Source organism: Nycticebus coucang, chromosome 17, assembly GCF_027406575.1.
Source record: "Nycticebus coucang isolate mNycCou1 chromosome 17, mNycCou1.pri, whole genome shotgun sequence".
Taxonomy (NCBI): domain Eukaryota; kingdom Metazoa; phylum Chordata; class Mammalia; order Primates; family Lorisidae; genus Nycticebus; species Nycticebus coucang.
This window is the reverse complement of record NC_069796.1, coordinates 67,830,976-67,903,064: the sequence shown is the minus strand read 5'-3', so window position 1 is coordinate 67,903,064 and position 72,089 is coordinate 67,830,976. Positions and strand designations below refer to the sequence as shown.

The 72,089-nt window shown below is 36.5% G+C and overlaps 1 long non-coding RNA gene and 1 pseudogene across 2 annotated transcripts; one reads left to right on the top strand and one right to left on the bottom strand.

Moving 5' to 3' along the window:
• Positions 1 to 24,649: 24,649 nt before the first annotated feature.
• LOC128569239 (uncharacterized) lies at positions 24,650 to 33,662 on the top strand. Its single transcript, XR_008375287.1, has 3 exons — positions 24,650 to 24,697; positions 26,390 to 26,444; positions 33,206 to 33,662. It is a non-coding gene; the product is annotated as an uncharacterized LOC128569239 (long non-coding RNA).
• Positions 33,663 to 52,191: 18,529 nt separating this feature from the next.
• LOC128569238 (hydroxysteroid dehydrogenase-like protein 2) lies at positions 52,192 to 54,264 on the bottom strand (annotated as a pseudogene). Its single transcript, XR_008375286.1, has one exon. The product of XR_008375286.1 is annotated as a hydroxysteroid dehydrogenase-like protein 2 (transcript).
• Between the last annotated feature and the right edge of the window lie 17,825 nt (positions 54,265 to 72,089).

Below are 72,089 nucleotides of genomic sequence, written 5' to 3'. Positions count from 1 at the left end.
CAATGAATGGTGCAAAGTAGCAAATGACAAGCACATGTAAACACTGCTTTAAAGGCATTATTAACAGTCCATTGAAAAGTAAATCATTTCTTTATTAAAGTTTTTAGATTTCTTTAATTATGGGGGTAATATGAAAAACATAAGCGTGTAACTTTTCCAGATGTTCTTTTTTTTTTTTTTTATTTTTTTATTTTTTTTTTTTTGTAGAGACAGAGTTTCACTTTATTGCCCTCGGTAGAGTGCCGTGGCATCACACGGCTCACAGCAACCTCCAACTCCTGGGCTTAGGCGATTCTCTTGCCTCAGCCTCCCGAGCAGCTGGGACTACAGGCGCCCGCCACAACGCCCGGCTATTTTTTTGTTGCAGTTTGGCCAGGGCTGGGTTTGAACCCGCCACCCTCGGCATATGGGGCCGGTGCCCTACTCACTGAGCCACAGGCGCCGCCCTCCAGATGTTCTTTTAAAGATCATGAGATTAGAGTAAAAATCTAAATTCTTAATTACAAAGAGGAAATAAGACATGACTTTTAATGAAGATCAAATCAATGATGGATACACAGCTATAGAATTACCTTGAAGAACAGCCATTGTAAACAAGCCCAGGTCTCATTCCACAGGAGTTTAGAAAGATCCCTATGTGATATACCGCCCTGTCTGTTTTACAGACGAGATTCAGATAGGAAACGGCTTATGTTGCATTTGCTCCCAGTGAAATTTGAATCCCAAAAATCCACACGTGTTCCATTTCATCTCTGTGTATTGATTGCTCGTGTGTATCCTTCTAAGAAAGTGAAGAAACATGGCTGTTACAAATCCTCTTATTTCACACTAATACTCTAGTTTAAAAAGTGGAGTGGTAAAACATAATTAAAATGACTGTTAACAATCATGCTGAATTTTAATTCCCATAACCAGGAAGGTAAACTTAAGGTATCCAAGCAAGAAAGGATTATTTTTCCGTCTGCCTTCTCTGGTCCTTTCCTACCAGGCTCTCTCTAAAACACACACAATCACTTGAATAGTGAATGGCAAAGGTCCAAGTGGAGGAAAAATATGTTTAGGACTTAACGTGAGAGTAAAGTACCTGGAAACGGGGATCTACTTATCTTCAGAAATGGAAAGCCACTGTTTACCAAGATTCTTAGACATTTCTATTTCCTTCCATTTCTTTTTCTTATCTCATTAGTTGAGCCTTTTCTCCCAAGGCAATGGTGTTTTATGCACTGACTCAGCAGGCTCTATTCCAGCAGTTCTCAACCTGTGAGTCACGACCCACAGGAACTGCATTAAAAGGCCGCGGCATTAGGAAGGTTGAGAACCACTGCATTCTCTTTACCCTTTTGGAGTGCCTTCTTGCACTGCTGAAACTGAAGGACTAAAACTACCTCTTCCAGATGTCCTTTGGTTAAAATTCTAAGCGAGTTTTGGATTCTGCCAATGAGGTGCCCTTGTATGAGACGTGACTTAATAAATTAATTACTGGGGAAAGAGCCAGTCATCTTCCTAGTAGAGCTTGGGGCAGAGGTAGAAGGTTTAGCAATTAACAACCATCACGGCAACTTCCAGTTTTGTTGTCATGTCCCAAGGTGGAGGCAGCAGTTCTCTCAGCGCTGTTCTACAAGAGCCTTTGGAAATTGTTCCTGGAAATTCAGCCTAGTTTCTATTTTTTCAGCCTTCCCAATAATTCATAATTTATTATAAATTCAATAAATGTAATGAATATCTTTCTGTTGAAATTAAACAGAGTAGATATTCATCAACGTTATCCTCTGAACAAGGCCGGTCTGTAACGAGAGAGAAGCTTTCCGAAGGATACCAGTGGTATCTGGTGTCCTCTCCCAGTGCACTTGGCACAACGCCACACACTGTCATTTTCTCTTGGGTTGGTTGGTCGACTGTTTCCTGGACTGTACCAGCCAATAAATTCCATTTGCTAGTTTTAAATGAGGTTGAATTAGGTTCCCATCATTTTCCCCATAATAATCGCACTGATACAATGTTTTGCCAAGCCCATCTAACTTTCCCGCCGAAAAGGATATATGCACATGTGTGCACCCTAATGTCTATTTTGCATATTGAGCATATTTCATGACTAAAGGGTACTAACTGAAGAGTTTATATCTTTGATGCCTCTATAAATACCTAAACTAAAATATTTTATAAATACCTGAACTAAAATATTTTATTGGAGGTTCTTTTCTCAGGTGTGTGTGTGCATATATATTGCTAATTGTATATATATGTATACACACACATTCACGTATACATGCACATATATGTGTATATACACATATAGATTCATATATATGCTAAGGTTTAGTATTCCTCAATGAACTGAGATGGGTCACAATGAGGATTGTAAATGACAGGTACTTTCAAATGTTTTAAATTTCTAAAGAAATTCTCAATCATTATGAATGTTGATTCCATTTAGCCATACCCAGGAATAGTCCTAGTAATTACATTAATTATTCCATCAGCAGAAATGTCAACAATGAAAGATTTAGCTTATTTTACCTAGGCCAGCGAAAATTCTATTTCTTTCATGAAGAAAATTAGCCACCAAAAACTGATAACAGATCCACACAGAACTTTAATACCTTAGAGGCCTAATAAATATTTGAAGATAATTTAACTACTGATTCACCCACTAGCCTTTTAACAAACCCCTCTTCCCATTCCCTTGGGAAAGGTGCAAAAATTTCTCCAAGGGTGAGAATCTGCAGGAAAGAAGGCAGCTGAAGGAGGGAGATTGTATAACACAGACAGAAACCAGCTAACACGTTTGCCTCATTTAAATGAGCTTGGACTTGGCATAAGGTGGCAAACAGTTGGATCAAAATATAAATAAATAAATAAATGATGTACTGATAATCAAATGTCTTGACTCATAACCAAGCAATGAATCACTTCCATTGGAATGATAAAGAGGAGGTTTAGCAGCACCACTTCAAGCTAATTCCAATTTTTTTTTTACTATTTTTTACTTTGGTCACAGGATTTAACCTTTGAATGCACATAAAGGAATACATTTTTCAAGTTTAAATTTAGACATGGGAAATCAAAGTGGATAAAAGATTGTTTATTTTATCCAGCATGTGATGGTAGCATTTATAATTTCATATAACAATAGGAATCTCTTAGTTGGTAAATCTCTGCCTGGAATAAATCAAATTTGTCATGTCCATTTTGCATTTTGTTTGTCCCATGCTGTTACAAATGTGCCACGTTTAAAATCTCAGTGACCCTGCCTTGGAGCCATGAATTTCTGAGAAAGACAGAGTTATTATTTATCTCTTCACATTCTGTTTCCTCCCCTTATTTTCTTTTTCTTTCTTTTTTTTTTTTTCCTCTACACAGACATCATAATATGAATGATACCATCAGAAAGGTTTAGTGCTTTGAATAACAGAGGAGAAGTTGTTGATCTGGGTTAACTTGAAAAATGCTATAAAAGATTTTCTCCTTTCATAATATATCTCTCAACCAGGCCTCATAAATTCTTACCAATCATGATTTAATCTATGGTATTGTCTTCAAGTCTCCAGAAGCCCTCTTTCCAAAACAAATACTCCCAAGAGACAATTTTTTTTTTTAAGATGAGAAAACAAAATCCTAAGCCATGAACACATTTATGTGAACTAATTAATTACAGGTGCTATCACATATGTTTTCTTGCAAGGTTCTTAGAGAAGGAAACAGGGTTTAACAGGAAAAAAAGTATGTTTAAAGTTGGAGCTGGAGGCTGCCTACCTAAGGTCAGGTTTAGCATGGGGCCCCTGGTAGTTAGCAAGAAGAAAGATTAATGGAAAAACAGAAAATAAATGAAAGAAAGAGAGAAAGAGACATGCCCCATCCAAACATTCTTCTGTCAGTCTTTATTCTACTTAAGTGCCTGTGGAAAATTATTAGTACTCATAATAATTAGTATTAATTTATTGACACCTAATCTAATCACCTTTGAAGCTACTTTCATTAATAGGGGTGCAAGTGGACAAACTTGTCACTTCTTTAGGTTTAATGCATGCAATTATAAAATTATTGATACAAATGAGATGAAAATTATTTACATATAGATTGATCTCTTCTCTGAAATGCTTGGGACCAAAAGTTTCAGACTGCAGATTTTCAGATTTTGGAATTTTTGTGTATAATTTATGTATGTATCATGTAATATCTTGAGGATATCACCCAAGTATAAATAAGAAATCCATTTTAATGGATTCTTAATACACACAGCCTGAAGGTAATCCTACATTATGTTTTAATATTTTTGTACATGAAACTTCTGTACATGTTGATTGCATTTGTACTGTGATTGGTGTATTTGCCCATTTTTTATTGCTATAAAGAAACACCTGAGGCTAGATAACTTATAGAGAAAAGAAGTTTATTTGGCTCATGGTTCTGCAGACTGTGAGAGGAACACATTGCCAACGTCTTCATCTGGTGAGGACCCCCGACTTTTTGCACTCCTGGTGAAAGATGAATGGAAACTGTGCAAAGATAACATTGTAAGAGAGGAAACGAGAGAGAAAAAGGAGGCGGTCCTAGGCTCCTTTTAATAACTAGTTCTTCTGGGAAGTACTAAGGGAGAACTCACTCATCCCCAAGGGAAGATATTAATTTATTCATAGGGATCTACCTGATGACCCAAACACCTTCCTTCAGGCCCCACTTCCAGCACTGGAGATGAAATTGCAACATGAAGTTTGGAGGGAACAAATATCCAAACCATAGCAACCCATCGCGTGAGGCAAGGTATGGAATTTTTCACTTGTGACCTCATGTTGGTGCTCAAGAAGTTTTAGATTTCATAGCATCTCAGATTTCAGATTTTCAGATTAGGGAGGCTCAATAAAACAGCTATTTGAAGTAAAAGCTGTTAGGATTATTCCATTATCCTGATCCAAATATTGTATACAAACCTTCGGCACTGTAGAGTAAAAATGAGCCATTGCACTCTTATTTGAAGACAAACAAAAGAAGAAAGCATCACAGATTTTAAAAATTACAAAACTTAACAAGTTTTTCATTTAATAATATAAAAAAATTAAAATTTATTTTTACAAGGCTGGAAGCGAATATACCTAAAAATATCAAATAGATAGCTATCACATCCCTTTATAATGACTTTAAAATGAGTATTTATATGTGTTGTCAATTATTATTTTAAATCTATATGGATTTAATGAAAAACCACAAAATAATTCTTGAATTGTGTAATTCCAAGGAAGTATTAGTTAAAGCTTATTTACTGAAACATACAGGTAGTCCCAGAACCAGACATAGGTTCTACAGGTTTGCTCTAAAGTTGAATTTGTATGTAGGTTGGAACAAGTACATTCACCTATTGCTTGTAATATTTTGTGTTTATAAGTACAAGTTGTACATAAGTTGGGTATTTGTAACTTGGTCACTACCTGTAATATAAACAAATTGTCTCCTTTTCATGGGTATCGGAACTAGACCTTATTTAAAAACCACAGGAAACAATACTACATAGTTAATTGGACTTTGGCAGAAGAGTTGATGTCATTCTCTCCATTCCTACAGATGATCTGTCTAACTCTTATCTCTGGGGATGTGAAACCCACAAGGAGACCAGTGTATCAGAGGCAGAACAGCAAGTTTCTCAGCTTAAGGAACATGGCTGTTCCGTAGCCCAGCTCCTCCCTCCTTCCTGCACTCAGGAGATGGCTTTCTCACACTGACAGCTAAACTGGACTGGCTATACTAATGCACCCCCAGCTTAGCCTTCAGCTCTGTGACTTCCTGACAAGGAAAAGGAACAAGTGTCCAGCAGCAGCATTGTGAGAAGTAGTAATATCACATATCTCCCACTTCACTTAATTAACAATTTTCTGGTTATACAGAACTATAGTTTAAAATAATAATGACAAAAAAAGTATAATAAAATTGTCACATTGTTATATATTTCATACCATTTTTACCAGTTTACTAAGAGTTGTTATGTGTTCCCTCTTTTGAGTCCTAAACTTCCCTGCACCATATGCTATGAGTTAAGAAGCTTTAGTTTGTAAGTATATTCAACTCAAACTAGTGTAAGATAAAAGTTTATCTAACTGAAGAACCCAAATTCTTTCAAATGTGACAGAATCTACGGATTCAGATAATGTTCAACACTCACTGTTGTCTTCCACTAGCTTCAATTTCAGACTCATCCTCCATCCTCTCCAATACAAGTTCTTTTTTTTGGTTTTTTGGTTTTTTTGTTGGGTAGAGACAAGGTTGCACTGTGTTGCCCTGGCTGGTCTTAAACTCTCTGCCTCCAGGGATTCTCCTGCCTCAGCTTTCCAAAGTTCTGGGATTATAGGAGTGAGCCACCATGCCTGGCCCCCAAATTTATTTATTTTTTCTTTTTTTGAGACAGAGTCTCAAGCTGTCGCCCTGGATAGAGTGCTGTAGTATCACAGCTCGCAGCAACCTCCAACTCCTGGGCTCAAGCGATTCTCCTGCCTCTGCCTCCCAAGTAGCTGGAACTACAGGCGCCCACCACAATGGCCAGCTATCTTTTGGTCGCAGCCATCATTGTTGTTTGGTGGGCCCAGGCTGGATTCGAACCCGCCAGCTCAGGTGTATGTGGCTGGCTCCTTAGCCACTTGAGCCAAAGGCACCGCCCCCCCCAAATTCAATTTAATTGTGCCATTTTCTCACCTTATTATTATAGTCTGGTGACTTAGTCCTGCATTTATTCACTGTAACCAAGGGCATTTTTGTATATTGGTTGACTCGTATTTGATAGAATATGAACTAACATACTCTACCCTAAAGGGGTGTGCATTAAAGACTGTTCCATGTCTTATTATGGATTTATCAAGAAATCATGGCTCATTTATTATTATTATTCATTATTCATTTATTTACTTCATTTGACAACTACCAATTCATATGTTTATCACATACCACATAATGTCTTAAAACATGTATACATTGTAGAATGGCTAAATTGAGCTAATTAACATATACATTACCTCATGTAATTATTCTTTGTGGTGAAGACACTTACAAATATACTCTTTTAATAATTTTCAAGAATACAGTACATTGTTATTAATTATAGTTACACTGGTGTACAATATATCTTATCTCTCCTGTCTAACTGAAGTTTTGCATCCTTTGACATATAACTCCCAAACAGCCCTGCTGCCTCTCCCCCATCCCCTAGTAACTACCATTCTATTTTCTATTTCTATGAATTTAACTTTTCAAGATTTCACATATAACTGAGGCATTCCTGTGACTATGACTGAATAGTGTTTTATTGTGTAGATATACCACTGTTTATCTATTTGGCTGTTGAAAAGACTTTTGATTGCTCCCAATTGAGGGCAATTATTAATAAAGATGTTATATGCATTTATTTGTATACAACTTTCACTTCATCTCTGTAAATACCTAGGACTATGATTGTTTTATTAGATGGAAGGCCATAGTTAGCTTTGTAAGAAACTGCAAAACTTCCTTCCAAAGTGGCTATATCATTTTTCATTCCCACTAGCAATGAATGAGAGCTCCTGTTGCTCCACATGCTTGTCAGCATTTGGCATTGTCAGTCTTTTGGATTTTAGCCATTCTAATAGGTGTGTGGTGGTCTTTCATTGTTGTCTCAATTTGCAATTCCCTAATGACATATAATGTCATATGGTATATCTATAACTTCTTTGGTGAGACCTCTTTTGAGATCTTTTAATCATGTTTTATTTGCATTTTTCCTTATTATTGAGTTTTAAGAATTCTTTGTATATTATGAATACAAGTTCTTTACTACATGTATGTTTTACAAATATTTTCTTCCAGTCTGTTGCTTGCTTTTTCATATTCTTAATAGTGTTTTTCACAGAAGTTTGAAATTTTAACGAAGTCTAACTCACCAATCTTTTCCTTTATTGCTTGTAAAGGAACCAATATTGGTACATTTAAAAATTTATTACCAATCTAAGATCACCTAGATTTTCTCCTCAATTATTCTCTAAAAGTTTTAAACTTTTGTAATTTCCATTAAGGTTTATGATGCTTTTTGAGTTGTTTTTTATACAATAAGTACAGTCATTGTCTAAATTATTTTTTCAATGAATGAATGTCCAGTTATTCTAGCATAATTTTGTAAAAAAAAACTATCCTTCCTCCATAGAGTTGTCTTGTTTCTTTGTCAAAGATAGGTTGACTAGACATGATTGCTTTTTTGACAAGGTATAGGACAGGTTTTTTTCTGTCATGCCAGTGTGTTAATAATTATCTGTCTGAATGTACTGTGTACTGTGATACTATAACTGAGAACACTTACCTGAAGTTAATGCAACTATCTGAAATCATTTAAATTTTAAAATGAGCTGGGCAGCACCTGTGGCTCAATGGAATAGGGCGCTGGCCCCATATGCCAAAGGTGGCAGGTTCAAACCCAGCCCCAGCCAAAAACTGCAAAAAAAAAAAAAAAGGAGCTATATTGAACAATAATTCTGACATAACCATACCAGTCAATTCTTATTAAATTGCACATTATCTATTCTTTTTCATATAAGAATAACATGCCCTATCTGCTTGCTTTTTCTTCACTGTTCCTCATTTGTGTATGAGACACAAAGTAATGAATATATCTTGACTATGGATATTACATAGTACTAATTCTGACTGTCTGCAATCACTAATAAACAATTGAAAGCCTGGTTGATAACATCAAAATTACTGCCTTAGAGAATCATGGTGTCACATGGCTGATTAGATAGAACATGATGGAAGACTGCTATAGCAAGCAATCAATACAGCTGACTATGACTTCATAGTGTTTCTTTTCTTTCTCCTCTTCCCTTCCCGAGTTATTGGATTTCATTTGCATAACTAGCTCATGATGAAATAAACCTGAATCTTCAAGACAATAGAATTACAGTATTGATCAAGCTGTGTAAATCAAAATCCAGGAATTAAAATGCATATAGGTAGATGGAAGCAGATGTTATAAATTGCAGTAGATGTTATAAATTTCAAAAACTCAATCATATTTTGGAACTAATGGGTTAGCACTTGGGAGGACAGGTGACAGATGACTGTGAAGAGCTGAGTTGCACCAGGCGCTGGGGGAGGAGGCCGTTCCAACTCTTGCTTCTCTATGAACTGTTAGTTCTAATAAAACCAAACCCACAATTACTTAATAACCCTTGGCTTATGTCGTTTTCTTAACTTTCTTATAATGCTCCTTCCCATAATGATCCTTTGCACAGCCATCAGAGTTCAAGTTTGACCAAATAATTTGCAGAGTCCAGTACAAAATAAAAATGCAAGTCCCCTTGTTTAAGTATTGTTAAGAATTTCAAGATGGAAATAACAGAGTATTAAACCAAGCATGGGGCCCGACTAAGTGGTGGGCCCTATGCAACTTCATGGCCACTCTCTGTCCTAAATAAAGCCTAGATCATATCATTCTTATTCTTTCTCACCCCAGTCGACATTAATAACACCTTTCTCTGAAGTCTTACAGTATCTTATTATAGTATATTTACTGCTTTCATAAATTCCTGAATCCTTGTCTCTCTCTACACTCTTACTACTTCACCAAAGACCAAAAGAACTTTGTGATTTTTAAGTTAAAAATTGATTTTCTGTAACCCCTTAAGTGGTCAGATTTACCAACTGGGTGATCATTGTACCATTATTACTCTATTTACAAAAAAGGGCAACTCTTTAGTCAAGCAACAGGTCTGATTTTAAAGTCCACAAGTTTGACCTTTCATTAATAGTCATCTTTGGAATGTGGACTATTTTAATTTTTTTACCCAGAGAGACTTATGGGGATATTTCTCAAAAGATGTTTTCTTATACTCACAATAAACTGTGCACAGACTTACTGTCATTTCCTGACACCCTTTTCATTCATTAAATCGTCATTTACTTCTGTATTATTTAGCTACCAATATCTCCTATTGACAATTCACCCAAAAAAGGCATGATATTGCTATCATTAATGTAATCTGGCTTAGGTCTTGAAAATACGAAATGAATAAATAGAAGAACGGCCACAATTCCTTACATGTGTGTGGATGGTCTACAAAGGGACACATGAGTATAATTGCATATAAAATGCCAATGTTTATTCTTTCATGTATTCAACAAGTACTTGTTGAGCACTTTCTAGTTACAAAGGCACCTTGGAATCCAGCCACAAAGAAGATAAGCATGGCCCCTTCCCTCAGTGAGCTTACATTCCAGTCCAAGAAAAAGACACAGTGATCTCTAAGAGGAAATAGTAAACTCCGTAAGGGAGACGTCTTGGGACAAAGAGCAAATGGAAAGGGTACATGCTTGTATGAGAGTCTAAATAAAGTTCTGCTGTACAAATAAATGTTGAAGATGGCAAAGAGCCAACTAGGAAAAAATGGAGTGGAGGAAGCTGGATCTGAATTTCAGCTGTCGAATGAATTCTAGAAGTACACAAGTTTCAACTTGTCATCAACGATCATATTTCTTTTTTTTTTTTATTAAATCATAGCTGTGTACATCAATATGATCATGGGGCACCATACACTTGTTTCATAGAATATTTGACACATTTTCATCTCATTAGTTGACATAGCCCTCGTGGCATTTTCCTAGTAACTTTGCCAAGACATTTACATTCCACATTTGCCAAGGCTCACATGTACCCTTGTAAGGTGCACCACAGGTGTGATCCTTTCAATCTCCCTCCCTCTACCCACCTCCCCCCTCCCTCCCCACGCTTTCCCCCTTCCCCCTGTTCTTAGGTTGTAACTTGGTTATAGCTTTCATGTGAAGGTCCTACCAACGATCATATTTCTTATCAGCATCACATGCTTGGTACAGTGTAGACACTCAGTCAAGTGTTAGCTGACCAGGATGAAAAGAAACAGCACTACCTATGATTTATTTACAAATACTTTGCAATCCTACAATCACACGTTCTAAGATGTTCCAAAATGAGCATCTTCATAGTGACCCCTAAGAGCAAATCATTTATAGCATCACATGCATTTGTTTATCTGCTAATTTCCAATGAGTCTCCAGATTTTGAAAGCCTGTCCTCTCCTTACAAAAGCAGAAAAATAATCCAGTCTAAAGTGATCACTTTCCCTTAATTCCCTCACAGAAATTACAATAATTATCTATACAATTAGGTTGCTAGTTAATCATGTACTACTTTGTAAACTTTTCCTGCTGAAGTCTTTAGGAATAATTTACAGACATTGTTCTTTAAAATTTCACTTTTTAATATATTTAATTATGTAAGATTTAATTCTCTTGAGAGAGAATTATTTGGTATTTATGTTTGTAGCTTTCTAAAATGTATTTGTATGGTGAATATTAGAATTTAACTGAAGGACAAAGAAAAATAAATATTATTTTTAATATATTAAATTTTTCCACAAAGTATTTTACATACATTCAAGGGATTTATTACTGATATAAAATGAGAATAGCTTTCTGTTGCATTCTTCTTGTGGCTAACAGTTCTAAATTCAAGGAGTATCTTATTTGCTTTTGAGTTTTAGAAGAAAAAATTGAATTGGATCAGATTATTCTTCCTCTGTTCTATCAAAACTATACTTTCCAAGGTCATTAAAAACCACCACATTTAAAAAAAATGCTACATTATTGTCCTAATCTTCCTTCACTTATTTCTTTCTGTTACAGGTCCTTCACTTGCCTTGAGGATATTAGTCTCACCTGCTTTCCCTTTACCTCATGGTACTTTGCTGGAGTTTCCTCTTCTCTCTGACTCTTAATGTCAAAGGACTCAGGGCTTAACCCGTGTTTTTCTTTTTTTCTTTACCCTCTCTCGTTTTATGAGTACATCAGACTCATGTCTCACCCTCACTGATTGCACAGCCTATGAGTCCAGATAAAGGAAAGTTTCTCTGTTTCTGTTTCTCCATTTTATTGTCTAATACACAGGACTAATTCAACAATGTACAAACGTGAAATTGGACAAGATTTCTTGACCTGATAACCTGAATGCTGTCCTAACCACACCTTTCCCCTTCCACTTAAAGGAAGCTTCCTCTTCCCACTTGCGGAATATGAAGTCTGTGACTATACTTATGAATCTATTTTCTCACACATCACATCCAATCTGAGAGGATGCCCAGTTGGATCTAAGTTGAAAATCCATCCTGAAACCCATTAAAAAGGGGAGCAAAAAGAACAGACAGCTCATTAGAAGCCAAACAACTAACAACCCTTAAATGTATGGAAAGATGTTCAATTTCATTCATAATAAGATAAACAAAAATTAAAACTACACTGAGATACTATTTATCATATATTATACTGGCAAAAGTTTAAAATCTTGACAGCAAAGTCTGTTGGCAAGGCTGTGGAGCATGCTCAGTTATTTGACATTGGGAGTACAAAATGATACAGCCTATGTTGAGGGGAGTTTTGCAATAGGGAACAGAATTACTGATTTCCTTTTTGGTACAACAATTTCACTTCTAGGAATCTACACTGACTATATATATATACACATATACATATATATACACATACATACACACATATATACACACACACATATATTTCTTGTATGTGTAATATTTCAAGAATAAAATGTCATTCACTTGATATTTGTAACAAGAAAAGATTAAAAAGAAACCAAATGACCTGAAAGAAAGAAATTGGTTGGATAAATTGTGGTATATCTGCCCAGCGAAGTACTATTATATAGTTATAAAAATAACTAGGAAGATATGCATGGATATTATCTTTGTGTGTGTGTTTGTGATTTAAATAAAATTAACAAAGTGAAAAAGAGTATCTATACTATGCTCTTTTTGCTAATTAAAGAAAAATAAGATACCAAAAGAAACACAGAAAGGATAAGGCAGAATTTAACATGAAAAAATTATCTACAAAGCCTTCAGAACAATATGACCCATAAGGCAAGTACAATTAACTGCACCATTTTTTGCCTCCTATAGAGTTTTATTAGAACATAGCCACATCCATTTACTTGTATATTGTCTGAAGATGCTTTCGCTACAACAGCATAATTATGTACTTGCCATAGTGACCGTATGACCTACAAATCCTAAGATATTTATTCACTTGCACTTTACAAATTTTTTCACTCCCTCATCTATAGAGGTGAAAGAGTAGAGGGTAAAACACACTGAGATGAGAACAAGACTTCTCTATGCTTAATTATCAGTAATGTTTTGACTTTGAACCATGACAGTATTTTATTCATTGAAGAAAAAACACAAACTATATTACTGAAAAGAAATGGAACCAAAATAACCTGCCTGTATATTAAATGGTTAACATAAGAACATAGAATAAAAGAATGTTTCAAGTGGCCTCTGACGATATATCATTCTAGCATCTCTGTGGTTGGATAACACAGCATTATGTGCCTTCTGAGATGTTTCAATGTCAAGTTTATAGTTGCATCAATGAAGTCTCCAACGTAAACAATATTTACGTTGCCTTCTGCAAACCAGTGGACCTAACTCCCAATTTATAGTAACAACTGAAAAAGTTAAATAATATTACAATATCACAATTAACTAACGCAGGTAGGGCGGATCCTGTGGCTCAGTGGGTAAGGCGCCAGCCCCATATACCAAGGTTCAAACCCAGCCCCGGCCAAATTGCAACAAAAAAATAGCCGGGTGTTGTGGCGGGCGCCTGTAGTCTCAGCTACTCAGGAGGCTGAAGCAAGAGAATCACCTAAGCCCAGGGTTGGAGGTTGCTATGGGCTGTGACGTCACTGTGCTCTACTGAGGGTTAATAAGTGAGACTCTGTCTCAAAAAAAAAAAGAGAGAGAGAGATATGATACTGCACCTTTTTTTAATTTTAATTTTTTAAAATATTAAAAATTACTTCAGTAGATTTAAGCAATGCAAAAGATGTTTGTTACAAGGATATATTCTATAGTGGTGATATATACAACTTTCAAATACTTTGCAAAGATCAATATTTTGGGTAGATCTAGAGATCTAGGTTCTGGGAAATGAATGTTTACTGTTTATCCTAACTTTTCTTTGCACTTAAATTTTTTTATAGTAAAAAACATGATAAAAGAAAAGTTTGCTACATAACTTGTGTGTGTGTGTGTGTGTGTGTGTGTCCAGAAGAATCACTTCCATTCCCTTCACTTCCTGTGTGTCAGCATCTGGCCGTGGTTTCCATCTCACCACCAGGACTGCTACAGTCATTTCCTCTCATTTCCCTACTGCTCTCCTTGTTGACTAAAGACTACTTTTCCCCACAGACAAAACAATAAAATGGAAGGTTGTGTCACCACTTTGTTCTGCAAAAGCACTCCCAGTTTACTCTGGTTCAAAATCCAAATCCTTGCAATGACCTTCAAGGCCTGACGTGATTTCCTAACCCCCAGCTCACCACCCCTGTCCAGGGCTTGTTTCCTTGTAGCCACAGTGGCCTCCTTACTCTTTTTCAAACATTTGAGGTCTTCCCACCGTTGGTCTTTGCACAGGCTATCCCCTTTGCCTGGAACTCTCTTCCACAGATATCCATACAGCTATCTTCCGCACTTCCTTTAAGTGTTTACTCAATATTGTGGCTGACCCTAAATACCCTAGTTAAATTTTCCAACTGCCATACTCCTCATACAGTCAGCCCCACTTACTATCCTGTTGTTTTGTTTTTTTTTAATTAATATTTATACATGCTCTATTTTAAAAATATTTTTCTATAGCCTGTATTAACTGATGCACTGCCTATATCATGTCTATTTTTTTATTGTCTGTCTCCCACCGTCAAAAGCCAAGCTCTATGAAGGGAGACAATTTTGTTTCTTTTGTTCATTGATGTGTCACAGTCACCAATCACTTATAACTTTTATAACTGGTACCTAAAAGACTTTCCTCAAAAACTATTATTTTCTTGAACGAATGAAAGAGAATAAAGTAAGTGAGTGAGTGCTAGCCCATGCCCCATGTGTTTTGTTCCAGCTTTTTTTTTTTTTTTTTTTTGTAGCATATGTGAGATTTGGGCTTTTCTAGAATGACTAGTAGCCCCAGGTCAGTGCTAGTTAAAATTATTTTCCTTCAGAAAGTAGAAGGATAAATCACTATGAAATTCTATTTAAATCTACCATTCTTCCAATTATGATAATAACACTAAAAAAGTCTCTCTGTCATTAAGAAGACAACTATTTTAAAATAAATTGATTTTCTCATTTTTTAATGACTAAGAACAACTTCAACATTGATATAAATTTTACATTATAAATTTCTTAAGAGATTGGTGGATTTTTTTTATATTCTCTAAACAACAGTCAAAATATTGCAAATATAAAATTGATCAATACAATGCAAAATAATGACAAAATGACATTATCAAATGCAATTCAGAAGACTATAGGTAGGTGAAAAGTATGCCATTTTTAAGAGATGAAAAAGTACAAAACATAAAAAGTCATGTCTAATGAAAGAATGTTCAAATTTTTAAAAATAGCCATATTCGTCTAGAAAAATCAATACCCAAATTGTGTTTCCAGAATCCAGAAGGATGCATCTGAGCAGATATTTGGTATCCTTTAAACAACCTAGAATGTGGATTTCACAATGAAAAGTCCCAGTAGACAAGAATTTCATGACTTGTAAAAGATAAAATCAGAGTACCTTGCTGCCTGCTCTCTAAACAATGCTGGGCAAGAGGGTTATGGACATTTAAGCTAAGTTGTAAAAGTTATAGAAAGACAGAAGTGATAGGTAATATGAGCTGACTAAGGAACCAAAAATAAAAAGGGAAAATGTGCTACCTGGCTGGAAACTCTTAAAAACACAAAGACTAGCTGTGAACCTCAGGGAAGGCAGATAACTGAAGTCTGAATTTTTTAGGTAAAAAAGAGTAAAACCAGTTAAATTAGCATAAAATATAAATAACTTCAACAAACTTAGTATCTACAGTAAATGAACTGAAGAAAGTGAAAAATTCTACTTTTGAGCGAATGGTTATAAAAAGAGCTACCTGAATTGATTAAGAAGGAAGAAAAAGACACCACAAAAATGTAAAGAATACTAAACACATTATGTCTCATAAATATAATTTATAGACAGAATCTTTTTTGGGTGCTTATTTCAGCACTATGGGCTCACTAGATTTGGATTTTATAATATTCTATTTCTAAGATTGTAAAGGATAAGTTTAACTCATAGCATATCTAAATCTGTGTGCAAAGGAATTGTTTTAATTGATTTCTAAAAAAAACTAAATATGTTATATTTAATTTCATGCAGTAAAGCATAGAAACTAAGAGTTTCTTGGAAGTATAATTATGTATTACCAAATCTTAGCTTATAATCCATCATCTTGGGTAACATTGAATTTCTCTATGCCTAAATTAGTTCCCACATAAAATGAGGATAAGGGTTGTATTAACTTGATCATTCACCATACATGTGATGGGCGTACTGCTAAGGAATATTGCAAAAGATGTGTGAAGAAATGTACTTTTTTGCACATTCTGTTTTTTATCAATATTATATCTAAGTATTTAGTTCTTTTATTTCATAATTAAGATGTGGTACAGAAAGATAATTATCATTTTTTTTAACAGTGGTGAATCTATTTCTTTTGCTCTTAACCCAGGGCTCTGCTTCCACATAAAAATAACTGAATTTTTTTTTGTTATTAATAAAATTAAAATTTCACATCTACATGTGTATAATACTTCCCAATTCCATTACTTTATTGCATTTCATTCATTCCTATTATGGTAGACATGAGAAGGTAATTATTTAAATTATATAGTTTAAATTAATTTAAAAATAAGTATTTTAAAATTGAAAATAGAGATAAGCACTTTTTAATTGACTGAATTAAATTAATTGTTTTAAATTATTACTTAAATGTAAAGTAATGTGAGAATAATTGTGCCTAGAAAATTCAGATTAATATAATATTTAGAACAGGCTTATGAGAACATACTTCTTCTAGGTCTTTGTATTAGTTTGTTAGAGCTGCCATTAAAAAACAAAGGACACGCAAAATAACCAGAGTTTGTGGGCAAACATCAGCAATTAATTTTAATTTCCTCACAGTTCTGAAGGTGAGAAGTCTAAGATCCAGGTTGGTCTCTGAGGCCTCCCTCCTCAGCTTGCGGACAGCTGCCCTCTTGGTGCCTGTTCACATGGTCATCTTTCTGTGTGTCAAAATTTCTTCTTGTTAGAACACCAGTCAATTGGAGAAGGGCGTACTCTAATAGCCTCATTTTAATTTAATTACCTCTTTACAGGCCCTATTTCCAAAGACAGTCACATTACGAGGTTCAGGGGGTGAGGGTTTCAACATACGAATTTTAGAGGGACACAATTCAGCCCATAACAGTCTTCTTTAAAATTATTTTAAGTCATAACATGTCACCTGTCTTAATAATTTAGTGTAATGTAAAACTGGCAATTTGCTCTCTGTACCCCTTTACTGTTCTTGCCCTTCAAGAAATATGACTTTGCTTCGAAAAAAATGAACTGGTAAAATCTATTCCATCTGAATACTTTAAATAACTCAGGGAGAGTCTAGGAACAAGCTCATGAATCATGTTCTCAACTTTACTTATGTCAAAATTCATTTTTTGCCCCCTTTCTTCCTGAAAATGGTTAATGATCCATGTACTATCTGACAATTCAAAATTTCTTCAAATTCTAGGCCACATTTGTGGCTGCATTTCAGGGGTACAACATTTTAATACTACTATGGAAACTGGATAAATTGTCATACTATTAAAAAGTAAGGGCAGGAAAGATGTCAAAACCATAGCAAGACTGCATGTAATTTAGTCCGAGTTTCAGCTTTACTAGTTTTAATGATCTTACCTCTTCTACTTTTCAAACATATCTCTTTCTCAAACGTATCTTTTCTCACACAATGTTTTTTTCATTATCTCTCCATTTTATTTCCAGAATGGTTGCGAATACAGTGAGTGGAAATAGTTCGGGGGAAGGCATTTAGCTGCAAAGCATCTTTTTCTATCTGCTAGTATTTTCCTTCATTTTCTGTCTTTATTTGTGAAATTAACTTCTATTTTTAAAACATGATGTTTTCCTGAGAAATACCCTGTCTGTAAGAGATGAAAAAAGCCCATTACACATTTTTTTTAAAAAAGCTAGAACTCTGTTGAGAAGTTAATTATATTTGATTCTATGTAAGTGCAGCAGGAGCTCAGAGAAGCAAGAAATTAAAAAGCAAATCACCGAAGATTCCCTGATGGGGGTGGGAGTTGAGAAAGTCTTTTAAGGACAGGTGTGATTTGTAGAGGTATAAGATTGATGAATGCCCTCTCCAAGGACTTTTTCACAACCTAAGCAGAGGCTTTGGGCTAAAGACACCTAGGATATATTGAATATTGTTTGAACGAACTATGCCTGTTGATGGCTTTTTTTGTACTTCATGGGACAATTGGCATGTTCATATGATACTGACAATTTTTTTTTTTTTTTTTAAGAGGGAGAATCTCACTTTTGTCGCCCTCGGTAGAGTGCCGCAGCGTCACAGCTCACATCAACCTCCAGCTCTTGGGCTTAGGCGATTATCTTCCTTCAGCCTCCCAAGTAGCTGGGACTACAGGCGCCCGTCACAATGCCCGGCCATTTTTTGTTGCAGTTTGGACGGAGGCAGGTTCAAACCCACCATCCTCAGTATATGGGGCCGGCACCCTACTCACAATTTTAAAATATAGATGTCCACCATCTTTTCTTTTATTAGGCTTGTGCAATTGGTCTGATGAGCAGAGCAGCAGAACAGAACGACAGAGCACAATTGAAACACTAGCTGTGGGATCTTAGCTACTCCTGGGCAAGTCATGTAACTACTCCGGGCTCCAGCATCCTCCTCGCCCACAACATGGAGATGCTGATAGCATGGACCTTAATGCTAGTGTTTACCACCATCGTTACCTTTCCAGTCTTAGCACCAGTTTCAGAAAGCACAGTACATTGGGAATTGGGGAGTAAGAGGTGCTAGAACCCTTGTAAGCACTGTGGCTGTAAACAGGGAGGAGGGCACACATTTCCTCAATGTGTGATCATTGGCCAGAACCCCAACTCGAATATCAACACAACCAAAGACTGCATTTGCAATAAACATGGAATAAAATAATGCAAAATGTTAGAGGTAAAGAGGTCCTGTAAGATCGTTTATTGCAATACTCCCTCTGAGACCATTTATACTTTTGTATTATCGGTGAGAAATCGTCATGTAAGCTTGTCTTGAACCTTCCCAATTTCCGTACCCTCCTCTTTCACGGACGGATTGCTGCCTTAGCAAGTTAAGGTATGAACAAAGGATGGTCTGCATGTAAGCGTTCTGTTAGATGCCTGGCAGAACGTCAACTCTTGATATGCAGTTTCTGTTGTTTCCATTCTGTTTAGTAAACAAGAAGTATTTATTTTATTTTTTTCCTTCTGAAAAGATAACATGTTTCTTTGAGGAATAAAATGTTTTACATTAATTTTTCTTAGTAAGATTCTTATTTTTTGAGAAGAAAATATAAATTGGTTCCAAGGCATGAAGCTAGCTTCTTTGAGCACTATGCTAATTAGGCTTCACACGGGTACACCACTGAAAGTACAAACATATGCCAGGATGTGGATGATGCCCCCTTTGCAATCTTAAATGATCATTCTCTAGTCAAGCCCCTTGCTCTAGGCTTGGGTTGTGTAAGTGACTGGCAGGAAACATGTGTGTAACTTCCCTATGGAATTCCCATTAGGTGTCAGCTCCTTGTCCAGTGGCTCTGAAATGTAGTAAATACATGTGGAGGTTGCAAGAGCTTTTTATATCATTACTACAAGCAATTTTCTTTATATATAGCCTCATGTCTCACCCAGCTTATGCACCATAATTCAGTATTTGCACATATAATAAATCAAGAAATATTCAAGAATATTTAATACCCTTGAGTGGTGTTTCTCAACCTTTTCATCATCAGTGCCCCCACAAAGGGGCTTTTTTAGACATTTTCCTAGTTACTACCTTTCCCCATGAAATATAGTTTTAACCTCACAGATACACTCTTTATATGTATAAATATATCTATTTATGTGCACTGTGAAGTACACTCATGCTTTGTGCTTAAAAAGACAAAGAAAGAATAAGACTTCTCACCATCACCACTATCAAGAATGAAATTTTGACCCTTGGGGGAGATATTGCCCATGTTGAGAATGCATTTCTAAAGGTTTCCTAAAATAATGTTGTTGCTTATCTTTAAAAAAAGAAAAAAATGATTAATTATTTTCATGATATCTACTTCAGCTAGATTTCCACTTAGGTAGCAAATTTATAAGAATAAACTTAAAGAAAATTCTGCACTAAGTTATTTTAAAAATCAGACTATAAACAGGCAAAAAATCTTTTTCATAGTTTAGGCTGAGCAGCAAGGTAGCAAAAATAATGACTATTTAAAACTGATTACTTTTTTTTTTCATCAATTAATCATCTGTATAGGATATCCTATTTATTTATTTATTTATTTTTTTTTTTTTTTTTTTTTTCTGAGATAGAGTCACAAGCTGTTGCCCTGGGTAGAGTGCCGTGTAGCTCATAGCAACCTCCAACTCAGGCCAAGCGATCCTCTTGCCTCAGTTTTTCTATTTTGCTTTCATTGATTTTATTTTTTTAGTAGAGCTGGGGTCTCACTTCTTGCTCAGGCTGGTCTTGAACTTGTGAGCCCAAGCAATCCACCTGCCTCAGCCTCCCAGAGTGCTAGGATTATAGGCACGAGCCACTGCACCCGGCCTAGGATATCTTATTTTGAAACTAATGTTAAATATTCATGTAATATTTTTTAGAAGAACATGATAAGGTAAAAATCTCCTTTGACTAATACTATCTACTTTGATTCCCTTAAACCCTTCAATAAAAATATTATTATTTGTATCTCTATATCTTTTTATTTTAACATTCTATATAAATAAACATGCGTATTTATGTCTAGAGCTCACACATGTAGAGCTCGTTTATTCTTTTTAACTACTGATTTTTAACCTATGGTCCGAACTACCAAAATTTAATTTAGTACTTTTTTCCTATTCACAGTCATTCAGATTAAGATCTTCAGGTTCACCCGAGAATCCAGAAGAATCTCCATGCCTAATCTGTTTATTCACTGACACGTATATCAGAATAATTTTAGAATTTCCATGAAGGGGTGATATCATACAAGCCATCTCTGTAATATAACTGTGTGGTTTTGATAAGTAGTCTTCATTCCAGTTTTAAAAACCTTATTTATCTGTGTTAGAGTTCATTTAACAAACAGTTATATGGTACTTACTATGTGCCGTGCACAATTTTAGGTGTTTTATAATAGCCATCTTAAGTTTCATCTGTATTTTTAAAATGAAGTAAGCGAGACATTACCACATTACATAACTTCCCAGGAGGATAGAATTAACTGGGGCAGAGACAGGATTCAAGCTCAGGCTGATGGCCCCACAGTCTGTATTCCAAGCCGTGTGCCATGCTGCTTCTTGCTTTCCTACTGTACCAGTAAGTAATATATATCTATTTATGTTTATCTTTGTCATGAAATAAATGAGAATTAAGCACAACTATCCAAGAAACTGACCATCGAATTAAATAAACATACAGCCTAATTTGTGTTTCATCATTTTTTGATTGTGATTTCTTAGATGCTGTTAAATTCTCTCAGATGACATATGTCAGAGACATTTTACATCTTTCACATCTTAGTCACATTTTATATTTCACTGTGGTAAAGATGTGTAGCTTTTCTAATCAGATCCAGGGAGTTACATCTTAAGCAAATATTATGAATGTTGGTTCAACACATATCAAGTAGGGTTACAGTCTGAAGTTTATAGTAATTGATTTATCAATTTATAAAGTTCAGATAAGTCATGGTAAGGAAAGCTGAAAGTAAATCTAAACAAAGGTAGTAGCTAGCCTAATTGGTATTTCTAAATACAAAAATAATCAGCAGTAAGATCTTTCTGAGAGAAAATGAAAACAGAACATTAACTGGAGTAGCCAATTTGAAGGGAGAAGAGAAAAGGGGGAATTTATTTACTAACCTAAATGTATGACATAATTAAACTTTTGTGTCAAAGATAGCCATATAAACACACATAACTTGTTTCTGCCAAAGATATGTTTGTATTTCCTTGAGCTGAGATTTATTTTCTCACTGTACTAACTGCAAACATTTTATCAGAAAAGGGGAAAAACTTTCACATAGGATTTGGAATAGTTTAACTCTGTAGTAGAATGTAATGAATGTTTCACATTACCTTTAATTGAAACATATATGCTAGTACTAAAATTCATAAATCACAAATACAGAAAAGAAGTACATGGAGTCATAAGTTTGACACATTTTTGCATTAAAATAGATACATCAACTATTAAAATAAATGTATCCCTTACTGAGAAAATATATCAAAATCAAATCTAATAGTTCACTTACCAAATCAGACATCCACTATTGAATCATTACTTATTGAATACTGAAGAAGATACATCATCTATCAAATCAAATATCTTCTCTAGTAAATCAAGCCCACCATCTGATTTAAAACTGTCTTCTACTAAATCAGAAAACCACCCAATAAATCAAAGAAATATTGCATCAAAGAATTTCATTTAAAGTAAATATAGTGTATCACCAGACGGCATATATCATAGTGCAGGTATCATTTATTAAGAGAAAGATATGCCTTTTGCCCCCTAACTCTTTCAAATATGTTCCTTTTGATACAGTAGAAATGTATTTATTTAGACTTCTTTTTTTTTTTTTTTTTTTTTGTAGAGACAGAGTCTCACTGTACCGCCCTCAGGTAGAGTGCCGTGGCGTCACACGGCTCACAGCAACCTCTAACTCTTGGGCTTACGCGATTCTCTTGCCTCAGCCTCCCGAGCAGCTGGGACTACAGGCGCCCGCCACAACGCCCGGCTATTTTTTGGTTGCAGTTTGGCCGGGGCTGGGTTTGAACCCGCCACCCTCGGCATATGGGGCCGGCGCCCTACTCACTGAGCCACAGGTGCCGCCCCTATTTAGACTTCTTTTACTATCTCTTTAAAATGGTTTTCTTTTTTTGGTCAGTTTTTACTATTATTTTTAAAAACACATTTTCTAAGCAAATAGTACCCAAACAGGAAAGGTTTGAAAATGCTAAATAAAGATTGTATTCTTACATAGCTCCAAGTGTAGTTCACTTGTATTTTTATCTAGTCTGTTAAAAGTGATATTTTTTATGTTGTTTTGTCTTATTTTTGTTTGTTTAATGAGTTGGCGGGAAATCATTGCCCCATCTTTCTCACATTATATTTTCCCCATTTCTACAAATACATACCAAGTGTTTTGAGGTTTCTTTTCATTCTATATCTTTCCCTTCACCCACCTATAGTGGGGACAGAGGAGACAAAGTCGGGACTTAGAAAATTGAGGAATATACCAAGAACATCTTTTATAAAGACAAAGTTTACTGAAGAGTTCAGTGGAAAGTATTTTCTCTAAATTTACATGACAAGTATTTATTTTTTGTTTAGTTCCATATTTTGGCTTCAAAAACAATATAACTATATACATGTATGTTAATTCAGAATAGGATATTTCTCAGTGAGAGTCCATAACAAAAAATTCTCATCAAAATCATCATTTTTAAGGTGGCACCTGTGGCTCAGTGGGTGGGGCACCGGCACCATACATATACCAAGGGTGGTGGGTTCAAGCCCGGCCCCGGCCAAAGTACAACAAAAAGTAGTCGGATGTTGTGGCGGGCACCCGTAGTCCCAGCTACTCAGGAGGCTGAGGCAAGAGAATCACCTAAGCCCAGAAGTTGGAGGGTGCTGTGAGCTGTGACACTCCAGCACTCTACTGAGGGTGATAAAAGTAAGACTCTGTCTCTAAAAACTAAGTAAATAAATAAATCATCATTTTTACTCAAAAACATTTTGCTTTCAATATGAAAATTGATTTTTTTTTTTTTTTTTTATAGAGACAGAGTCTCACTGTACCGCCCTCGGGTAGAGTGCCGTGGCGTCACACGGCTCACAGCAACCTCTAACTCTTGGGCTTACGCGATTCTCTTGCCTCAGCCTCCCGAGCAGCTGGGACTACAGGCGCCCGCCACAACGCCTGGCTATTTTTTTGTTGCAGTTTGGCCGGGGCTGGGTTTGAACCCGCCACCCTCGGCATATGGGGCTGGCGCCCTACTCACTGAGCCACAGGCGCCGCCCGATTTTTTTTCTTTTAAGAAATTGACACATCTATTCATTGAACTATCAGTTATATTGATATTCATATTTCTGGAAGTTAAATTTACTAATATTACCAATATCATCCACTGGTAGGATACGGACAGATGCAATCCACAGATTATCTAATCATTTATTTGTTTTTACAGTGGGTTGATATTAAAATAATTGCCTAAATATAAAACTAAGAAATTCTAGTTGCATTTGACAATAGCTTCTCTGGAAAAGCTAAAATATCTGATAGCGCTGAGACTCTGTTTCTTTGAGCAATGAAGAGTTAAAGCTGAAGAGCAACTTCGGGGCAAGGCCTATATTCTTCATGTGACTCCAGCTTCCATTCTCCTGCAAAGTCTTTCTATTTTGAAGTTGAGTTGCCCTCTAACATCCGAGAACTGACAATTTTACTTGTTTATGTAACCTACTTGGTCCTCCTGTAAGGCTGTGTTTACAAGCCCAGCTACACAGCCTACCATTCAGTAAGTAATTTTGAAGTTGCTTTGTGCTTTGTATTTTTCTAAGAACCATATGGCTATGAATAAAATTTAAGACCTAGTTCCTGTCCTCAAGTAGCTTTCTGTTTTGCTGAGGGTAATAGAATACCTATGAAGGGTTTAGACAACTGGCAAGTATATTATAACACATTAATTGCCTAGTGTAAATAGTAAATGCATTGGATAAACAGAAACCACATATAGGCAGAATTTAAAATGTATTTTGGATTCAGTGTGTGGGAAGAAAGGAGAAGAATACGTTAAGCAAAACTTACACGTTGAAAAATATTACCACTTTAAGAATAGATAAGTTGGAGGAGTAAGTTAACCAGTTAAAAATTAAAAAAAAAATTAACTTAACCAGTTAAATATTAAAACAAAAATTATCTCAGGAATGTGTGAGGACTAATTGCTGGATAAAAAATTAAAGTTGCATCAGACTTAGAGAATGGCTTTGAATTGCAAATATGAGTAAAAATATCATTGTTTTATTATTGCATAAACCTTGACTTATTCTTATGTCTATTCCTTCTGCCTTATCAGTACTATACTTGAAGCACACTCTCAATAATAATTTAAAAGTTTTGCTTTTCTCACTGGAAACACAGCCACTCTGTTATTTGTTTTGAGATGCCCTTGCTTGGTTAAGGCATGAAAATAAATTATAAGTCTTTTATGAGTTAGTCAATAAGACCAGTCCTCCCCCATTGCAGGTTCTTCATAAAATGTGGCCCAAATGTGTTCATTACCGATCAGCAGTTTCTCATTATTGCTCTGTTTCCATCAATATGAACATTGATTAATTGTAATTGCAATGTTAGCCAGTGTGAATTGATTAGAACATAAAGTAACAAGAATTGTACAAGAATGTCACAGGAAGGAGCAATTCCATAGAACATTTGGAGGATATGCTGATTCATTCAAGTTAGATGGCATATATTTCTGGAGCCCACAGAATGAAAAGGAGAGAACCATTCTAATTTAAAAAATGATTTGGATTATTAAAAGCAAATGTTGACTTATTATAATAAGTACATTCAGGTTTATGTTTTATATAGAATAAGTTGCTTAGAAAATATAACACTTTTGTTAAACATTCTTACTGACTGTGACATTGTTTTTATAGTCTTTTTCTATATTTTGAACATATTATAAAATTTTAAGTTTGTGCAAATATTTAATTTTATAAGCTTTTTCCTAAGTAAATTAAACAGGACTTTTAAAAAACATAACCATCTTATAGAAACCTTCTTAATTCCCCAAGTTTAATTATTTATAATTAACTGAGGGGTGGTGTCATGGCTAAAATATTACCTAAAAAATGAGTATCAGTAAGTTCCCTGGAAAAGATGTTCTGATGTCCCAACTTTCTGTGTGTTACTTATTTGCAAATAAATTTAAGTATTGAGTGCAAGGCTATATGGTAAATGTAGCAGGGAGACTATGAAAACAAATTAAGATGCTTTCTTTGCCCTCAAAGTGCTTTAGCACCCTGACAGTGAAATAGACACAGGAATTTATGACCCAAAAGAGAATGGGACATAGCCAAAGTGCTCCAAAAGTTCAGAGCAAGAAGAATTCATAGTTACCCTGAAAAAAAAAAAAATACAAGAAAGTATCTTGGAAAAAAATGTTCTTTGAGTCTGAACTGGAAGTATCCTCACCACCTTTTCATGGACAGCTGAGTGCAGAGGATTTCAAGGAAGAGGAAATTTGGAGTCCACACCAACACACAGGTACAGGAAACAAAGGGCGTTATGTTTGAAAGTCTTGGTAGGAATGTTTGCCAGGGGCAGCAATCTTCAATTTCTCTAAATGAAAGCTTCAGTGGTAGCCTAAATTGTCAGCTGTATAAATACGAAGCTTTTCTGGGGGAAGCCAGGGTAGGGCTTCAGTCCTGCTGATTCCTCTCTGCTGAGCCCACTCCCATCATTTCCACAACCACCTTTGTGTCTGCTAAGGATGATTCCTAGCATACCTTTCTAGTTATTGGTGAGTGACTATGTGGTAAGCAAAGAGTATGAGTGAGAAAGAAGGCTGGACAGAAAAAAACAAGTGAGTACAGTGGATTGTAGACTGCACTGCATAAACGTCAATGGTGTTGATAATTACTCAAGAAAAAGTAGATGAAGTTAGGGCAGCAATTTGGTTTCTGTTTTGTATTAACATAGTAATGACCTAATCAGAGTTCCACCTTGGAAAGATACATTCAGTTATTCTTTTCAGGGAATTAATCTCAAAAGTGTTTATAATTAAAGGTCCTAATATTCTTACTTTGGTTTAGAGACAAAGAAATGAAGAACCTGAAAAGTGTAAGGGTGGCCCCCAGAGACAAGACCGCAGCAGAGATGTTCAGGCCAGGTTTATTAAAAGGGGAGGGTGGGCCAGGCACCTTGGCTCAAACCTGTAATCCCAGCACTCTGGGAGACTGAGGTGGGTGGATTTCTTGAACTCAGAAATTGGAGACCAACCTGAAAAATAGCTGGGTGTTGTGGCAGGCGCTTATAGTCTCAGGTATTTGGAAGACTGAGGCAAGAGGATCTCTTGAGCCCAAGACTTTGAGGTTGCTGTGAGATATGATATCACAGCACTCTCTACAGAGGATGACAAAGTGAGACTTTGTCTCAAAGGAAGGAAGGAAGGAAAGAGGGAAGGAAGGAAGGGAGGAAGGGAAAGAAAGGAATGACAGCAGAGGATGACTCCCCTGGGTGTCTGGAGGCACCTGAAGACCCTTTTGAGATGGGGCCTTAGGAGGTGGGCACAGCATGCCAGGAGGGCTTTGGTGAGTTAGGGTCCTTGGGCGTGAACTTCTCTGGTGTAGGGCTAACTAGATCCTTTGTCTTAGAAGGAGTAAAGGAGGAGAAAAAGGAAGGTTGTGTGGCTCCCTTAGGCCCCCTACCAGAACCTATGACTGACTGGACTGGACATAGAGGTTTATTGGAACTGTTATTGGTCTACGTCTTTGCTTCTATGTGTCTAAAAGAACAGTGTTGCTATTAACATACAGAAAAATAACTCATGTGAAGCAGGAAGAGTTCAGTGTTTTCTATGTTAAATTTTTGGTATTAAGTGAATAGCATTAAGAGTACTAAAAAGCTGTGAGTGCCTGAAATCATTGTCATAAAGAGTAGGAAATTATGTGGTAGAAGACTTCATTAAGAGGGTGTATAAAGAGTAATAAAAAAAAGACCAAGAACAAAAATCTTCCTAATGAAAAATTAATTTGAAGTCCAATGGAGTTAATTTATTTTTTTTCCCTAGGATCTGAATTAAGTTGTAAAATTCTCACAGCAGTTGTTTAACTATAATACAAAGCACTTTCGATAAAGATTCATTTATAAAAGACATTCCTAGAAATGTTAACTTTAATCTTTTCTTTAAAAGTAACTCCTCTAGCTTTGTATTCAAATACTCAGCCCTGCAGACAAATGGAAAAGGCCCAAGTGCCCATTGATCCACGAATGGATTAATAAATTGTGGTATATGTACACCATGGAATATTATGCAGCCTTAAAGAAAGATGGAGACTTTACCTCTTTCATGTTGACATGGATGGAGCTGGAACATATTCTTCTTAGTAAAGTGTGTCAAGAATGGAAGAAAAAGTATCCAATGTACTCAGCCCTACTATGAAACTAATGCATGGCTTTCATATGAAAGCTAGAACCCAGTTATAACCTAAGAATATGGGGAAGAGGGAGAGGTAGGGAAGGGAGGGGGGAGGATGGGTGGATGGAGGGTGATTGGTGGGATTACACCTGCGGTGCATCTTACAAGGGTACATGTGAAACTTAGTAAACGTAGAATATAAATGTCTTAACACAATAACGAAGAAAATGCCAGGAAGGCTATGTTAACTAGTGTGATGAAAATGTGTCAAACTGTTTATAAAACCAATGTATGGTGCCCCATGATCACATTAATGTACACAGCTATGATTTAATATTAATAAAAAAAAAGCATTTTGCTATTCACTCAGCTCCCAAGGTATTGTCAGCTGCAATGTCTGTGGGCTAGCTGTGAGTGTAGCCCTTAAGTCAATTAAACACAATCCATCAAGTCAATTACAAAACTCTAAAACATTACGATGCTCAAAGACGTCTTTGTTTTCCACAATGAAAAAAAAGAAGGCAAATTTCTCACTCACCAATTTAGTTTAAAAAGAAAAAAAATGCCTAGACCAGTATTTTTCAACCTTTTTTTCCTCACAGGATACTTGAACCTATAGTTAAAATTTCACGGCACACTTAAATTATGTTGATCAAAAATAAATAAATAAATAAAGAGTTTCAAAAAAAAGAATATACTTACTGTCCTTTGAACTTCTTTATAAATTAATTTAATGATCTTTGAAAATTTTCATGGCACACCTGAGATCCTCTTACAGCACAGCAGTGTGCTGTGGCACACTGGTTGAAAATCATTGGCCTAGACCTTAAATTCAATATAGGATATTGTCTTCTCTATATACAAAATTTAAAAATCATATCCCCTAAGTGACTTTCATTAGGTAAATGAGTAAAAAATGATTAACTTAGATAACTAGGTAATGTAGCAAAGCAAGAATTATTCTGTACTTGTGATAAGCTACAATTTATTTCTGTTTTCATTATTTCTTCTCGTATAACCACTTCTGAATTTGCTACAAATGATAAATGCTTTAATTAAATGCTTTCAAAATCTATCCCCCTTCCCAATCCTGCTCATTTTAAAGATGGGATATAGACCAGCCTTGTGGATCACACCTGTAATCTTAGCACTCTGGGAAACCAAGGCAGGTGGATTGCTTGAGCTCCAGAGTTCATGACCACCCTCAGAAAGAGCAATAAGCCTCCTTACTGAAAATAGAAAAACAGACAAACAAACAAAAAAACAAACAAAAAACTAGCCAGCCATCTTACTGGGTGCCCGTAGTTCCCGTTACTCAAAGCTGAGGCAAGAGGATCACTTGTGTCTAAGAGTTTGATGTTTCTGTGAGCTATAATGATGCCATGGTGCTCTATCAGGGCAACAGAGTAAAGAAGTTAGTGATGGTGATTTAAAGGACTCTGGAGAACAGCATCATTGTGAGAAATGTCTGGAAGGGACTTAACATAGAGCCCAGCACTGAAATAAATGATTCTTATTGTTACTGTTACATTTCTGACTTCCAGGAGGTGGTTCACAATCACACTTTTCCCAGAGCCTTTATAATAGAGGTAAAGATTTGAAAGGGGTAAGGAAATATTTTAGGAATTGTCTCTTTAAATCTCTCCTTTAGGGGAATTAAAACCTGTATTTATGCCTGAGGAATCAAAGGGGCAGAAAAATGTTCTTCGCTGTTCCTTTTCTAGTATCTTTTTTTTTTTTTTTTGTAGAGACAGATTCTCACTGTACGGCCCTCTGGTAGAGTGCCGTGGAGTCACATGGCTCACAGCAACCTCTAACTCTTGGGCTTACGCGATTCTCTTGCCTCAGCCTCCCAAGCAGCTGGGACTACAGGCGCCCGCCACAACCCTTGGCTATTTTTTTTTTTCTTTTGTTGTTGCAGTTGGGCTGGGGCTGGGTTTGAACCCGCCATCCTCGGCATATGGGGCCGGCGCCCTACTCACTGAGCCACAGGCACCGCCCCCTTTTCTAGTATCTTAAACCACGGGAAATGGCTCAACAGAATTGTCTGTATAGAATCAAGAGATCATGGTGAAGGAGATAAGGTCAACCAAAACCACCAATTATAAACAGCAATAGCCCAAAGCCAGGACTGGTGACACTGGTCATGCAGATGATAACCCAACCACCAAAAACCCTCCTTTTTAAATAAAAGCCCTATTTTCTACTAGGTTCAACTTAGTATTGAGTACAGTGATGCCTATTTTTCCATTTTCAAGATACTTTATTTTTTTATTTTTTTAGCTGTATTTTTTTTTATTGTTAAATCATAGCTGTGTACATTAGTGCAATCAAGGGTAAAATGTGCTGGTTTCATATACAATCTGAAATATTCTCATCAAACTGTTCAACGTAGCCTCCATGGCATTTTCTTGGTTATTGTATGTAGAAGTAGCTGTATTTAGAAGTAACAGTGAGATAAGTGTGATGCTGTGGGTCTTTTTTTTTCTTTTTCTTTTTATTAAACCATAGCTGTGTACATTAGTATGATCGTGGGGCACCAGACACTTGGTTCATAGATCGTTTGACACATTTTCATCACATTAGTTAACATAGTTTTTGTAGCATTTTCTTAGTTATTTTGCTAAGACCTTTACATTCCACATTTACTAGGATTCACATATACCCTTGTAAAATGCACCTCAGGTGTAATCCCATTAATCCCCCTCCTTCCCCCTCCCTCCCCCCTCCCTCCCCTCCCTTTCCCCTTTCTCTCTATTCTTAGGTTGTAACTGGGTTATAGCTTTCATGTGAAGGTCCTACATTAGTTTCATAATAAGGGTGAGTACATTGGGTACTTTTTCTTCCATTCTTGAGACACTTTACTAAGAAGAATATGTTCCAGCTCCATCCATGTAAACATGAAAGAGGTAAAGTCTCCATCTTTCTTTAAGGCTGCATAATATTCCATGGTGTACATATACCACAATTTATTAATCCATTCATGGATCGATGGGCACTTGGGCTTTTCCCATGACTTAGCAATTATGAATTGGGCTGCAATAAATATTCTGATTAGCCTATATCACAAAATCCCAAGACCAGAGATGTTGGCGTGGATGTGGAGAAAAGGGAACACCTTTGCACTGCTGGTGGGAATGCAAATTAATACATTCCTTTTGGAAAGAGATATGGAGAACACTTAGAGATCTAAAAATAGATCTGACATTCAATCCTGTAATCCCCCTACTGGGCATATACCCAGAAGACCAAAAATCACACCATAACAAAGATATTTGTTTCAAGATACTTTAGAGAGTGTTCTTCTCCCTCCTCTCCCCACCCACTCTAGCATGTTGCTTTGGGATCTTGTGATGTAGGCCATTTTCATCGGGGCCATGTAATATCTGAAAGTCATTTTGATTTGAATGTCTCTGATAATTTGTTTTTCAGCCATGTGTCTTTCCTCGTGAGAAAAGATGCTGTTCCTATCTCTTGCTCAAGTTTTAATGGGGGGTTGTTTGCCCTTGTTGATTCGCTTGGGTTCTTTTGTAAAGAAAGGTTATTAGCCTTTTGCGGAATTTCTAGTAAGCAATTATCTTCTCCCTCTCTAACAATTGTCTTTTTGTTTTATTAATTATGGGCCTAAAATTTTTTTAAACTAGTATATTAACAACTACCTGATCACATAAAGAAAAACTCAATAAATTCAAGGGGAAAGGGGCTCAATAAGTTCCCACCCAATGGGAACAGTGCAGCAGTCTAGGGCCCACCTCCTGGATGAAAGACACAACTAGATTCAGTCTTTACCTTACAAATGCAGACCATGTAATCTCATATTAATCTAAAACAATTTTGTTAAAGCCATATCTATAAATATAAGCCATATATATATATATATATATTTTTTTTTTTTTTTTGCCTAAGGCAGATGGCAGTCTTCAAAACACTAATCCATTGCCCTCCTCATTTGCCAGCAAATTTATAAACTTCTCTTTCCCTTTCTCAAAGCACTTATCCTTATTCTTCATTGCCATTGATTCAGCCAGGGATGGTGCCTTGAACCTTTAGCAACAGTATTTCATTTCTCCACAGATAATTGTGACAAACTTTGTTTGTTTGTTTGTTTTTTGAGACAGAGTCTTACTTTATCATCCATGGTAGAGTGCTGTGGCGTCACAGCTCACAGCAACCTCCAGCTCTTGGGCTTAGGTGATCCTCTTGCCTCGGCCTCCCAAGTAGCTGGGACTACAGGCACCTGCCACAACGCCCAGCTATTTTTTTGGTTGCAGTTTGGCTGGGGCCAGGTTTGAACCTTCCACCCTTGGTATATGGGGCCAGCGCCCTACTCACTGAGCCACAGGTGCCGCCCAACTTTCTGTTGTTGATACACAAGTTTTGTCACAGGTTTTATTTTTCTCTCCATGATCCACTATAGAGTTTATGTAGCAGATACTATTACCATTTTAAAGATAAGAAAAGTAAGACTATGAATGATTAGCGATTTGCCCCAGGTATCCAAATAGGACGTGGCTGAGTTGAAACTAAAATCTGATTCTCAACAGATATTCATTTTAAAGAATTGTGTCATTTAAAGTAGGCAAAATAAAATAGACAAAAATTTGTATCTCCTTCTTAAAATGTCATTTCATCTTCTGATTTCACTAAAAAACAGGGTTGTGTGTTTTATTGTTAAACAACAGATATGTTGTGAAAAGCCTTATAGAAGAATCTGATAAAACTGGGACAGACCGGGAATTTACACTGCTACTTTATGGTGGTCTAATGCAGTTAAAATTGTAAATTTGTCTTCCAAATTATTGCTTAATTTTTACTTTCCGTTCCTAGGTGGGAAACAACTCACTATTCTAGAAACTGAAGTTAGCACATCTGTCCCATTCTTTTACAGAACACTCAAGCGGCAGAAGTTCTTAGCTTCTCTGGTCCTTTCTCCTAACTAACTAAATGCTAAGTGGAGGAAGTGAAGTCTGGGAAGACAAACTGCATTTGAAGTTCTTTTGTTATTTTCTAAAAAGTTTCCATTGGAGTTATTTAAATGGTGGCTGTGTCACTTCTGTTTGAAAAGTGTAGGAATATCCTGCTGTGTGAATTGGAGGACTTGAACAAACAGAATATGACTCTGTGAATACTGATTTATTGCTCAACACAATGGTGTCTTAATTGAAGAGCCACCTGTATAGCAGTGGCAGAATTTAATTATTAGGTTTACCATTTTAAAAAAATAAACATTGAACATGTAATTTTTTTAATATGGAAACTTGCACTATTCTGCATCCTAAATAGAGAACAAGCTTGCTTTTTTGTTGTTGATGTTCATGTGTAAAATATATGAGTATTATTATTTTTTCATTTTGTCAAACCATAATTTGAAAGAAAAATATCCATTATTCATAACTGAATCCTTTATCAAAAACCTAGAATTCCACAAGAACGAAGGAACTGGCAAATTTATGTGAAATCTAATCTGGAAGAATTTTGTTTGATTTATAAGAAGCCTCTTGTCTCTACATTTAAATTTATCCATGTGGCCTTATAGTCATCTGTCAGACTGGGAGAATTTCCAGATAATCAAAATGTCACAGAGTTAGTACTTTTAATTTTTATTTCATTTCCTGCAAGTATGAACTCTGATTGTAATTACAGCTTCATTTGTTCTTGGGTGATTTTGTTTTATCAGACAAAGACAGTGCTTGAAGGACCACACTGGTGAAGAACGAGGAAACTGCTTATGATAGGAAACCATAAGAACTTTCCGATCTTATGATAGGAAACCATAAGAACGCTATGTTTGGGGAAGCATCACACTACCTGAAACTATAGACCGTACAATATGTATTCCAAAGTCATAATTAAGAGATGAATATTTAACACTCACAACATACCTCTATGCAAGAGGGCAAGAGTCACGTGTTTTCTCTGGCTAAAACATTTGATCGGAAAGGAAGAAACATAAAGCAAAAAAAAAAAAAAGCATGTAGAAAAAATATAATTCAATAGGACTGATAATCAAGGTAACTATAATTTAATAAGATAAGGGAATATGAGAATATCTCTGGCCTCATTCTACCAAGCTTACTGAATACTTGTTATATAAAGCATAAACTATCTAGACTTACTCCCAATTATATCCTTAGATAGACTGAGGATGATTGTTTAGGGCTTGATATTTTTATTCTACTTCAGTGCTTGATTTTAATAGGAAAAAAAATGCTTATATAAAACCCAAGTTTTATTTTTTACTTACTAAACATAGGTATGTGGTGCTAAACAAATCATTTAACATTGATATTTTGAATTCCTCCTCTAATAAATGTTAATAGCAACACCTGCCCTACTATGATGTGGAGTTATTTTGATGTGGAAATGAGATTATAAAATTTTTAGTATATCTGGAATATCATAAAATAAGTGGTATTAATTGTTAGCTATTTATTAAACAATATCATAGAAGCTATCTTTACTTCAAGTTTACAGGGAAGACAGGCAGAAGACACAAATTCGGTGAAGAAAAGGGACTAAGAAATCAGATGTGAATGTGGATGAGCATGAAATAGCTTAGAAAAGTAAACAAGAGTTATACCCAATGCCTCACAGCTGATGGGCAGAGCAACCAGAATTAAAGTCTCCGGGGTCTGAGCCCCATGTCTTCCCTTATGCCGTTATGCCACATCACCTTGCTTTCTACTTGCAAAAAAGCCCTAAGAATTAGAAGATAAATCTCTTTAGAGGAATGTGTTGTGTATACCCCACAGACTCATATAATCCTGAAATCTTAAAGTAGAAAACACCATCTGAGTCCATCAAACTAGAAGAATTATGTCATGTATCATCTCTCCTTGGCACATGATGATCACCCTTCATGCTGACCGCTAGAGAAAGAAAGGAACGTTCTCATTGCTGTTTGCATGAACATGAGGAATACACAGATGTAGACAATGTTTTCTTTTTGCATGCATAGGATTAGAGTTTTAAACTCTGAAATGGTAGTAGAACCACCCAACAACTTCTCATCACACTCTGATTGAAATCCCAAGGCTCTACCTTGGCCAGCGAGGCCTGCCATGACCATCTTTGCCCCCCATGTATCTCCCTGTGTCCCCTTCTCCACTCACTCAGCCCTAGGCACCCTGCCTTCCTTTCCTGCTACTCCAACCATCGCCTTGCTGTTTTTCCAAATCGATGCTTTTTGCTTGCTGCTGCTGCTTCCTAGACAGTAGTGCCTCTTCCAAGCAGGACTTTCTACTTTTATCTTAGTCTCTCCTTGAATGTCTCTTCACCAGCAAAGACACAATTGACCTCACCACGAAAAACAAGATCCCTCTACACCCATCACTGTGTCCCCTTATACTACTTTGCTCGATATTTAGCGTGTTTGCTATTTTTTTCCTATAACATCATGTAAACTCTTTCAAAGTAGGACTTTGTGTTATCCATATAATACTTTATATGTTCTCAGTGCCTAGAATAGGGTCTGGCATATGAAAGAAAGAAAAAAAAACTTCCAATGAATCTTATTATCCTTTATAGAATCCTTTAATACAACTTTAGAGACTTTATGACATCCTTCAGGAAAAATATCTATCAGAAAGTTCCCATTAACTTTCTTCATATTTAAAAAGAATTATAATACCTTGATTCCCTTAAGTAATAATATTTCCATCATTTGAATTACTGCATAATAATTTCTAAATATATTTAGAATTCTTCATTATGAGCATGGTATATTTCAATGTCTTTGTCTATGAGGAACATTTGCATATAATGATAAATATCCAATCAATCAAAAAATGTTTTGGAACAGCAAGATGTTTATAGCCATGCTTTGCTTAAGTTCTGACTAAATAACTTTTAGTGAGGATCTCGCCATACCTGTATGGTGGTCTACAGACTTGAAATGTACAGATTTGGAACATCTCCCTGTGGTGTGCAGCGGCTGGCAGAGATCACAAAGTTAATGGCTGTTGACAATGGTGGTGATAAAGAATTGGTAAATGTAATGTCAAGGTTCTATGATGAAAAGAAAGAGAACAAGAGGAGAAAGAAGAGAAAAAGGAAAAAATGCAAAATACATTTCTTTTTTTTGTTTGTTTTTATTGTTGGGGATTCATTGAGGGTACAATAAGCCAGGTTACACTGATTGCAATTGTTAGGTAAAGTCCCTCTTGCAATCATGTCTTGCCCCCATAAAGTGTGACACACACCAAGGCCCCACCCCCCTCCCTCCGTCCCTCTTTCTGCTTCCCCCCCCATAACCTTAATTGTCATTAATTGTCCTCATATCAAAATTGAGTACATAGGATTCATGCTTCTCCATTCTTGTGATGCTTGAGAATGGCTAGGAAGAAAGGGGAGCTGAAGAATATGAAAATCCCAAAGGAATAAAAAACTCAAACATATTCAAGAAACAGAAAATAAAATAGACCAATAAAGAGAGAAGAATTGGGGGGGGGAGGAATGTACCAAAAGAATTGCCTCCCCAAATAGCATCTGATTTATAGTTTTATAGTCTAATTCTGTGAGCTTTCAAAAAAGAAATATGCTCTTCTGGAGCATAAAAAAAGAAAAAAGAAAGAAAGTTCCTTGTCTGTTTTATACACTGAGCATAATACTGGTAAGAAAAATTGAGAGAGGACAAAATCAGAAGATTTTAGACCAATAACAATTACAAACAAGGAAGCAAAAATGCTAAATAAAAGGCTGTTATATTCAATTAACCAACGTGTTTAAAAGAGAAAATATTTTGTCTAAGAAGAATTTGCACTAAAATACAAGAATACAACTTAAATTGGGGGACTAAAATTGATCACAGTATTAAAATATTTTTTTTACCTGACCAAATGAGTCTATATTAAGAGCATTTAATAAAATCTTTTATTTAATAAATATTTTTAGGACTTATACTTCTGATTTCTAGTACAGAATATCTGCCCCAACTCATTTTCGTGCCACACCTAACAAACACTAGAAGCAGTTTCAGTAAAGTCGAGGAACAGACAAGCCTCTTTCCTTTCATCTTCACTGTTTTAAAACATTTCAAAATTTCTATCCCATATTATAAGAATCAGGAAGAAAGAAGGTAATAAAATCTGTGCTTGCACATGTTACTGGACACTTAAACTACCAAAAAGCTGCACCTGGAAAAAGCTGAGTAGGATAACAGATTATCAAAAACGATCCCACCAGGATTAATATATTAGAAAATGAAATAAAAGACTATTAAAGACTATCAATACTACCAAAAATTACATAAAATGTCTTTGACAAGATTAAGGGGTAACCAAGGCCTATATGGAGACAACTACAAAATTAACCTGAAAAATATTGAAACAAAATTAATAGTTGGATATATATAACTTCCTGCCAGCCAAATTTGACATTGTCAAGACATCAATCCTATGAAATTGATTTATGTATTTGTTATATAGTCAACACTGCATAGCTTACTGCTGTTAAATGCTTTTTTAAACTTTCCAAATGAACATTAATGTCATTTCAACGTATTTGCTAAAATATTAGAAATGCTATTGGAATTTTATCTAGTTGTACCATTGGTTGTTACAGTTGATTTTGCAGGAAAAAGCAGAGAACATTAGTAGTAAGTTATGGACAAAATTATCAACTTTCTTTTATCAACATTTATTTATGTATCTCGGGGGGAATACAACTTGCATAGATAAGTGGTACCTGAGCTGTTATGAAAGTTTACTCAAAAATCAAGAAACGTAAAATTTGTGGGGGAAACAAATGAAGCCCTTCCAGCAACACTGATAAGCCGAGCACGTCAAAACGGGTACAGGTGAATCAGAAAGGAGGCTGTCGACCCTACTTGGAAGTGAAATAAGGGACTGTAACATACACTGTCTCCAAACTTTCCCAGAGACCCTGTATAAGGGCAAAAGCATGGGGTGAAAAGCAGCAAGTGTGGCTTTATTAAATTCTACCAAATTTACGGACTGGCTAATTAAGTCATTTGTTCATTCAAGAAACATTTACGTGATGCCAACTTGTAATCTTTCTGAGGTAAATTCTAGGGGCACAAAGGTGTCCTAGTGGAAGTGTTACAGTGACAGTTGCACGTAAGAACTGATGCCAAATGATGGGTCTATAGCCACTATTCATCCATCAGGTCACCATCTCACAAAGAAATAGAAGTACAACTTCTGGTTCCAATCAATGCTGTTAAGCACTTGTGATTTCATTGCTCTGCCCTGTCCCGTCACAACTGGCAACATATTGACAACTATATAGTTACGCCTTCTCAATTAAAAGAACTAAGCCAAATATGCAAATTAATATCAATGCAATAAAATACACTTTGGCCAGTGCAAGACACACCTTTCTTTCATAACATCAGCAGACTGCTCTGGTGTCTACATTTAGAATACCACCAAGTAATAAGAACCTCTTACCCTAAGAATAGACAGATGAGTGGACATTATTGTACACTTAAGCTGTTTGCTTCCAGAGTAAAAACTTAGTGTTTTTCTCTTTAGGGATTCAAAGCATCCCTCATTTTAATTCATGTACGTACAAGTCCGAAGGGAAAACATTTTTCATTTGCCAACAGAGCAAGTTAATTTTGAGAGAATAGTTTAATTAAGATTAAACAAACATAGATTGTTCATTAGCCTAAAGGCAAAAAGCTCTAAAAGCAAATTAGTTGCAGGATAATTGCTGTTGTGAAAAATATTTTCTTATGCATAAACCCACTACTGTATAAAATTAAACTTCACCTGTTTCCATCTTTATAAGAAATTCATTGAATAAAACAATCAAGAAGATTCTTAATTTTGAAATATCTACCAGGCCATTGTTGTGGGTAGAGGTTTAGGTTTTTATTTTTATTTGTTGACAATGGAATGTTGAGGCTACAAAATGAATTCATAAAAAGATAAACTTGGGCCTGTGAAAATAAAACTTAAAATGAAATTTTAAAATGAAATTCTTTGCATCAAACTGAGTATTAACAATGAAAAGTGAAGCTGTCAGCATCAACATGGGTAGGAGGGATTCTGATTGGAAGATGTAAAGACCAGGTAAAGAAGAGATACATGTGGGTTGGAATCATAGCTCTGTGCATACACTTATTTTTTAATTTGAAAGAAAGGCAGTAAAAGCAATAACATTAATTAGTAGGAAGGATCTTTATTAATACTAAAAAGTGTAGGGCAGTGCCTGTGGCTCGAAGGAGTAGGGCGCCAGACCCATGTGCCAGAGGTGGTGGGTTCAAACCCAGCCCTGGCCAAAAACTGCAAAAAAGAAAACAACTAAAACCTCTAAAAGAGACATCTTTGTGGAGCGTGTGGAGTGAAGGGTTATAAGAGTTACACTCTGTCTTTTAAAAGAGAAACTCTCAAAACTAACATTTCCCCAAGATTCTAATGTGATAAATTAACATAATGCAGGATGACAGATGCCGAGACAAAATCCTTTATTTTTAATTTCAAGAGACCGTAACATGACACCAAAACTTCATCTCAGGAATTCCAAATATTTTAAATTTTGCTTTCTTTGAATTAATAAGATATTTCACTTTTAATTGAGTAGAAACTTTAGATGATGGTTTCAGCCAAGCTGTCCTGGCAGTACATTTTGTTATCACATTTAAGGTTTACTTCAGATATTTGACATAAACTCATACATGTAACATGTAGTCTGGTGAAGGATTAAGGACAAATTTAAATAAGGTGGGTTGATAGGCTAATCCTGAGGAAACAATTAATTAAAAAAAAGTAGTTGTCATCTATACACATCTGCATACAATTGTGACATTCTAGAATTTCTAAAAAAATAGGGAATTTGAAATGACATCTAACCTTTAAGAAGTGGCATGTTTTACACAAAGAATCCTCTATCTCCTGTGGCTAATGTTATACATAATCTTTGAAGAAGTTTCAAAGAACTATTTCCTGGTTATAAAAATTAGAAAGTATTCTGTGGGGCAGCGCCTGTGGCTCAGTCGGTAGGGCGCCGGCCCCATATACCGAGGGTGGCGGGTTCAAACCCAGCCCTGGCCAAACTGCAACCAAAAAATAGCCGGGCGTTGTGGCGGGCACCTGTAGTCCCAGCTACTCGGGAGGCTGAGGCAAGAGAATCGCCTAAGCCCAGGAGTTGGAGTTTGCTGTGAGCTGTGTGAGGCCACGGCCCTCTACTGAGGGCCATAGGATGAGACTCTGTCTCTACAAAAAAAAAAAAGAAAGTATTCTGTGAGACCTCAGATTTTTGTGTTTTTGTGTGTGTGTTACTTTTTAAAGGAAAATAAATCCAACTTCCAATGTACCTTTGGGCAATGGATGGGCTTACCCTCTCTGCACTTCCCTTTTTAAACAAAAAATCTTTAAGGGAGAGTAAAAATATAGCTACTTTTCACTTTAAAAAAGTGAATATTGAATGACTAAGATACAAGCCCTATGTGGAGTGAGAAAGATATATATTTAAATAGAGATAGAAATAATACATTTTATATAAATACATGATACATAATATTTGATGAATATATGCATACATTTATAATTAACTATTTGCTTGATATTAAATGAAGCTGGAACATAGGCTGTCTTGAGAAATTCAGAGAAAAGTTCATCTTGACCCTTAATTAATAGGTCACTCTATAAGCTTCAAAGGGAGTATAAAGCCATATTCAGTGAGTAGGCTAGCTTTTCACCTCCCTACCAGGGAGTATGACATAGAGGTTAAGATCATAGAACTCTAGAATCACCATGCCTGGGTTTGAATCCAAATCCTCCACCTATGATTTATATGACTATAAGAAGGTTATTTAAACTCTGTAGTCCCAGCTGCTCAGGAGGCTGACGCAAGAGAAACACTTGAGTCAATGAGTTTGAGGTTGCTGTGAGCTATGATGCCATAACACTCTACAGAGGGTGACAAAGTGAAACTCTGTTGCAAAAAAAAAAAAAAAAAAGGAAAGAAAAGAAAGATTACAATATTTTCTTTTTCATAGGCTTTTTGAGAGGTACTTTTTATTGACATAATCAATGTAAAGAATTGAACAGTACCCAATTCACATTAACTTACTATTGTTGATATTGTTGTTCCAAAGAGGCTACCTTATTTTGGGTCTCATAATGGCTGGTTATCAAATATTGGGCTAAGTTCTGATCAAGAAGTAAAGGAAAAAATGGACATGATCCTGGCAAATATTAATCCACAAAACATTTTTTAAAATCTCCCAATTATTTTACTCAGAGAAAAAAAAAAATGAGGGTTGCCATATATGTCATTAGCAGGACTAAGTGGACTGAATACTTTTCCCAATTTATGACAGATGAACAGCATAAAATCATGATTATGAGCTAGATGTATAACTCCAATTGCTATTTAAGTTTTCTTCCTATTTATTAAAATGTGTCAGAAGTTAGCTCTTAGCAAATTTTAAACTTAACTCCAGTTTCAACTTGTCCTCTCTTTTCCAAACTGTCCAGATTTACTTTGACAGCTTAAGTTCTAGAGGAGAAAACACGGCCCAAAAGAAGAAAGGTGAAAACAGAAATAGAAATCTTTAGGTCCTTGAGTTTTTTGCTCTGAGTTTCTTTTTTTTTCTTTCCTTTTTTCTTTTTTTCCTTTTTATGGTCCTTGAGACAAATGCATTAAAACTGCTTGAATGCAACAGAGCTCTACACTGTCTTGAAAAGCAGTACCCTGTCAGCCCATAATTGATGAATATACCATACAGTTCCTTGATTATAGAGCTATGTATGTGTATGTGTGTATGTACACACATACACACACAGACACATATATACACACGACTGGCTATAATTTACATTTATTAACAAAAATCTTTATCCCTACCACATACCCAATAATTATATTGGGTAACTATTATACTATATTATATTATACTATAGTATAATAACTATTATATAGCATGGGAGTTTTCATACTTAGTTGTGTTTGTTTTTTAAGCCTAGTGCTAGGGTTTGGATATAATTGGTTTGACCCTACTAAATGTCATGCTGAAATTTGATTCCTGGTGTTGAGAAGGAGCCTAGTGAGAAGGCCTTGGGTCCTGGGAACACATCCCTAATGAAACCTTTAGAGCCATTTAGAACTTTTTATTGAAGACGTTGACATCTCTCTTTTTTTTTTTTTTTCTTTTTTTAATTTCTTCTCTCACCCTGTGGTCTCTGCATGCCACATTTGATAGGGGATCAGTATCCAAAATGCATACAAAACCCAACAACTCAATGATAACCAAATAAATAACCCTATTAAAACTGGCGAAAGCCCTAAACAGACATTTCTTAAAAGAAGATCTACAAATAACTGATAGATATACACATCTACGCAGCTAAAGAAAATGTGGCAGATATATACAATGGAATACTACTCAGCCAGAGAAAGAACAAAATTCTGTTATTTGCTATGACGTGGATGAACTGGAGGACATTATGTAAGTGAAACAAGCTAGACTCAGAAAGATAAATAATGCATGATCTTATTGATATGTGGAATCTTAAAAATTTGACCTCATGGAAGTAGAGAGGAGTGTAGTGGTTACCAGATGCTGGTTTGGGTAGAGGGTAATGAGGATGGGGAGATGTTCATCAAATGATACATCATTATAGGTAAATAAAAGGAATATTTTTAAAATGGTCAAAATAGACAAATATATAGAGACAGAAAGTAGATAAGTGATTGCCTGGAACCACAGGTTTTCTAGGTGGGAAAGCACTGATGGAAAAATAGAGAAATGGGAAATGACTTCTACTCATTATGGAGTCTCTTTTGGGGGGTCATCAAAATGTTCTAAAATTGTGGTGAGGAATGCAGAATTCTGGGAGCATGTGAAAAACAATTGGATTACATACTTTCAATGGGTGAATTGTGTGATACATGAATTATATCTCAGTGATGCTGGTAATATTTATTTATTTATTTTATTTTATTTATTTTTTTTTTTTGGCCGGGGCTGGGTTTGAACCCGCCACCTCCGGCATATGGGACCGGCGCCCTACCCGCTGAGCCACAGGCGCCGCCCAATGAATAGCCACTCTTCACAATCTCTTTTGTTTTTTTTTTTTTTTTTTTTGCAGTTTTTGGCCAGGGCTGGGTTTGAACCCGCCACCTCCGGTATATGGGGCCAGCGCCCTACTCCTTTGAGCCACAGGTGCTGCCCGTAATATTTATTTTTAATTTTCAAAATTAGTTTTATCAGTTGGAACACTGGCTTAGGAACAAAATTCCAAGGAAGGAACAAGTATGATCCATTCACCACTGAAATGTTCAACTTTCTTAACTTTGATAGATACCAAGACTGAACATCAACATTGTATGGAACATATAAAGTAGCCCCAAACTCAAATCATTCTTCACAGAATTAATATAGCTAGAATATAGCTATATTCTATATATACCCCCCAAATTAACCATTTTTTCCAGTGGTATATTTCAGTTCTATTTGCTCAAATCTGAAGTTGTTCTCATACTTCTCATAAGGACACCACATTTATATAGTGCTTCATAGGCAACAAAGCTTATTCAAGAGGCTTTCTTGAGTATTATTAGCCTTCAATTGGATCAAAAGAATTAATTTTATTTGGTCTTTCAGAAAAATGAAATTAGAGAGCATGACTTAGGTTCAACTCAATAGTCATATTAAAATAAACAGTTATTGGCATGTACTGAAAGCTTAATTTTGTGCCAGACACTATTTTAAATGCTTTGCATGCATGATTTCATTTAAGACTCTCAGAAACTGTACGAATAGGGTATTGTCAGGTGGCGCCTGTGGCTCAAAGTAGTAGGGCACTGGTCCCATGTGCCAGAGGTGGTGGGTTCAAACCTAGCCCTTGCCAAAAACTGTAAAAAAAAAAAAAAAAAAAAATGAATAGGGTATTGTCATCTTCTTTTTATAGATGACAAAAATAGTGCTCAGTATGATAAAATATCAACCTGTTGAACGAAATGATTATTTAATAAACAACTCATGTTATAAAAATTTAAAACTGTCACTCAAACCATTAACTTGAATAATGCAGTGGAAAACAGAAGCAAAAGAGAACCAAAATATTCCTTCCCTCACAGAGCTTATTGTCTATCAAGATAAATGAAATCACACACATATACAACACATGGGCACACATGTGTGTGAATATACAGAGATAGAGACTGAAGATGGGTGATTTTCTGGGCCAGAGGAAGAGGTAGAGAAAGCAGAGGTGGACAGAGAAATGAGGAATGACTCCCACTGGTAACGGAATCTCATTTTTAGGTGATCAAAACTCCAAAAGTGATCATGATGAATGGATCAATAATGTACTTTAAGACAGTTGAGAAAAAGTACAAAATTATCGTGTACAAATTAAACATATAAGTATTGAGATAATACAAACTAAGGATTATCCAAAGCAAGAGTGATATGATAACATATTAGTTTTCAAAAGGGTATTGAAATGAAAACATTTGCAAGATTTTACTTATAATAGGTTTTCTTTTTTAAATAATTAATTTATTTATTTATTTTTACTAAATCATAACTGTATACATTGATATGATCATGGGGCATATCTATTTGTGAGACTGCCTGGCTGATGTCTGCTTCTCTTATCCTATTCCAACTTTTACTGATGTAGAAACAATGTGCTTTTATTTTGGTTAGTGAATCTGCTGTCTTTGAAGGAATCCAAAAAAGAATATCTCTTCGATAACTTTATGCTGTTATGTCTTAAAACAAGAACCATTTGAGCTTGCATTATATTGATTAAGTATTGCTCAGTATAATTTGAAACATTGGGGGGAAGAAAACTATAGAGTTTTTTAAAACACATATAATATTATCAAACACAGACAAGGAGTCTTAGCATAATGAGAGTGTTTTGCAAATGAGAAATTATAGATAATTACTGTTTGTTCTTGTTTTCATAGAACGAAGTGTAATTATTATTAACAAGAGGCTTGTTTCAATAATTATTTCTAGTTATCCCAGGGCACAAATGCATTGAAGCAGAAAACAATGCACTTTCATTCAGAGCTTTTGTTCCTAGATTATCTCTTATCACTGCCAGAGGTTATATATGAATGTTGTTCTGAGTTTGTGCAGTCTGGTACTATGCAACCAATTACATTTGCTGTTTGAATAGATCATCATTCTCTTTAAGATTGAATAGATCATCATTCTCTTTAAGATTAATTGCGCCCTCTGCAATATTTGAAAATAAATTATCTAACCACACATAGTACTATAGGATGATTATTTTACTTAGAGGGGAAAAAAATCAAAGCATATATATCCAAAGGAGATTGACATCCCAGGTAATAAATGACTAAGTATTAGTATACAATTAAGTTGTTAAGGGGAATGTCCAGCTATATGCCTGATTTTCATTCTACATATAGATACTCAAACTCTATTTTGGAGATGCCCTAAATATATATCAGTTAGGAAATAATCATGGTTGATAACCCATGGGAATTCAGGTATGGCTGATAAATAGTCATTACCTGACCCCATCTCAGCCTTAGCTATATTCTTAATCCAGTAATTAAAGTTACAGCGAGGAGACTCCAGGAGCCAACATTATGGTCAATGTTCATTTTGATTCATCGGCACTTGTTTCAGTCCCTTCAAACTCTTGCCATTGGTGGACAGCTCTTCGTCCTCTTGAGGAAATCTAGAAGGCTCCTTTAACTTCAACCATAACTCTCACTGAGCTGACAAGAATGGCTTTGAGTTACTTGGGACCAGCCATCTCACAGTAACTCTTGCCTTTCAGCCTCAATTTCACTGTCCCTTCTAATAAGCAAATATAAATCTAATGGAGGAACTGAAGTCCTTGTATGTGATCTTGAAAACCTACTAAGCAATTCATAACTAGTTGTGAAATATTTTGAATATTGCTTTTAAAAATAATACTAATATCACTAGTAATTATTGAGCTTTTATTATGAGTAGGCACTATGCTAAGCATATTTAATTCTACCAGGTGTTATTATTATCATCTCTCTTTTTTTTTTTTTTTTGTAGAGACAGAGTCTCACTGTACCGCCCTCGGGTAGAGTGCCGTGGCGTCACACGGCTCACAGCAACCTTTAACTCTTGGCCTTACGCGATTCTCCTGCCTCAGCCTCCCGAGCAGCTGGGACTACAGGCGCCCGCCACAACGCCCGGCTATTTTTTTGTTGCAGTTTGGCCGGGGCTGGGTTTGAACCCGCCACCCTCGGCATATGGGGCCGGCGCCCTACTCACTGAGCCACAGGCGCCGCCCTATCATCTCTCTTTTACAGAAAGAATTGAAATGCAAAAATGAAGATAGTTTTCCCAAGGTCACTCAGCTAGGGAGTGGTGATGCTAAGTTTTCAACATAGCAGTCTGGCACAATAGCCCAACTCTTAAAAACATTTCTGTCAATTTATCCTAGAGTTAAACAGAATGATAATCTTTCATCTGCGATTGCTTCTAATTTTTTATAAAAATTAATTTATAATAATGATTGTCAAAACCAGGGTCTCAGCTAAGGTAAAGAGAGGGAAATGCCTTCCAGAATAGCACAGATGATATTAAATTAGAAGTGAAGATGGAAAAGGAGTCTAGACAGGCAGATGAAATGCCCCATTTCTGGCAGCAGGCAAGAGAGGTGCCTTAGTGCACACAGGGAATTATTTTAGCAAGTGTGCGCAGGGCATTGGCAAAAGCAGGGAAATGATTGGGTGAGGGTGGTGCCAGATGTCTAGTAACGGATAAGGTTTACCTACCTGTCTATCCTACTCATACAGTTTCAGAAACTCTTTCTGATTAATCAGTCATTGGACACATAATCCAATGACTTTTTAAAAGAGAGTTATTTGTACTTATAGAACAGAACATAATTTTGAATTTAAAATATTAACTGGTCTTTCTTTTTTGTGGATTTGCATAAGAAAAAAGAGTAGTATAATAAATAAGCGCGGATTATATTAGCCATGGTCACTATCGTGTAGACAGCTCCTGAGAGTTCAGGTACATGACTGGTATTTGCATTCACATCCATGCAAACAAACACAGGAGCACAACACACCTAGTCGATAACTTATAGATGAATGATGAAAGAATGGCTGTAGAAATGCATTGATTAGCTTACAAAAACAATTGCTCATGAGTTAGTAAACCACCTTATGTCTGTATCTCTTTGAAAAACAAATGCAGTTTGAAACTACATAAGCTACCTTAGACTGAAATTCTTAGCAATTCACTCTTTTAGAATTTGGTGATAATTTCAGGCTAAAATGAAGATATTACCTGATGGCACAGAATTATCATATCTTTTAAAAACAAATTTGTTCAAAGGCATCTACAAAATTGCTAGTTTCATATAGTTGTAGAATAAGAATGAGAAATTTCTTCCTGGGTAATATCTTGTACCTGGTTGTATGCACTGGTAAGTGGGTTTGTGCTCCCTGTGCTAAACTAGCTAAACTCTTTGTTGTCAGTGACTTCGTGGTTGAAGAGGCTTTCATACAAATATGTATTCTGTGTGCTTGTTCTTTATTGTAATCACATCAATTAATTATGCATTATGTTTGTGTATCTTAATGACTTATTTATACTCATTATACAAGCATAATTATATTATAAAAATATATGTCATAGCAAGAGTGAAAAGAAAAGCTAGGGGAAAATCTTTCCTAAATAGATGTTTGTAGATAGAATTAGCAATGCAGAGGAAATTTCAGTGAAGATGAGGCTGCTGCATGGGTTTCTGCCAAATGTTTCCAACAGGACTCCTTGACTGTTCCTTTTAATACTGCAAAAATTTGCTCTTAAGTGTTCATCAGATCTAAAAATAAATAGAATTAAATACTCTTGTCATACACAATCTGATTAGAACCTTCCTTTCCCCTATTTCATCCTCTTAGAACATTTCAAAACCAGGAATCAAGAGACTCATTCCCCACCCCCAGCATTTACCCTTCCCCCACCCCCAGCACACCAGGTACAATCCCAAGTGCTCACACTGAGGGAGGGACTGATTTGCTCCAGGGGAGTGTGAAAAAGGACAACATTGTTCTAATGAGGTATTTGTAAATCATGTGTCTCGGCCACAGAAAAAAAGTGACTTACTGATTTCTGTTTCCTCAGAGATCCAGGTGTACTAGGTACCGTTTAAAAGGCTTCCTGTGTAATATCTCACTTAACAGTCACTGCAGATGTACAAGGAAGATGCTCTTATAATTTCACAGATGAAGAGCAGAAAGAGATTGCTGAGCTCATCCAGAAAAATGTTACTGTTAAACCAGATGGCCTGAGGCTGAAGTCCTCACTCTTGGCTGCTATGCTATACAGACAAAGGTGAGAAGACTGTTGTGTAATGAAATAAAGAACAGGCTCTACTGTGAATCACTGATTAAACCAGGACCATAGAGAAGATCCAAGTTAAGCTATTGAAAGGAATATATAAAAGTCACTCAGATGTTTCCTTCATTTAGAGTTATCAATTAATGTCACCAAAACTAGAAAATTACAAATGCATACATGGAAAATCTAATTATAATGCAAATTGCAAAGCCCTTTTGTTTTTGTATCAAATAAGAAAATCTGAAAGCTTCTTTGAAAATGATGTCATGGAGATGATTTGTTTCCAGCTTGAGAGAGTCTCCTCAGCATGAACCTAAAGAGAACTTAGCAGCTGAATGATCTCATGATAAACCTATTAAAAATTCATAATTCCTTGAGTTTTTAATTGGGCGTGATTGATCCCCATTAGAGTATTTGTGGGTAGTAAAGTAGCCTAAGTGGTTCTCTCTACCTCTGATTAAAAATTGCCCAAGTTTATTGAATTTGATTGCACAAGACAACATGAAATACTGTTTTCTGAAAACTATCGTGGTAATGACAAATGTTAGATCTTCAGAAAGAAATTTTGAATGATTACTTTACCAGACAAAAATGGGCTATGCAAATTATTTTCTTAAATGTCTATTACTCATTTTGTTTAGCTTAAAATAATATGTAGAGTCACATTTCTTCTGTTTCCTCACGTGTCCATGTACAGCGGTATCTTGCTTAACGATAGGGTTATGTTCTGAGAAGTATGTTAAGCAATTTTGCTACTCTGTGTACATCCCAGAGTGTACTCACACAGACTTACATGGTATAGACTGCATACACCTATGCTATGTGATAGAACCTGTTGTTCCGAGGCTAAAAATGTGTATAGCAAGTTACTGTACTGTATACTGTAGGCAATGGTTACACCATGATAAGCATTTGTGTGTCCTAAACATAAAAAATGTACAGTAAAAATAGGGCATAAAAGACAAAAATGGTACACCTGTATGGGGCACTTACGGTGAGCAGAGCTGGGGGGCTGGCGGTTGCTGTGGGTGAGTCAGAGGGCAAGTGTTGAGCGAAGGTGAAGCCCTAGGATATCTCTGTGTACTACTATGGATTTTGTAATCACTCCACTTAGGCTACACTAAATTTGTAAAAAAACAAACAAACAAACAAAAAAAACCCCTCTATCTTCAATAGTAAATTAAGCTTGGTATACTATAATCCCTTTACCTTTTTTTAAAAATATTTTTTGGCATTTTTTTTTTTTTATTGTTGGGGATCCATTGAGGGTACAATAAGCCAGGTTACACTGATTACATTTGTTAGGTAAAGTCCCTCTTGCAATCGTGTCTTGCCCCCAAAAGGTGTGGCACACACCAAGGCCCCACCCCCTCCCTCCTTCCCTCTCTTTGCTCTTCCTTTCCCCACCCCTCCCTCCTTCTTTCTCTCTCTGTTCTCCCCTTCCCCCACCCCCACCGTGACCTTAATTGTCATTAATTGTCCTCATATCAAAATTGAGTACATAGGATTCATGCTTCTCCATTCTTGTGATGCTTTACTAAGAATAATGTCTTCCACTTCCATCCAGGTTAATACGAAGGATGTAAAGTCTCCATTTTTTTTAATGGTGGAATAGTATTCCATGGTATACTCTTCTGTCATAATAGCTTAAAACACATACTGTACAGCTGTATGACAATATTCTTTCTTTATATCCTTATTCTATAAGCTTTTTTGGAATTTTAAAATTTTTACTCTTTAACCTTTTTATCTGTTTGAAACTAAGACACAAACCCACACATTAGCCCAGACCTACACTGAGTGAGGGTCATCGATACCACTGTCTTCTACCTCCACATCTTGGCCCCCTGGAAGGTGAGGGTCAGTAATATGTATGAGGCTTCATCTCCTGTGAAGGTCCTACCTGAGGCTGTTTTACAGTTAGAATTATTACAAGTAAAAGGAAGACATGGTAAAATAACAATAAAAAATATAGCACGGTACATACACAAACCAGTAACATAGTCATTTATTTACCTCATCGAGTATTATAGATCACACATCATTATATATGCTGTATGTTTATGTGACTGGAGCACAGATGCTTAGTTTACACAAGCATCGTACCACTAGGAGATCGAAACTTTTGATCTCCATTGTAATCTTGCAGGATCATCATGCTATATTCAGCCTGTTAGTGACTAGAAAGTCATGTGAATTGTGACTGTACTACAGAGAGAGACCCGTGTGACTAAGCCGCATGTACCCAGCACCTAGCTTCCCGAATATGAACTCACGGTCGGCCAATCTTGTTTCACTACATATCTATCAATTCCTTACACAGTGTTTTAAAGAAAATTTAAATTATATTATTTTCTCTGTAAACTGTCAGCTTATACAAGGACTGACAATTAAGACTGTTCAATATCACCGTGGTCACCTTCAAAGTCCTCCCCTTGGGAAGCTACTCACTGATGCCAGCACCCAGTCCACCCTGCCAAGCAATTCTGGAATTCTTTCTCTGCAATGGCCATCAGAGTTTTCATGTATGAAATCTGACAAACAGGTTTGAGAACTCGCCACCTGTGCTATTTTGGCAGCACTGTATGAACTGGGTAAAGTTTCATATCCTTGGTAGGTATATCAGCATCTCACGGCTGTGTTTGTGTTGACATGAGTCAGTATCTTGCTGAGTGGCATGCATTATTGTTGTTATGTGGTTTTGTGTGCTATATAATGACAGTTCTAATGGTCATTCCAGAAAAAGAGTTTCAAAATTGCTATGAAAGGTGGGATAGGCACTGACATCAGTGCATAGCTTCCCAAGGGGAGTACTTCAAAGGTGACTGCAGTGATGTTCAGCAATGAAATATGTAGCACTTTTTCTAGGACAAGTTCATGAACTTAATTGTCAGACTGCCTATACATGAAAGTCAAAGAACATATGCAACAGGGGAGTCAAAGAACATATATAACAATGTGCCAATAGGATATCTAAAATAATTTAATAATAATTCCTTAATGTCATCAAATATATAGTCAATATTCATTTTCCTCAAATTTTCTTATAGAGGTATTTTAATACTTCGAATTGGGATCCAAATAAGATCCAATCATACATCAGTTTCTTAATTATGTACTGATACATGGATTATCACTCTCTTTTTTTTTTTTGGGAAAAAATTATTTTATTTTAGGACATTATTTGCATAGTTTTAAATAGGATACATACTCCCATTAGTTAAATTATTAATACATTAATAATATTTTCCTATAGATAACAGCACCTGGAAAGCTAGTTAACAAATGGTTTTGTTTCATTTAGTCTCTACAAGTAGTGTTTATTAAGTAGATAATGTGATTTTTGTGAAATACACTGTAGTAAAAAAAAAAATTTTTTTTTTTGAGTCGAGTCACAAGCGTCGCCCTGGGTAGAGTGCCGTGGTGTCACAGCCCGCAGCAACCTCAAGCTCCTGGGCTGAAGTGATTCTCTTAAGTGATTCCCAAGTAGCTGAGACTATAGGTGACTGCCATAACACCCGGCTATTTTTTTTTGCCTCAGCACCCACAGCACAGTGGTTAGGGTGCCAGCCACATACACTGAAGGTGGCAGGTTCGAACCTGGCTTAGGCCACCTAACCAACAATGACAAGTCCCAGCTACTTGGAAGGCTGAGGCAAGAAAATCGGTTGAGCCCAACAGTTTAAGGTTGCTGTGAGCTGTGACATCACAGCACTCCACCAAGGGGGACATAGTGAGACTCTGTCTCAAAAAAAAAAAATTTTCTTTTTATTGTTGAGGATTCATTGCTGGCTATTTTTTTGTTGTTGTTGCAGTTGTCACTGTTGGCCCGGGCTGGGTTTGAAACCTCCAGCTCCGGTATACATGGTCAGTGCCCTACCCACTGAGCTATGGGCGTCGCCAGAAAATTTCCTTTATAAGTATTTAAAAATCTAAAACATCATTAATATACAATCCCAAACTCAATCATTTTACATGAGCAGGTGCTTCCAAAGGAGTGAATTTTATTGCTTGAGCCTAACTACTTGCTAATGATACTTTTCCTGACAGAAGATAGTAAATTAGATACAAGGCTCAGCAAAACTCTCGAAATCTAAAAAACATACTGTCTTAGAATTCCACTTAATGAAGCTTCTGTTTAATTAGCCAACTGTTTTAATTGCAATTTCAAGTCTTACAGATACAGAAATTCTATCTTTTTCCAGAACGAACATGCATATCCTTATAATGCAATAGGGAAGAAAACCAACAATAGATTTTAGTTTTGAGTTTTTTACTTTGTGAACATAGCAGTCGACATATTTTTTTCCTTTTCTTTCACAGTTTGGCATTCATCTGATTCATTAGCTTCTCCAATTTGATTGCTAGGGCCATGTTTCCTTTAATCTTCAATCTTCCTGACATGAATGCCATTGTTGGTTTTAGTTTCCCTGAAAACATTTTCACAAAATCTTCTGTAGACATGCTCATCACCACATCGACCCGATCAGAAGGCTCTCCATATCCGACTTTCCCACCCTTGCTTTTCAGATCAAGAAACCACATGCCACCATCTTCACCTGAGAGTTCAAACAGATTGTTTGAGTGGCTTTAACCACGTCATCACTGAGAGAGTCTTTAACAATTTTAAATGTTTCTTCCACAGCTCCAGCATGTGCTTTTGGTTGTGGCTGCAGCTGTGGCTGGGGCTGTGGCTTTTCTTCTTTGACCTCTGGAATACCACCCTGTGATTCCATTTTCTTGGTAACCATTTCTGGGTGTTCATCTAAGAAGAAATCTGGTATCAAAGGATGGCCTGGTTTAACTGCATAGATGTCAAAGTTTTTTATTCCTTCTTCTTTTAAGATATTTTCATCAATAATAAAGTTGCCAGTAAAACTTTTTGGTTTTTTGAAAATGGAATATGCAGCGTCTGCGATGATCTCAACTTTTCTACACTGGCTTTCGATACCAGATCCGCCCAGCATATCCATGGCAGCGGTGTGTATAGCTGTTTTAGGCCACAATGCATTGACTGCAATTTCTCCTTTAAATTCTTCTGCCATTCCAAGTACACACATAGACATACCATACTTAGCAATGGTATAAGCACAGTGCTGTTTGAACCACATTGGATTTAGGTTCAGCGGTGGGCTGAGATTAAGGATATGAGCGATTTTACTCTTTTTCAAATAAGGAATACATGCTTTAGATGTAAGGTAGGTGCCTCTGGTGTTCACACTCATCATCAAATCCACTCTCTTTGTAGGTGTTTCCAATGTGTTGGTCAAGCTAATAGCACTGGCATTATTGACCAAAATATCAATTCCTCCAAATTTCTTGACCGCCTTCTCGACTGCATCACTGATTTGCTGTTCATCTCTCACATCAACAACACATGGCAAGGCCTTTCCTCCAACTGCTTCAATCTCTTCAGCAGCAGTGTAGATTGTGCCCTGAAGTTTTGGGTGTGCGTGGGTGGTCTTCGCAGCAATGACAATATTTGCTCCATCCTTTGCTGCTTTCAATGCAATAGCTTTGCCAATGCCACGGCTGGCACCTGTGATAAACACGGTACATCCTGCTAGCTTCCCGGTGTTGGGTAACATGACTTTCGCAGACCAGAGAACTTGGCGGCCGCAAGCAGAGTGCAAATGGTAGATCTTCCCTGCGCATCTCATCACTCTCTTTCTTGTTATAAATTTTTATTGACTGATAGAATATTTGCCCCATAACGTTCCCCATAGTTTAGAAATTGCTGAAGCGTCCCATTGATACTGCTCAGTAAGTAACTGTCCCTATATTTTCTCTATGATAGTAGTTAAGTTACATCTAATGGTGAGAGTCAATGAGATTCAAGTTTGATTTTTCAGGGGCAAGCCTACCTCACAGTTAATGCCATTTTCTTCCATAAAAAGATGGAAGTTTATGATATATTTTTGCATCTGAAAGTGTATGATGTGTGTTCATCTCCTTTTAAATGTTAGCAGCCCTTGATTATCATTGTCAAGATGAATGATTTCATGTTAAGTGGCAAAATAGTAATGTTCTAATGTCATCATTTCTTTTTTAATTATTAGTAAAACACCTCATCAAAGAAAATTTTTCACATACTAACACTGTTGGGGCACGTTGAGGCACAGTTTTCATAACAAATACCACAAAAAATACTTCATTTTTTTCTTATATTAGCCAAATTTCAAAATAACAAGTTTGTTCCCTATCATCTTGCAAAAAGGAATAATGTTTTTGTTTAATCGTTTTTATATTTAATACCAGTTTTAACACAGAGATTTGAATATATTGTAGTTACTAGTCTTACAGATGTTCACTGTTGAGTGTTTAATTGTAGAAATCTCCTTCTTCAATAGTAAGTTAAGCTTGGTATTCTGGTTGATTTCTCAGCCCTTCTGTTCTAATATGACATGTACTGGGCCGATTTTTATGTTTCTGCTCTGGAGTGAAGTAGCCATTTCCCTGAGAAGTCTTAAATCCTTTTAATAGGAAATGGAATTTAAATTCCACAGTCTGAGTGTTAAGTCATTCAACTGCTTTCAACGCACATTATGTGATAGAAAGTGCATGTTCTCTCCAGCCTGACACTACTAAATGTAGTTTCAGATCCTCTTCAAATTTCTGTTACCTTTATTTGAATTTGTGATAGCAAGTAACTGGTTAATTTCCTGCTTTGTTAAACTAATTAATGTTCAGAAGCTTTCTTATGCAAAATAAATAAGTGATTTGCTAAATTTCTCTGGACCAAAAACAGTAACTTTTTCTGACTCAAAATTATGTCAAACTAACAATCCATTTTTCTTTTTCTGATAGTTTGGGAGTAGAAGAGCAAAGATCTTGTTTCATGTATTCTTAGCAGGCCTAATAATTGACCCCAATAATTTCATTTATTATATGGGGAGTTTCTTTCTAAATATTGAGAATTAGAAACTAGAAATTATTTCCCGATTTGAAATGTTCTCCCTTTCTATGTCTTTCAAATAGCACCTTGAAACCATGCAGACTTAAGGCTAAGTTGAAAAAAAAAAAAAAAGAGTGATAAATAATAATCATCCTTATACCAACAAAGTTAACATAGATAAAGATTTTGTATTGTAAATATATGTCTAAGGTTTATTCTTTCTATATTTCCATTTTATTTCCTTTTCCCCACTTTTTTTCTCCCTTTCTTTAGCCTCCCTTCTATGCTATGGCTTAAAAAGTAATTCTTAGGAGCTTATGTACTTTTGGGCAGTTTGAGAGATTTCCACATTGGCTTCTATGGAATCTAACAAAATTCATATAAACTTCTAGATTTTAAAATTTACTGTTAGGAAGCATCAGAGAGCAGCCAAGACAGACATCTTTGAAGGGCCAAGATCTTAGAAAAAACAGAATGATATTGCTGATTATTAGAGGTGGGGGATTGGTGCTGATAAACTGAGAATGGTGGTTTAGACTCCGTGGGCATCTCATCAGACTAGAGGAAACAAACTACGGTCGTCCTTCCCTTTTCTGCAGCTTTGCTTTCTGATGTTTCAGTTACCCGTGATCAACCAGGGTCCAAAATATTACATGGAAAATTCATACATTTTTAATTGTGTGCCATCTTCAGTAGCACTCAGACTTCCATGCTGAAAACTTAGAACATCCTGCTCCATCCAGCCCAGCTCATTCCTTTGTTCAGCTGCCTGCTAGTCACTTAGTAAACCTTTGGGCTATCCTATCAGATGGGGCTATTGTGGTGTCCAAGTGCTTGGGTTTAAGTGACCCTTATTTTACTTCATAATGGCCCCAAAGTGTGAGGGTAGTGATGCTGGCAATTCAGTTATACCAAAGAGAAGCCATAAAGTGTTTCCTTTAAGAGAAAAGGTGAGAGTTCTCGAAATAAAGGAAAAAAATGATATGAATGGTAAGAAAACATCTTTTATCAGTGAAATTGTGAAAAAAGAAGAAATTCAAGATAGTTTTGCTATCACACCTCAAATTGCAAAAGTTATGGCCATGGCGCATGTTGAGTGCTTAGTTAAGACGGAACAGGCATTAAGTTTGTGGGTGAGAGACATGAACTGAAACGTGTTCTGACTGATGGCAATCAGGTTCAATATCATTAGAGGTTTCAGGCATCTACTTAGGGTCTTAGAATATATTTCCCACAGAGAAGGGAGGACTACAGTAATGATATCCTTTATTACTTTTACCCTCAAGTAATTGGCTGATTCTTAAAATTTATGGAGCAGGAAATAAACGAGCCAAACAGAAAGTGGTTGCTAAAAGGCTAGAAAACTAAGCAGTACCAGGGACAAAATTGGAACCCAAAAACTGAAGAGGAGGAGCTATGGGCGATAGCATTGGCATTTAATTAATGGGCTATACTCTATCAGTAAGGGCAAAACAGACACAACCTAGACCTCAAGGTGGAAAAGAACTCAACCTTAAACACTCTCATTTCCTAACGGAGCAAGATAATCTGCTCCTGCTGAAGAACCTGCCAAAGGAAAACAAATCTTTTCTGGAATATAAACTCTAGAGCTTCTATAATTTTTCTTACCTTCAATGGAAAATGGCTAGCAGAGAGGAACAAATGACTGAAAATATGAGAAAAATAGATCCATAAAATCAGACCTGCCCCCTGCAGGTGATCTAGACGTCAGTATAATTAGACATAGGTTTTAAATAACAGTGATCAGTAAGAATGTAAATGACATGGTAAGGAATTTTACCAGCAAACTAGTATCTATAAAAAGAATCCAATCAAAATATCAGGTTATAAAAAGAGTAGTATATCTGAAACCATAAATTTGATAGATAGTTTTAATAATAAACCTATAAAAAGCAAAAGAGATGATTAACAAATTGGAACATCAGTCAGTAAATGGTATGTGAATTGAAGAATAGAAAAATAATTTGAAACATTCAGAAAAGAATATGACATCTGATCATGGTGAGTGAGTCTAAGGCAGTATAATTAGGGTCTACAGGAATAGGATGGAAGCAGTATTGACAGGAATGCCAGCAAAGAATCTCCCAAAGTAAAGAAAGCGCCCAAACCAATGGTGCCATAAACGGTATAAAGTAAAGCAGAGTAAATACAGGGAAATTCGTAGCCAACCACATGACAATAAAATTTGTGAACCCCCCCAAAACAAAATAAACTCTTTTTTTTTTTTAAATTAAATCATAGCTGTGTACATTAATGTGATCACGGGGCACCATACACTGGTTTCATAGACCGTTTGACACATTTTCATCACACTGGTTAACATAGCCTTCCTGGCATTTTCTCAAAATAAACTCTTAAAAGCAACCAAGAGACACATTATCTTCATAAAATGCAAACGATAAGAGTGACGGTGACCTTTCAGCAGAAATAAATATACAGCAGAAGACAAATGAGTGACATACTTAAATGCTCTAAAAAAAAGAAAAAAAAAAGTGCCATCACATGAAAATATTCTTCAAATAACTAAAGTGAAATCAAGCCATTCCTAGAAAAAAGAAAACCAAAGAGAACTTGTCAACCACAAACCTACATTAAAAGAAAAGCAACGAAGAGTCTTTAGGCAGAAGACACCACCCCAGATGTAAGGAGGAAAATGATAGCTGAAGTAAAGAACAGAAACTGATTAGTAGAGTAAAGGTTTGCATCAATCTAACTGAATGCTGATTGTAAAAATAATAATAATCATAGTGTCTTATCGCCTTTAAAGAACATGAAGAATTAAAATACACATAAACTAAGAGCCCAAAATGTGGGGGTGCAGAAGAAGAAATAAATGATTAGGGATATAAACATATCTAAAATCCATCTACTCTAATACTGTGGGCTAACAACGATAAAAGGCATCAAGATATTTGAACACCACAATTAACCTTTTGGATCTAGTGGACAAATATGGAACATTGTAACCATCAATTGAACAATGTACTTTTCCCCCCCAAGAGTATATGGAACATTTACCAAAGGGACTATATTCTGTGTCATAAAAAAAAATCTTAACAAATATTATGGGACCAAAATTATATACAGTATCTAAGCACAGCAGAATCAAGATCGTGAGAATATGTTCACATATTTGTAAATGAAAGAAGACACTTCTAATACCTTATGAGTCAAATGAGAAATGGCAACGGAAATAGTTAAGAATTATTCTAAATGTATAGTTCTCAGGAGGCCAAAATATACAAGTGCTTAAAGGAATGTCGAAGATGTGTCTCAATAATGGTGTCTACATAATACACAAGCAAGTAATAAATAACTTTCATTCTGACCAGTCATGCTGGTGTCATTTAAACAGAACAGTCAATTGATGGGGTATTTTGCATCTCAGCTGCTTCATTTAGCATTATATAAATTCAGTTTGGGTTAGATATAATATAGGCAAATACTGCAGATGGGAGGTGATCTTGAAGTCCTAGAGCTACAAACTCTTCCAATACTATTGAAAAGAAAGCCGCCGCTTTAGTCAAATGATTTCATGCACACGACTTGAAAGACGAATTGCTCAACTAATGCTTAACATGAATTGAAAGTGAAAACAATTAGTATGGTGGATGCTACTTTAAGGGAAAAATATTTTCTTCACACAGCAGATGCAGGAACATAAGGCCAGCAGTGGGTATCAATGCTAAACTGTCACTGAATTGTGCTAAAACAACAGGCTCTAACAAAATAGAGTTTTCAAACTTGCTACACTAGGAATGAGTCCTTTGCCAGTCTCCTTTAAAGAAAAAAATTGTGATGTCCATTCACACTAATTTGTTTTGACATACATTTGTGTTAAATGATAAATTTCAGGATTAAGCAGAAAATCTAATGTCTGCGTGACCAAAATAATGTGGTGAAACGCTAGTGGGTTTTGTTTTTGTTTTTTTTTAGGACAGAGTAAATTCATTATTTTAAGATTCCTACATCTTCAGTGACATTGAGCTATTCTATCATATAGCTTCTCGAATCTCACAGCTCTAGTTTGCATTTATATCACATCATTCACATCATAAAAGGTGATTCAATTTTTAAAATTAATTAACATTTATAAAGTAGGGGATTACTCACTTAGAATCTCAAATACAAAACTGCCTATAACCCACAAATTATCCTATAAGGTAAACACGAACTCTTCAAATATTATTTTCTGAGCTCTTTACAAATCACATGAGAATAGCAGCTTACTTAAAGCTGTGATATCCAATTAGAGTGCTGAACACTCCTCATAGTCAAAACTATCTTTGAAAATTCCCTAAAACTCTTATACTAGAATATACATGGGTTTTATGCATATACGCCTATAAAATAATTTTAAGTACTCTAATATTTAAGAACTACTAAAATAAGCCAAAGGAAAAAAACAAAGGAATGCCAAGGTGAAGATGAGTCAGTATTTATTTCTTTGTACTTTATAAATAAAATAACCATGCAAATAAACAAAGAAAAATCTCACAGGCATCCAAACCCAAACAAAAATTTTCAAATTCCTAAAAATATATGAGGGATGCTTGTAGAATGCTATTTTAATATAACTTTGATACCTGTTAATAAATGTGTTAATAAATGTGTTAGTTTCATGGTGCAACTCTGCTGGCTCCTCTCTTAAATTAACTAATAAACAAGACAATACCCAACAAAAAGTTTTCAATAAAAGAAATGAAAATTCTGTATCATTCATATGTTAAAATATCAATACATTAAATTTTTAAGTGCTTTCTTATAACCAAAAAGTATTCATTTTCAATGACCTGCATAAATACCTGTATTTTTTTTTTCCCCCCTGGGTGGTTAAGTGCTTCCCTCTGTTGGCCCAGGCTGGAGGTGAGAGGCTGTTTGTAACATGATCATCCTGCATACTGCAGAGCCTTCAACTCCTAGGCTTAAGCAATCCTATCACCTCAGCCTCCCCAATAGCGGGTAGCTGACTTGCCACTGTGCCAAGCATTTCTTTTTTATGAGTGTGACTTCAGTAGTTTGGCAAAGACATCACAACTGGGAGCTTTAGCCTTGATATAATCTATTACTGTGAATGTCCTTGCCTGCTTTAAGATCCTCCTCTAATTCAATCTTCACATTTCGGCTAAACAAATTTTTCCTAGGATATCTATCATTTTGACTCCTCTTAGTCCCAAACCTTTTCTGCCTTTCTATCTTTTGCCTGACAGATTTCATCCAAACCTTTTCCTACTTCTTTCGACTTCTCTTCCATTTCAATTATCTACTTTCTGTGCCAATTACCTATCTTGCTCTTCCAGGTTACCAGCCATTTTCCTCAACTTTGAATTTTCTGCCTCAGTTGTGTGGGTTTTGCTCTTTTTGCTGATCTGCAATATTTTCCTCTCAGCTTGTTATAATCTGCAAAATTTCATTTTTAGTACCTTCTTGATGACATCTTAAAACCATAAAGCCATTCTGTACCGTCAAATCTTTTTATCATACTAGTGACATCAGAGAAAAAGGGAAGAGGAAAAGGAGGCGGAGGAGGAAGAATAAAAAGAAAAAGAATAGTCAGATTGTTCTTAAGTACACTAATTGCTTAGGTAAATAAATGTTACTTCTCTCCCCAGTTTTCCATGCTTCCTCCACTTCTTTTTCATCCCCCCTTTCATTTATTGGACCCCTATTTGCCATAAAATTTTCCAGGTATTTCGTCCAATTTTTCTAATGCTTTCAATAATCTTAGGCAATATAATTAGCCTTGTTTAACAAATATGCACATCATGTAAGCCAATGCTGACAGTAAGTGATAGAGATGAGAGACAAACAGAAATGACCCTACCACGATGATAAGAACTATGCCTTGTAGCACATTATTATAGTTTAGTTTCTTTTTCTAAATTAACTAATGGATTTCCCATGTTGTGTAATCTTGTCTCCAAGTGATAACTCAATGAAATATTTACTATTACAGGCAAATAAATGTCCCTTAGTAAGAGTAAGCTTAGGATATCTTTTTTTTCTTTTTTTTTTTTGCAGTTTTTGGCGGGGGGCCGCCATCTCCAGTATATGGGGCTGGCGCCCTACTCCTTTGAGCCACGAGCACCACCCAAACTTAGGATATCTTATGTGATTGCTTTCTTCACATTATGATGGCCAAGTTTTAATGTGACCTTTCTGAAAATAGCTTTATGTCTCCTGAGAGTCAACTGGGTGATTTATGTGTAGACCACTGCTACTGACAGACCGTTCATTTTAGAGATTAATGTTTCCCAATCCCTCACCAGTTGAGAAGTCCAGGTGAAAAGAGGAATGAGCATCCCAAGAGGACAGCACAACACCAAAATTGAAGCCCTTTTCTTTTTCCCATCTATTTTTCAATCTCCAAATCTTTCCCCCCAAGTCACATTCCACAGAGAATCTGAACTGTGAGTTGCCATACGGTTACGGAGAGCCCCATTTCTGTCATCACCCCTCCATGCCGAAGCACTTCCCTCCACTGAGCTGCTTTTCCTCCTCTCTGACGGTTTGAGACTTGCCAGTAAAGGTACTACAAACAACAGCGGCTGTTGGCATATCCAGATCTCACCATTTAACTGCAAGGCTTATACTTCAGTCCATGCAGGGCATAGCGAGGGCTACTTTGGAGTTCCACATTGTAGTGTTTTTACCAAAATGTTTCCCAACTTTAATGAAAATTTGAACTCTTATAATTGGATAAGTGTCTCAAATTTCTTATAGTAAAATCAACTTTGACTTTCTGAAGATGAAATAATAGACCAGTCCCTAATCTATCATGACTCCAGACCCCAACTGGATTTTCTGGAAATTTCAGTGAAAATGCCTTAAAAGGAATAAATATTTATCAAAATATGTCTGCTGTCTTTGTAGTGTTTGCATTTACTTTTCCTTTTGTGGGAAAGTATTTTTTGTGGGGTATTTTTTGTGAGAGTTTTATCACAATTACACATTTAATTTTTTAAAGTGAATATTTAAAATGAGAGATACTAGATATACCAGAAAATACCAGTTGTCAATATTGAAAATGTCAGACTAGTAACATATGAGTTCAATTACGTTCTTTTTTCATTCTTTCTTTCAGGTATACATATACATATTATTAAAAATGAGCTGTAAAAAAAAAGTGTAAAATTTGAAATTTTTCATTAGTTAAAAAAATTGAAGAGTATATTTAGGGAGCAGTGATCAAAAGGGTCTGTCAAAACTGACAAATACTTTTTCCATTATTTTTTTTTTTTTTCCTCTGGCTGGTGCTGGGTTTGAACCCACCACCTCTGGCATATGGGGCCGGCACCCTACTCCTTTGAGCCACAGGTACTACCTCATTATTGATTTTTTAACTTCTCTGAAAATTTTTCTCTTTTCTTTTATTTTTTTATTCCTACGATCCCAATTCTTCTGCTTGTTACTAACATTTTTTCCTATCCCAGAATTGTATTATCAGCCATCTTTTCTTCCTACCCTTTTGATCCCATCTTTCCTATGGGCTCCAATTAATCCTATATATTTTCCCATATTTCTTTCTAGTTAATATTTTCTCTTGAGCTGCAGTTCCTGTTTCAGTATAGGAACATTGTATAAATTCCCTCTAGGAAACAAAGTCCCCTCTACCTGAAAAAAATATCCTTTTGTATGAGACTCATTTCCTGTGGCAACATACTGCACTCCAAAGTACTTGAAGTCTAGCTAATAAAAAAATTTTATAGTACAGGTAATGCTACCTTTAAAAGGTGAAAACATGTATTTCTTTCTGCTACAGTTTATAAAGAGACAAATTCACTACTTGTGGCTAAGAAACCTGACCACTCTTGATAAGAGATAGGATAAGACCCAGTGGCTTCATACAAGGCAACATCCAAACATTCTCTATTTAAGGAAGTTGGTGGCAGCAGGAGATGCATCTACGATAATGCATAGTTGTCCTTGATATGACTCATGGAAAGTCTGTTACTCTCCTGACCAGGAGAAAGAAGAGCCTGAAAATATCTGGTCACGCCTCCACCTCCCCCTGCCCTTGTATTCCGCTCTGCTACTGGTTTGACCCATTCCGTTTCCTGGGTAAACTAACTGTTAGGTAATTGCCCTAAACAAAGCCCCTCCCAACTTATAGCCTGCCCCTAATGTCTCTTCCAGCCAGGACAGTAGCTCCTTATTGGCTATTCTACCCTCCCATCACCATTCTAAAACTTCCCTTAACCAAACCTATATAGCTCGCTCTCGCACAGTGCTCTCTCTCTCTCTCCCCTCCTCTGTCTCCTCTCTCTCTCCATCTCTCCCCCCCCTTTCCTCTCTCTCTCTTTTCTCCCCCCCTTCTTTTCTCTCCTTCTTGGTGCTGCTCTGCAGCATCCCTCCCTCACCAATAAAAATCTTTCGTACAAGCCTTGGTGGTCTGTGAGATCTTTGCCAGTCAAGTGCCCCCACTTTCATCTGGTGTCAGAAGTGGGATGTAATTGGGGAATGCTCCCAAGGGTAGCTTCCACCTCTTCCATGGGATTTTAGCTCTTGGGAGCTCCCTATCCTCCTCTGGCACTCCTGGGGCTCACCACTACATTGGCTTGTGTCCATTCGCCAAAGCACTCTAACCAGCACCCAACACCAACCCCATCCAGACTTGGTGAGTACCCCTATGGGAGTAAATTTTCCCTAATCATGGGCTGGGTTGCTTACATTCCTGGCGATTCACCCATTTCTTGAGGCTTGAGTTCCCTATTCCCCTTGACCTTGCATGGCTTAGCGCAGAGCTTCCACACCCTCGCACGAAAATTCCTGGTGCCAGGTCTTAAGCTCTCCATGGCCTCAAGGGCCTGACACTGCTCTAGTGTACAGTGACAACCGGCCTAGACTGTGTTCTCATTTTCTCGGCCAGCAAGAAAGTAATGAAGACATTCATTCTTTGTCCTGGTCCTCATGCTTTATTTCTGTGATGAATTGCCATGAATGCAAGCCATTCTAGCCCAACTAACTCCCCCTGGGGTGCTCCTTACACCACCTAGTAGAATTAAGAAACTCTCTACCCAGGTTTAACCCCTTTATTTAATTTTTCTTTAATTTAAAACTTATATAACTATTACAAGCGCCTTGGCAAATGGAGCAAGGTCCTCTACATTCAGAACTTCTTATATCTTAAAACCATGCCTTGTTTATGTTTGGATAATTCCAAAATTCTCGTAACAAATGGCTCTTCTACTCTCTATCTCTCTAAACGAAACCTATTCAACCCAGCAAATAAACCTCCGCCATGCAGACCAGCAGCCACAGGTTCCTAAAGGGGAGTCATTTTTGTTCCGGCCTGCCATATTCTACTCCTCCCTCAACCACACAGTTATCTCCACCCTCTGTCCCTCCTACTTCCCCTTCAACCAATCTGAGCTCATCTCCTAACTCCTTCCCTCCAACTAGCACTCAGTTCTTCCATATAGGTCTCTCATTCCACTTCCGACTGCTCCAAGAAACTCTTCCGGACTTCTTTACTCTTTTCTCCCTCCAGCTCTTCCATATAATAATCCTACGAGTACCACCATATAACAGTGTATTACTATATCCTATCAACTTACCTAGCATAATGTTTTTATTATTATAACTAATACCCTAACCTCTAACAAGTGCAAACGAGTGTGGGAGAGGGCAAAAGAGGCAGCAAATCAATTTCATATATCAAACAATAAGCATCCTACAGGTGATGCTACAGTCCCTAACTCCCAGCCAAACTGGAATTATAATAATAATACTAAGAAAAAATGAAAACATTTTTATTACCTACATTCTTTGCAGACTTACAGCTTCTGCCAAAAAGGCTATCAATTATAATAAATTACAGGAAATCATACAAGATAAATCAAAAAAATCCTTCAGCTTTCCTCCTACGCCTTACCGAGGCTTTTATTAAATATACCAACTTAAATCCTGAAACAATAGATGGGAAAAACATTCTCATAACTTACTCCTTTAACCAAAGTTACCCCAATATCAAACTTAAGCTAAAGCACTTGGAGCACGGACCCCTAACACCCCAGGCTGTAATTTTAAACACAGCTTACACGGGACGAGATGATATTTTCCAAAGGGAAAATAAAAAAATCTCAACTCCAAAATTATCAAATACTAGCTCAAAACATTACAGTATCTCTAAGGCCATCATTCCTAACCTACCTAAGTAATCAGGAGGCAAAAGATGGCTTCATGACTCAACCACCTGAATCATTCTACAAATGCAATGGAGAAGGCCACTGGGTAAAACGTTGCCCCAATCCCAAACCTCTGTCATGGCCATTCCCTCTATGCAAAAAAAAAGGGTCACTGGAAGGGTGACTGCCCCTTGGCTCAGAGAGTACATGGGGCCAGCCAACCTACAGCACCTACAAGCAGACTTACTGGGAGTTGCCTCTTCTGAAGACTAACAGGACCCTGGCTTCTCCCACCTGACGAAGATTACCTCTATGGAGCCAAGAGTAATTCTGATGGTGGCAGGTAGGATGATTACCTTTCTATTAAACACAGAAACTAGCATCTCAGTTCTTAAAGGGTTCACCTGTCCTACCTCCCTGTCGCCCACCTCTATTTTCGGGAGTAAAGGTTTTTTTCCCACTATCTACATCAAACTCCTTTTTTACACTGCATAATTGGCAATTTCTCATTTATGCAATCCTTTTCAATATTACCTTTCTGTCCAGTTCCCCTTCTGGAACATGACATACTTTCCAAATTAAGTACTGCCCTAACTTTTGATCTTAAATTGATAAATGCTGACCCATCTCCCTCTGCCTCACTCTGCCTTGTCCTTTCCCAAGCTATAAAAAACTCATTGCCCTAGCCCATTCCACCAGAGCAAGTAAATCCTAAAATTTAGGATACTAAAACCCCTTCAATTGCCTCCTGCTCTCCAATTATTATTAAACTAAAAAAAAACCCTCTATTTTTCCTTCTCAACATCAATATCTACTTCCCAATCTAATCTCCTGGAACTCCAACCTATTATACAAGATCTCCTAAAAAAAAGGGGGGGAAGGGTGGGGGGTTTACAACCTGCCCACCACCATATAATACTCGCATACTAGCAATTAAAAAACCTAATGACACCTATCACTTAATACAAAATCTAAAACTCTTTAACTCTACGCTCATTCCCTTACACCCTAATTGCCAGAACCTATTTGCCTTCACATAAACTAACCCTACTTCTCAAACTTCCTCCCAACTTACTTAAACTATACTCTCCCAGGGATTTCATAACAGCCCCCACTTATTTGGCCAAACATTAGCACAAGACCCCCAATCCTATAATCCCTCTCCTCCAACCTTAATTCAGTACGTCGATAACCTCCTATTCTATAATCCCACCTTACATGACTCTAAGCAAAACACCTATTCCCTCCTTAATTTCCTTGTAAATATTAGATATCAGATCTCTCCCTCAAAAGTTCAATTATTCCACCAGAAAATCACATACCTTAATATCCTTTTATCCCCAAACTTCAAAACTATTACCATAGACAAAAAGCCTTCTTTGCAACTTTCCTCTACCCACCACAAAACAAGAACTCCTCTCCTTTTTAGGATTAGCTAGATACCTCAGAGCATCCTTTTCTCTCTTAACTTTTATCTCTTAACTGCTCCTTCATATAATATTACCCAAAATAACCCTCATAAGCCTCTCCTAACTTCCATTTTCACTTCTTTTAATCTCTACAGCATACTTTATTAAAAGCTCCAGCCCTCCATCTTCCTAAACTTTCTCACCACTTCCTCCTATATAGTACAAAAAACCATATATTTTTCTCTCAACATACTTAAACATCAACTAGGCCCCACCTTTACTCCAGTTGCTTATCTCTCAAAACAAATCACACTATTCAAAGTTGAACCCCTTATCTCAAGACATTGGCAGCCACAATTACTTTAATACAAGAATCCAAGAAACTCACTTTTAATTCCCCTACTACTATCTTATCCCCTCCTTCTCTATGTGATCTTTTAACATACAAAAATCTTCAAACCCTCCCACCATGCCACATTCTTAATCTTCAAACCTCTCTTATCTGACTCATCATTATCTCTTAACACATATCCACACTAAATCCTGCATCCCTCTTACCTACTCCCTCTGACTCGTCACCCACTCACGATTACCTTCAAACACTAGACACTCTTCTCCCTTACCTCTCCAACATACAAGAAAGACCTCTGAACTCTCATTTATTGTCAAACTACTAAAAGCTTCTAAATTACCTAAGACTATTAGCATTGTTCATTACCGTTCACATCAATGTAACCACTCACCTATATCAAAGCGTAATAACTGAGCTGACCGTGCAGCACCTATGGCTACTCTCCAACAATCATCTCCTAACACCTGCTCTCACCTCCTACTTATTTCTACTCCTATTACTGCTACAGTAGAAGAAACAAATCAACCTCCCGCTCATGACTTCCTCATCTATTTCCACAAGTTATTTCACCCCAACTCTCAAACTTTACTATAATTTCTTAAAGCTTTCTTTCCTCTCTCACAAATAAAGTCAGAGTTTCTGAATCAACTTACATCATCCTATGAAATCTACCAGCGCTCTAACCCACAAAGTCTGACCTCCCACACTTTCCAGCTCACCAGGCTAAGAAACTTCTTCCTAAAATAAACTAGCAACTTAATTTCACACACATACCTAAAATCAAACATTATAAATACCTCTTAATATTAATAAATACCTTCTCAAATTAATTTAAAACCTTTCCTACTACAAACAAGAGGACTACCACTGTTGCCTCTATCATACTCCAAGACATTATTCCCCACTTTGGAATCCCCTGTTCTTCACAGTCCAACAATGAACCTAAATTCACCTTCACCATTTCTCAAACCTTAACCAAAGCCTTAGGTATCCCCTGATATTTACATATTCTTTTCAGTCCTCAATCTTTAGAGAAGCTTTAAAGGTCTAACAGATCCCTAAAATCTATATTAACCAAACTTTCCCTTGAACTTCACTTAGACTCAATTACTCTTCTACCCCTGGCACTTCTATACCTACATTCCCTTCCAAAGAAACCCTCCAATACCTTTCCTTTTGAATTAATGTTTGGTAGACCCATTCTTCCTCCAGGAATTACACCATCAGATAGCCCATTATCTCCGTCCATCTTATCCTCTCTTCTTCAGTATATCCGATCCCTTTTATGAAAACAAACACACTTCTTCCTATTCCAACACCTTCATTACCCACATCCTTTCACCCAGGAGATCAAGTTCTAGTAGTTCCTCCTAATCATCCCAAAAAACTACTTGAGCCAAAATGGCAAGGACCTCATGAAGTAATTTTATCAATATCCATTGCAGTAAAATTAACCTCATTTCCTGGATAGTCTCATATATCTTGCACTAAGCCTTTCCTTAATCCAACTATTACTACAGGTCAAAAGACGACACCTAAAAATCTTCCCTCATACTCGGCTCAAGAAAACAGGCCCCCTAAAGCTTAAACTCACTCAGATTCCAGAGGTCCAGGAAACCAAAAATCATCCTCCACCTGAGGTTCCAATGCTGTAAAAGATACGTCTCATAAAATTTCAATCATTACCTCCCTTAATGCTCACCAATAGACATCTTCATAATAATAATAACTATACTCCTAATATTACTCTTTAAGATTAATCCAATCACAATTACTCCACCATAATAATCACAAAAACAAAATACTCTCTATCCCTTTACTCCATATTCATAAAGTATTACCTTTATACTTTAGGTAAGGTATACTCTTACCTTCCTAAAATACCTCTCGTAATTTCCTTTTTCCTAATAACCTCTCCTAATACTTACGGGTCTCAATTACGAAACCCTCAACTTCTCTCAGTCTCTGGCCACTGAGAAGAAACATGAAAATTACACATCGACTTGTAGTCTAACACCTGAAAATCATACCACACCTCTATTAACAAAACATTAATTAGAAAATCAAATCACTCTCTATATTATTTAATATCACCTTATGTAAATTATTTAAAGGTAATTCACATACCTTAGTCTCTTTAGGCAAACACTGTTATCTAAACTACACCCTCCAAATACATGCTTATGGTACTCAAAATCCTAACTCAAAATGTAGAAAAGGATGTGCCTATTGAGGCTGTGAATCCATAGCCCCCTGGAAGGTCACCGACACCAATATACAACTATCAACAACTACTTTTCCACGCCTTTGGCCATACTTTTATGAACTCACCATAACAGTATTAAAACCAAAATTTATCCCCCCTCCTTTAACGGATATTATAAAAATCATTAAAATTCATTCTCAAATTTTAAAAGAAGAAATTAGCCAAAATCAAATCCGAAATTTCAATCTCTCCACCCTCACAACCCAACTAAATCTTAATCTAACCTATAATTCCATTTTATGAACATACTCGCTTTTAAAACAGCACCCTAAATATAAACTGGGCTACTGAATTAAATCTTCAAGGGCTCTTACACACTAAACTTCAAACTGCCCCAATCATAATTCCTAACATTTTATCTCTCAACCTTTCAGACCCCACATCTCTTAATTTAACAACTTACACACATGAAACTAAACCTTTTATACCCTCACTCAATCAAGTCATCCAGTCATACCCTCTTTACTTCAACTTTACCGGCGCCACTCCCCTGTTGGGCCTAAACCCATCAAAGTGCTCTAATATAGTCACTTTCCCTTTCAACCCAAAAAAGAAGTTACACAGAAAGTGCCATCCTTCCTTCCAGTTTCTCTGTAGGAAAAAATTATCCCGAATTCCCCCATGCACATTCAAAGTCTCTGTTCCGTAGTTATATTACTACCTGATTTTAAAATTATTGCAGGAGATGAACCTGTTCCAGTGCCTCCTCTTTCTCTCTATCCAACAACGCGCATGAAATGGGCTGCCCAAGTTGCCATACTTCCCTTACTAGCAGCGATGGGAATCACGGCTAACACAGACACAGGAACAGCTAACATTTCCTACTCAATATCTCGTTTTATTCAAACTCAACTCTCAAAGTTATCTCAACAGGTACTCAATTAATACTCCAAACCTACAACAAGAGAAACTGTTCTTCATGAATGGACTATGCTACTCCAAACCACAAGACTTTCCTAAACACCACTTCTAAACAACCACTACTAAAAGGACAGTCTGAAAACAAAAAACTTACATCCTCCCAACAAAAAAAAATCATAATTGTCCTCTAGTTGGCCAATCGAAACTACGAGCCCCTCTCAGCAGGAAGAAACTACAGAAGAGAGAACTCTATGTACCCTATCCCATGGTCAACCCCCTATTTTTAATAAATCAAGAAGGGAGGAATGTTAGGTAATTGCCCCAAAGAAAGCCCCTCCCAACTTATGGCCTGCCCCTAACGCCTCTTCCATCCAGGGCAGTAACTCCTTATTGGCTATTCTACCTTCCCATCACCATTCTAAGACTTCCCTTAACCGAACCTATATAGCTCGCTCTCCCACGGTGCTCTCTCTCCCCTCCTGCATCTCCTCTCTCTCTGTCTCTCTCAGTCTCTCCTCTCTCTCTCTCCATCTCTCCCCCCCTTTCCTCTCTCTCTCTTTTCTCCCCTCTCTCTCTCTCTTCTTTTCTCTCCTCCTTTGTGCTGCTCTGCAGCATCCCTCCCTCACCAATAAAAACCTTTCGTACAAGCCTTGGTGGTCTGTGAGATCTTTGCCGGTCCATTGCCCCCCCTTTCACTAACCCTTTTCTCTCTATGAACAAAAGGCAGGAACATTTTTAAATCTTGTTGATATTTGATCCATAACTAAAGTATCTGTGTTCTGCATATAAAGACCCACTTATTTGGAGGGAAAAAAAATGTACTTCTAGATACACTTCCAAAACCAGAAAGGCAGGTTTTTTGTTTGTTTGCTTGTTTTTTGAGACAGAGTCTCACTCTGTCACCTCAGGTACAGTGCTGTGGCATCACAGCTCACATGCCTCAGCCTCCCAAGTAGAAGCGCCCACCACAACACCCAGCTATTGTTTTGTTTTGTTTTTAAGTAAATTTATTTCAGGTTAATGGGAGGGACAAACAACTAGGTCAAAATACTTGATTTTGTTGGTTAGAGTCCCTCTTGTGGTTATGTCTCACACACAAAAGGTGTGCCAACATCCCAGAAAGGCAGCTCTTAATGAAACCAGTATTATCCCACATGGCTACTTGCATTCTATAGATGTCTGTCTGGGCATCCTGCAAGCTTGAAACCTCTGCTCTTACAAATCTGAGCTTATCTCACAACCAGAAGCCTGTCCCTCTTCTCATCCTTTTGCTGGCATCAGCATCACGTCATCCCATTTTAAACCTTGAAGACAGTGTTGGCCCCTTTCTTCTTTTCTTCTATATCTGGTCAATGACCTGTCTGATGGATATGTTGAACCCATTTCCACTGCCACTGTCTTAATCCAGGTACCCACCATTTATTGATATCCTAAGTAGTCTACTCACAACTAACCATTCTCCACATCTTCCCAGTGGTTTACCCCCAAACAGTGCCCTGACCATCAGTATCAGAAATAGTTAGGAGCCTATTAGAAATGCAAATT